At 44.1% G+C, this 72,089-nt stretch overlaps 1 protein-coding gene across 1 annotated transcript; it reads left to right on the plus strand.

The window, feature by feature from the left end:
* Positions 1-22,023: 22,023 nt before the first annotated feature.
* LOC148038660 (sugar transport protein MST4-like) lies at positions 22,024-32,147 on the plus strand. Its single transcript, XM_087674156.1, has 4 exons — positions 22,024-22,689; positions 29,773-30,092; positions 30,289-30,930; positions 31,241-32,147. The coding sequence occupies exons 1-4, from the start codon at positions 22,542-22,544 to the stop codon at positions 31,712-31,714; spliced, it is 1,584 nt and encodes a 527-aa protein (XP_087530282.1). The 5' UTR covers positions 22,024-22,541; the 3' UTR covers positions 31,715-32,147.
* Positions 32,148-72,089: the final 39,942 nt, after the last annotated feature.

Below are 72,089 nucleotides of genomic sequence, written 5' to 3' on the forward strand. Positions count from 1 at the left end.
AATGATAGTGCCGAAAAGAAATTAACGAAGCGCACGTACAAGGTACCTAAACAACTTGGTTACACTCACATCGCTCCACCTGTATTTTGCTTGTACACTGCAAGCGGTGTCTTCAGGCGAGATACTCGGCACCCATCATATAATGGTATGGATTCTTCCTTTCTAAGCAGATCAGAAGTCTCGACATCCATGGGAATCAATGCATCGATCATTGTCTCCATCTCAGGCTCCAAGATTGTAGGTAGATCTGGAAGGCTGCCTGTCTCCTCTGGTATTGATGATATAGATTGGGTAGTATCTTCCAAGTGGTGGATTGGCTCAGGCACTCCATCCACATCGCACGTCCATGAACTCTTCTAATTGGTCGCAAAGGGTGTACTCCTTCTCTGGACGAGACGTCACCTCCCTGGATAGAAAGTTTGCCAACCACACCCAATCTTCTTGCATATGGTATTCAATTAGCTTGTGAGTACAATGCATGTTTGATATTAACTTTTCTTACCATTTGCTGAAAATCCAAGATCGCCTAATCAATGATCTCAGATTGAAACTCGCCGAAGCATCATATGTGTTCTATAGACAATCGATGTTTTTGTCTAATTGCCAGCTTGCATTGAGAGCAAGGATATGGGACACACCGATTAAGATACGCCTCGTGATCTTGAATAACAAGACCTTCATCATTTTTCATTTTGTCTACATTATGACAAACAATTTTTTTTTGTTATCATTCTTTTTTTCTTTCTTAAATTGTTTGAGTAGGGATTTCTTCTCTTGTAACTTAGCAAAAATTAACGTATGTAAATCTCCACCCACCCACCCACAGATTAACATATATATGTCGGAGTGTTTCCTGTTTCGTGGTGTTGGACCGGACCTCGCCACCACTCTCTCTTTGTTTTTTATCCATTCATTATCTCCTCTCCTTCCATCTCTCTCTTTTTCTCTTTCTTTATTATGCTATATGTTATTCTCTCTCTCGTTCCTTCTTCTTTTTTCTCTTCCTCCCCCTCTCTCATTTTCTTTAACAGTCACGGCTACGACTACGATGAAGACCACGACCATGACTACGACTACGACCATGACCACAACGACGACGACGACCACAATGATGACCATGACGATGATCACGATGACGACGACCATGAGTACCACTACGACTATGACTATGACCACGACTACGACCATGACCAAGACCAAGACCACGACCACAACCACGACCACGACCACGACCACGACCACGACCACGATTACAACCATGACTACCACTACCACTACCATGACTACGACGACCACGACCACGACTACCATTACCACTACCACGACTACGACCACGACTATGATCACCACATCTACGACTACGACTACGACTACCACTACCACGACTACGACCACTATAATAAACAAGAAAAGAAGAAGAAGAAGAAGGAAAAAAAAAAAACAACTACTACTACAACAACAATAAACAAGAAAAGAAGAAAAAACTACTACTACTACTACTACTACTACTACTATAAAAAAAACAAGAAAACTAAACAACAATAAACAAGAAAAGAAAAGAAAAAACTACTACTACTACTACTATAACAAACAACAACAATTAATTTCCTTTTCTCTCTTCCTCTCCCTCTCTCATTTCCTCTCCCTCCCTCACCCTCTCCCTCTCTTTCTCTCTTTCCCTATCAGGTTTAATGTTTTTTCTCTCTTTTTCTCTCTCCTCTCCCTGTCTCATTTTGTTTTCTCTCTCCTCTCCCTCTCTCATTTCCTTTTCTGTCTTTCTCTCCCTCTCTCATTTCCTCTCCCTCCCTCCCTCACCCTCACCCTCTCTTTCTCTCTTTCCCTATTATGTTTAGTGTTTTTTCTCTCTCCTCTCCCTATCTCATTTCCTTTTCTCTCTTCCTCTCCCTGCCTCACCCTCTCCCTCTCTTTCTCTTTGTTCCTATTAGGTTTAATGTTTTTTCTCTCTTTTTCTCTCTCCTCTCCCTCTCTCATTTCCTTTTCTCTCTTTCTCTCCCTCTCTCATTTCCTCTCCCTCCCTCACCCTCACCCTCACCCTCTCTTTATCTTCTCTCTTTCCCTATTATGTTTAACGTATTTTCTCTCTTTTTCTCTCTCCTCTCCTTCTCTCATTTTTTCTCTCTCCTCTCCCTCTCTCATTTCCTTTTGCTCTCTTCCTCTCCCTCTCTCATTTCTTCTCCCTCCCTCACCCTCACTCTCTCTTTCTCTCTTCCCCTATTATGTTTAATGTTTTTTCTCTCTTTTCTCTCTCCTCTCCCTCTCTCATTTCCTTTTCTCTCTTCCTCTCCCTCTCTCATTTCCTCTCCCTCCCTCACCCTCACCCTCACCCTCTCTTTCTCTCTTTTCCTATTATGTTTAACATCTTTTCTCTCTTTTTCTCTCTCCTCTCCTTCTCTCATTTTTCTCTCTCCTCTCCCTCTCTCATTTCCTTTTGCTCTCTTCCTCTTTCTCTCCCTCTCCCATTTCTTCTCCCTCCCTCACCCTCACCCTCTCTTTCTCTCTTTTCCTCTCCCTCCCTCTCTCTTTCTCTCTCCCTTTCCCTCTCCCTCCCTCTCCCTCTCCCTCACCCTCTCTTCTTTTCCTATTATGTTTAATGTCTCCCTCTCCCTCTCTCATTTCCTCTCCCTCACTCTCCCTCTCCCTCTCTCAATATACACGAATTATACTAAAAACAAGTAAAAAAAGAGAGAGAAAACTCTCTCTCCCTCTCTCATTTTCTCTCCCTCCCCCTCCCCCTCTCCCTCTCTTTCTCTCTCCCTCCCTCTCTCTCCCTCTCCCTCTCCCTCTCCCTCTCTTTCTCTCTCATTTTCTCTCCCTCTCTCAATACACACAAATTATACCAAAAACAAGTAAAAGAGAGAGAGAAAACACAAAAGCAAAGCAAGAATGGACAATGCACTCACTATAAAGGCTCATAGAAGGGTTTGGCGGCTCCTCTTCGCGACGATGGCTCCTCTTCGCCCTCCGTACACCTCCTTCTCTTCTTCGTGAATGGTGGCGGCAGCGGCGGCGCAGGTGAGAAGCCTTCTTTCTCCCTCTTTCTCTCCCTCTCAGCAAGATGCTCGCTCTCCCTCTCGCTCTCCCTTTCGCTCTCTCTTTAGTGAATGTACAAAAAATGACGCGCTTGGGTTTCGGCCCGTGTTTTTTTCCCGTGTTTTTTTCGTCTGGGTATCGTCGCTATTAGCATTGCATTTGCGATGCTAATAGTGATGCAAATAGTCACACCACTATTTCTCATCGCTAATGGGCGTTGCTATACCCTCATATCCTTGTAGCGTCTCCTCCTCTGAATTAGCTAAGATGTCCTTAATTGGTCTACCATGATGCTCCATTTTGGTTTTCAAGTCATACCATCAAGTCATTAGTTGTTGCCGGGTGTCAACTAGGAATTCTCCCAAGTCAAGCTCATCATTTTCCAAGTTAGTGCTGGCTCTTGACATATTGCTACTTCTTGAGCAACTAGGGAGTCGATCAGATTAATCAAGTTGGCCTGGTAATCCTAAATGTGTGATCTGAGGATTAGTAGGTTTGGTCGATGAGTCTAGGTCTCTATCGAGACACCAGGCTAAGGGTCAATGCTTCGATCGCTTCTTGGGCCATTAGATCATGATTCGTGATTCTAGTAGCCCTATGAGCCATTTTATGCATTTGGAGGCCTACGAGGGTGTCATCTAGATTGGCCTTATCCTTTGCGTGCCTTGGGGTGGGTCCAATTTTCCAGAATCTAGGTTCTATACAACTAATCTAAGTGATAGTGTTTGAGTTTCACACTTGAGTGTCCAAGTCTAGGTACCCGTCTGAGTCTGAGTGGACTGCTATCTAAGTTTGAGTGGACTATCTGAGTCTAAGTGACATGTCCGAGTCTGGACTATTCGAGTTTGGACTATTTGAGTTTGGATGGTGTTCGATTTTGGGAATCGGATGGTCCAAATAGAGTGACAAAAGTTTCCGAATGATAAAATCTTACCAAATCTCACTATTAATCCCAAATCGAGATGGCCCTAGGTCGAGATGGTGGAAAAAGAAAGAAAAAAAGAAAGAAAAACATGGAAAAAGAGCAAAGACATGCAAGTGACTTCCAAAAAGCACAATTTTAAATGAAGGGTGCCTCAAAAAACTCGGTAAACTTGTAAAAGAGCGCCAGGCTCCCTCCTGTGCCATTTATAAAATACTAGACGGGTGTAGGCTAGAGGCATAAGACTAGAAGAGGGAAATGGAAAAAAGACCTTGCCACAAGGGCCGGTCATGTAAAAAAGGGGATGGGTGCCCATGGGATTTTAGGGTTTGTATACATAAAGTTCAAAAAGTGAATGAGAGCTCATTCTTTGGTATGTGGCAACAAGAGTCTTCTTCTTCTTCTCTTCTCCTCATCTTCTTACTTGCGTGTGCTCTTGAGAGAGGGAGTGTGAGAGTGTGAGGGAGTGAGTGTGTGAGAGTGAGGGATCAAGAGGGTGAAGCTCTTCACCATCTCCTCTCTTCTCTTTACTTGCGCACGTGGCTATGGAGGATGGAGCTTGGAGATGGAGGAGGCTTGAGGATGCTTGAGCTCACATCTAGGATCGTGGAGCTACTGGGGTGTGTGAGAGAGGAAGCAACTCGTATCGGCATCAAGGTAAGCTCACTACACTCATAGGATCGACGGGGCATTGGCTAGGTGAGAGATAGCCATTAGAGCTCGCTTGAAATGCTTGAAGCAATAAGCGGTCCATGGGTCTTGGCGGTCGAGCAAAGGCTCCCACATTTTGGTTTCATTGCTGGGACCAATGGATTCAAGCTTGAGCACTTGCGCGCCTCATATTGAGCATCAAAGTAAGAGATTTATCCTCGAAATGGAGCTTGAGATAGGTAGGAAGTTTGGGTGTTTTTGACCTTCAAAACAAGTAAGTATTTTGGTATATTTTGTTTGTTGATGATTGGGAAACATGGAGAAAGTAGTTTAGTTCTTTGCTTTCGATTCTTGTTACATTTAGAGTAGGTTAGGATTAGAAAATCGCACTGGAGAATGGTAGGGTTTACTGTTGGAAAGTAGGGCAAAAATCATGAAAAACTTGGCAAAAAGCTCACTTGTAATGCCTAAGATCAGCAAGTGAGTGATTGGGGGCATCAACACCATACCCGGGAAGGGACATAAGAGCCAAGAGGCCAAGGTAAAGCTCATTTGTGACCATTTCTGTGAGAGAGAGAGAGAGAGAGAGAGAGAGAGAGAGAGAGAGAGAGAGAGAGAGAGAGAGAGAGAGAGAGAGAGAGAGAGAGAGAGAGAGAGAGAGAGAGAGAGAGAGAGAGAGCTACCGCCCGATTCGATCCGATCGCACCATTGACGAGCTCACAGCTCTATCCAGGTATATGAATCCCTTTCCCTATCCCCCTAGATAGGATCTGGAGGTTTGTGCTTGATATGATTGAGTAAATTGCAAGAAACGATCGAAATCAAACTCTCGTTATCGACGTGCGCCGCGCTCGGCCCATCCGAACGGTCACTTCTGGGCCGAGTCCTAGAATCCACCCTTGGCCCACTTGGCCTGAAACCCTAATCGGCCAGACCTACTCGGCCCGTCCGAGTCGACCATTCGGATCTGGCCCTCTGCCACGTGTCAAACTTGACCCTTGGCCCAATTGCCTTGGCTCGTTCGAGTGACCCCATCCGAGCCAATCTGTTCGAGCACCTTCGTTCGAGTCCGCCCTGTCCAAGTCCCAAATTTGGCCCTCGGCCCATGCGCTTCGGCCCGTCCGAGTGAACCACTCGGACCCTGCAATTCGGACCAGCACGGTTGAGTGAAAAATTCTCTGAAATTTGACCTGACCTTGCTGAAGCTCAGTTGTGCAAACTGTCTAAAGCCCTTCGGACTCTCAGAAGTCAATTCTGGCACTTGGAATAGATGGAATTGTAGGGAGCATTTGCTTGGCGGCTTGAAGTAGGCAGCAGCGAGGCTTAGAGACCCAGACACAAAGCACTGAATAGTTAAAACCTGATTGGCCAAGAATAAACAAGGCAACATATTAGAGAAATTGTGAACCTTGTCAAGGCGGCCAGAAAATTGACCAACAAGCCTATCAGGCCCAGAACAAGTGAGAGTGTGTAAGACACTTCGAGGTTGCTTGTTGCTGTACTCACCTTGAATTTCTGCACTTGAATGCACTAAAAGAAATTGAAAGCCTGGTTGAGCACAAGTGCACTAAGGGCGACACACACACTGATTGACCATAAATTGAGGATTGTATTCAATAACTGAAAGAACTCACTCAGATAAACCACTCAAGGAACCCACAGTAGGAGAGGACCCAAGACGTAGACAAACCATCAATGCGCAAGGTAGGGCCAAGCAGGTGGCGTCAACAACGTGGATCTGACAAATCCACTCACCCTAATCAACAGCTTGGCGGAACACGACAACGCGACTATGGTAGAAGAAGGCTCAGACCATAGGTCTAATGAGGAACTCGACTTGAGCGTCTTCCCGAAGGCTATTCAGCAATTAGTCAGTGGCTTCGATGCACTCACACGGTACGAGCACCATGGCAGGACGACAGACGCTATCATCGCAAACCTAGAAGAAGAGAGGAAACTAGCCCGCAAGGCTTTGCAAAGCATAGTCGAATATAATAGGGACCAGCAGGCTAGGAGCCAAAGGCAAAGCACAGAGTTGTGTGAGGTGTAGCGAGTGCTAGATCTAGCAAGAAGAAACCGAACAGATCATGAGAGATCCCTAGAGGGAGACTTGACATTGAGCGAGCTTCTCATGAAGCAGCTGCTAGATAACACGGCAATAGAGCAAAGTGCTACGATACTAGCGACATCTCTACTCGTAGGACTAGGAGCGAACCAAGGCTTAAAGAGACAGTCTAAAATCCCTATCGTTGCCAAGAAGCTCGACAAATACCAACCCCACAACGATCCATATAGCTTTGTAGAGCAATTTGAACAAGTCTACGAAGCCAATGGCCTCAACAACTTGACTCAACACTCTCAAGCATTCGGGCTCTGCTTAGGTGACAAGGGAAGGACTTGGTATACAAGCCTAGATGCCGCAGAATGAGCCAACTTCAGTGGCCTCAAGGATCTCTTCATTAAGAGATTTGCCGAGCTTGGATACTCCGAAAACCTACTAGTGCGCTTGATGAACGTCAAGCAGAAAGAGAAGGAGGACATTCGCGACTACGTAACCCATGTAAGGAGTCTCTTTAAGAGAATTCCTATGGGCGAGCGACCGATTGAGAGAGCAGTTTCGACTGTATTCATTAGTGGAATCCGAGATGAGGAGTTATACAAGGCTTTGGCAAGCAATTCGAGCTTGCAACGAGACGCGCTAGCTAGAGTGTTTGAGGAAGCCATCAGAGTCGATGATCAGTTGAAGGAGCGGAGCTCCAGGAGCGCGAACCTAGAAGAGACTAACTCCCAAAGCTCAGAGAGAGTGTGAGCCTCTAGTGAGCGATCACTCCCATAATCCCAAGATAAGGGAAAAGCCATCGAGACGTGGTTGATGTAAAGATGAAGTTAGCTAGGTTGCAAGACATGTTGAGACGACCAACATGCCCACACATCCAATGCGTGTACTGTGGCGGAAACCACTTGCCAGTTGAGTGTCAAGACCCTAGGTCAAGACCTTGTGCTAACTATGGTAGGTTCGGTCATGACATCGCGCATTGTAGATTACCAAGAAGACTTTTGTATTCGCAACCCTACGGCCAGTCTTACCTAGCAACCAGGCCGTAGCCATTCTTCGGAAGGGGAGCCCCATTAGCCCTTCCTGCGCCTAACAACGTTAAGCCAGTTGTTCCTAGGATGGACATAAACTTTACTGGCATACCCAGACCACCTGGTCCTTACGTGACCCATCCACCAAGCGATGCTCCAGTCCACTATGTGGAGGAACCAAATGAGGAAGAAGCTTACATATGCCCTTACGTCTTGCATGACGATGAGGGCAACACTGTCCTCATGGATTATCGCCCCATGCCAGTGATGGCGTTAGGAAGAGCACGAGGTAGAGGCCTAGGAGGACAGACGCATGATCAATCACCTATTGGACTTGTGGTCACCTTGGTCATGTCTCATCATGCTGCCCCGAAAGGGAGCAGCAGAACAGAGACAAGGCTGACCAAAGATGTGCTGAGTGTGGAATCACTCATCTCTTCATCGATTGCCCAAAGCGAAAGCCATCCTCTAGCTCAGCCAATGTACCATCTGTTCCATTAGGGCGGTTTGGGGTCGAGAACCTTGATGGGGAGGCAACACCTATTCCGCTCTACGGGTCATGACACGTGCCCAGACAAAGCAAGCCGACATATCACTACCAGGACCGAGCAACTTTGACGCAGCTTCAATAGGGAAGAAAAGTCGCAGGGGAAAGCAGAAGAGATCGAAAGCTAAAATTGCACTAAAAACGGAGAGTGCCACAACTCTGCCTACTGGAAAGAAAGTCTCTGACGCAAAGGTGGAGACTTCAGCCCCTAAGACGGCCAAAAAGGAAAGTGCTAAGGTAGGGGAATACCCGCATCCAAAGCGACAATTAGAGGCTATAGAAGAAGTGAAGGAATGGGTGAAGGAGGCTCCAGAGCATCTAAAAGACGCTGAGCCCATCCTAGAGGACGAAATCAATGACCTCTCCAACATAAGCATGCCAACCTCACCTCCTCAACCAAAGTCAGGAGAAGCAACTGCACCACAAGCAGTGCTGCTAAGGCCAAGCCTTGGTGCTACAGGGCCGCGGTTCAGTCACGCCAACTGGTCAAGACGATCCAGGTTAGGAGAGAGACGAGCACCCAACGATCTCCTGATCATGTTGGTGACTACCCTGGTAACACTTAGCCTAGGAGATCTGCTTAGGCAACATCCCACCCTATGGAAAGATCTTAAGCAGTGGGTTAAAGGGTCAAGAGAGCAGGTCACGGTAGACCCTCATGACCAGGATGCAGAGACGCAAATACCGAGTTTGACGCTACACTCTATGTCTAAATCCTTACACGTCAATGCCTTCTGGGAAGGTTTCAAGATGCATGCGGTCTTACTGATTTTAGCCCTAGGTGATACAACAAGAAAGGAAATCGTGGATATGGGAGCTGGGGTTAGTGTGCTTAGCCACGCAGTGCTTCAGACTTGGGGAAACCTGCCTGTTGAAACTGCTAGGTTTAATGTCACATTAGCAAACGATATGAGAGTGAAGCCATTCGGGGTGCTTAAGAATTGGCCAGTGAAGATCTCATGTGTCCAATTCTCTGTGGACTTTATTGTCATGAAGGGAGTGGACTATGATATCCTATTAGGCCGACCCTAGATGCGCAACGCTAGAGTCATCGAAGATTGGGGTAACGGCTTGGCAATAGAATGGATGCCATGAGAATAGAGATGGACACTTGGGAGACCTCACCAATCGACTCAGATGCCATCTCTGCTATGCTTAGGGGTAACACCTGGGTTAAGAAGCCCTATGGGCCTCTGACCAAGTATATCCCATGCCCAGAGGACGAGTGGGATTGGATGCACGTTCTCGCTACAATCGACCTGCCGTTCTCTTATCACGAGGTGTATGAGCAAGCCATCAAAACAATCGGCAAGCCTAACGACACACCCTCTGCACCAATCTGCATGATGGCAGGAGCCCTTTGGAGGAAACCTAAACCTGTCAACTTCCAAATCCTAACCAAGAAAAGGGAACTCTAGGAGATACTGGAACACTTAATGGACAAACTAGCTGGTGATCTAGTGGCCAACTTCAAACCACTCCAGGATCTCCTGGATGAATCCAAATGGCAATGGACCAAGGTGCATGACTTAAACCTCATGTATAATTGGGCCCTAGTTCCTGACCACTGACAAGAGATATACCAAGCCCTAGGAGATGACGAGCAGTCTGACAAAGAGGACTCTCACGAAGAATATAAAGACTGTCAATCCTTCAGTGATGACGAAAGCGAGGGCGAGGTAGACACCGTGGAATATGACACTGAAGGGTAGGACATAGAGCAAATACGAGCAGACTCCAAGCCGCAGAAAAAGAGCATCTTCAGGATAGAGCAAGGAGCCATGCGCATGGAATGTGACCATGCTTGTTGGAACACATAGGAGCCATAGATCTTGAGCAAGCAGGCCTAGCCCAGCCAGGAATGACATCAATGCTTAGGATAGAGTCACCGTCCGAGCCAGGGGAAACCACATCTTCTAGCGACTGTCCGCGGGGAGTTCAACTCTGAGTCAAAGATTAGTTCGGATAGTGATCCAGAAATCCCTAGGCCGCCTATAGCTAGACACACCAAGGGGGATCTACTCGTACACATGAGGCACAGACGATTAAGGCAGAAAAGGGAAAAACAACCCAGGGATACGCAAACGGAAGAACAACGAAAACCATAGAACCTCCCTAAACGGTTTACGAATCCACAAAAGGGGATAGGATAGTAGTTCTATTAGGTGCCAAGCATCAAGGGCAAATGAGCGAACCAATTGAGGGACCAGCTAGGGTCAAGGAGATGAATCTAGCCCAGGAAGGGGAGACACCCCGACTAGTATTCATTGCCAATGACTTGACTAGGGAAGAAGAAACGAGTCTCATCGCTCTTTTGCGAGAGTACATAGACGTGCTCGCCTAGTCCTTAGACGAGCTTAAGGGGGTAGATCCGAGTGTCATGACTCACAACATACCTATGACGCCAGATGCAACACCGGTCAAGCAACGACCGTACCCTATGAATCCAAAACACACTCATGCTGTCAAAGAGGAGATTGATAAGCTGATGAAAGCGGGATTCATTTACAAAATTGAACACACAGATTGGGTGTCACCCATAGTCATTGTGATAAAGAAGAATGGAAAAATCCGAGTGTGCGTCAATCACAAGAAGGTGAATGCTGCTACTAAGAGGGACAAGTATCCATTGCCATACACCGAGCACATGCTTGAGAGAGTGGCGGGCAAGGAAGCCTATAGTTTTTTGGATGGCTTCTTAGGGTACAACCAAGTGCAAGTGCATCCTACAGACAGGCACAAGACTGCCTTCGCCACTGAGTGAGGCGTCTTTGCTTACATAGTCATGCCCTTCAGCTTGATGAATGCTCATGCCACCTTCCAACATCTCATGTGCACCATCTTTAAAGACATGCTCCGCAAGGAGTTGGAAGTCTTTGTCGACGACCTCTGTGTTCACTTGACCTGGACCAAACACTTAGACAAACTCCGGGCAGTCTTTGAGTAGTGCCGCTTATATCGTCCCTCCTTGAACCCCTTAAAGTACCAGTTTTGGGTAAAGCATGGATGCATCTTAGGGCACGTGGTGTCAAAGAACGGCATTGCCACTAACTTTTTGAAAGTCAGGGTTATTGTCGACCTTCCACCCCCAATCAACTACAAGGGAGTTCAATGCTTCCTAGGCCATACGGGGTACTATTGGCGGTTTGTACTGAACTATGCATTGATCGCGAGACCTTTGTACAAGCTGCTGATCGTTTTCGAATGGACCGAGGCATGCCAATGAGCATAGTATTGTGCCAACCCAATGAACACAACTTAGACTATCCTGTGAGCTTTGCTAGTAGACAACTCACTAAGACAGAGATGAACTACTCGACGACAGAAAGAGAAGGGTTAGCCATGGTGTTTGCTGTGAAGAAATTCCAGCACTATCTATTGGCCACACCTTTTACCTTCTTTGTGGACCATCAAGCCCTTCTCTATTTAGTAAACAAACATTGCGCTACAAGACGCATAGCTCGGTGGCTCCTTTTGCTCTTGGAATTCGACTTCTCCATGGTTGTACGAAAATGAAAACAACACTATATGACTGACCATATGTCACGCATTCCCACAGGGAAGGCCACTAGACAAGGCATTATTGACGAATTACTGGAGGCCCATCTCTTTACCCTGTCCAGCGAGAGAGAATTATTCAAGGCTAATCTAACGCCATATTGGGCAGATGATATAGTCCAAGTGCTGGAACACAGACTACCTGATCGACCGATAAAAAAATCCCGACTTAAGCGATTAATCTTGAAGATCCAGCCCTATCAACTGATCGCAGGCCAACTCTACAGGCTGGGACAAGACGGATTGCTATGCAGATGCGTATGCGAATACGAGATGCACGATGTGCTCTCAGAAGCACACGATGGCATTGCTAGAGGGCACTTTAGCGGAGACACGACAGCACGAAAAGTGTTGCAATCTCAACTATGGTGGCCCACGCTTTTCCGTGATGCAGCCCGATTCGTCAAGCATTGTGACGAGTGCCAACAGACAAAAGTTTCGATTCGCAAGGACAGATGGAATTGACCCCTGTTATCGCACAACAACCCTTGGAAAAATGGGGAATTGACTTCATCAGACCCATCAGCCCTGCTGCCCAGTATTCACAGGCCAAGTACATCATTGTGGCCAGGAACTACCTCATGAAATGGGCAGAGGCAAGAGCGACACGAAAAAACAACGCTAGGACGACCGCCAAGTTCTTATGGGAGCACATGATCTCACGATTCGGCTGCCCCATCGAACTGGTCAGTGATCAAGGCATGCGCTTCATCAATGAAGTGATAGCGTATCTCCTGTCCACCTTTCTTATCATCCATCACAAATCCTCGCCATACTACCCCCAAGAAAACGGCCAGGCAGAATCCACAAATAAGATTCTTATCAATGTCCTAAGACCAAGGTGGTCTCAACCTCATGCAGCGACTGGGACAACAAGTTGATGGCAGCTCTGTGGGCTTACCACATAGCTTATAAAACGGCTGTCGGTCAAACCCCCTTCAGGTTGACCTATGGAATTGAAGCAGTTCTACCATTGGAATTCTTCGTTCCTAGCCTGAGGATAGCACTTCAAGAATGATGGGAAGGGAAGGAGGCATGGATGCAACACCTGGTCGAACTCGAGCGCCTCTCAGAGACTCGCCTTCTAGCCACCCATGCGCTTATATGTGAGAAGGCCCGATGCAAAATTTGGTTTGACAAGCATGTCAAGCAGTGCGACTTCAAACAAGGCGACTTAGTGCTCCTCTACTCAGTTAAGGGGCATAAGCAGAAAATGAAATTTAGAGGTCTTGGACCTTTCAAGGTTTGTACGATCAACCGCACAGGCAATGTTGAGCTAGAGACCTTAGATGGTGAGGGCATATGCTTCTTCAACGGCAGTCGTATCAAGAAGTACTATCCCGCCACCCATCCTTTGCACGAGCCCCAGATGTTAGAACCGGCTGTCAAGATACGAGTGGCCACGATCATGGAGGTTGATGACGAGGATGAGGAAGCCGTAGAACCCGCATACCCCCATATTATGGTCAAAACGGCAAAATAAACATGCACTTTCAACGCCTTGATCGACGAGGGAGCAGACTTCAATGTCTTAACTCACAATCATTGGACTCAACTTGGCGGACCACAACTTCAACCCACTAATGTGAAATTAAGCCCATATGGTGCCCATTCCTATGCACTTCTTGGCAAGTGAAACCGTCGTTTCTATCGAGTCTGAGACTGTTCCAATGATTTTTTACGTGCTGCCAAATGCTAACAACGTAGGCATGGAGTCGCTGCTGGGGCGAACTTTCAAAAACAGACTCATTGCAATGTTGATTATGAGTCGCAGTGTATCCACCTCGCAATCAGCAACGTTCGCATTGTCACAGCTTTCAGCAAGGGCTGGGCGACCTCATCACTGTCCGCAACGCCACCAATAGAAATATCTGTAACCAAGTCCAAGGAGGGGGGTAGTGTGCGGCTGCCACCTCCCAGAGTCCATGAATCACGACCCACAACAGCAAAACCTAAGGCCCAACAGCCTAGATTTCAATGGTAGCCTAAGCAGCCACAATCGCCGCCTAGGAGTCGATGCTCCCATCCTCATGAAATCAAAAACTCTAAACCTAGCAGGCCAAGACACAGCCATAGAAAGCGCCGCATGATCAAGCAAAGATGGATCCCTAAAACCCTCTTGCACGCGCAAGGCTACTACATGGGCAACACCTGGCTGTGGATCCCTAAGGCCTACATGGCCAAAGACGCTACTCGTACGCCGCCCTCAAGTTTGATCAACCCAAGTCCCATAAGCCCTCCAAAACCACAGCCATCTGACCCATCCATGCCTAAACCTAAGGAAGTCACACAAGCCTATTGGCCCAAACAACAGACTCCGTCACATGAGTCATCACCCGACCAAGTCAACCCGACTCCTCCAATCCACCCTGAATGCAGCAGTCTGTCTGTTGTGGTTGCCCCTAATCTATCCAGAATCCGAACGGCTCAACCCCAGACTCAAACACACACCCAACCGCAACTCGTCTTTGCCACCACCGCTAGTTCTAGCAAACCGTAGCCGCCCAACAACCTTACTCCCTCCTATGAATGCAACTCCTTCTTAGCACTGGCCCCGCCGACCTCGCAGAGGACACTGGGGATGATGTGGTGAAATGCATTAAACGACTAGATGCCACCTTCATGTCGTTAGAACCGCTTAGACTTAAGATTATTGGAGGAACCCTTTGCAACTAAAGTTCAAACCATGCCCTGCTCCTGGGAAACCTTTGAATTAGCATTCGCAAATGCTTCCCGCTCCGCCCTGTTGAATTGCTCAACAGCGAGATATCCAAGGAGCAAGCCATCAAGCAGCACCTCATCACGTCATACGATCAGCAAACCACTTCGGCGATCACTGAGCAAGAAATCACAGTGTTATCAAAGCGCGCTGATACCGACTCCCCATTCTTGAAGCATTGATACACTCTTAGGTTGCAATGGGAAGTCGAAGGGTGCTGCATAATGACCAACGTTGAGCAGCGCCGCGCTATCAAAATGGTAGAATACGACCCCACATATGTCGCGCCAACCTCATATCGAGTGTTAACCACTCTTTGGGGCTGTCCCATAGAAGAACACATCAAAGGACACCCCTATCTCGACCGCTTGTTGACCGAGTAAGAGTTACACATTGCTAGCCGAGTCAACTCTGGTGACTTTCTAACAGACATTCTCACATACATCACACAAGTGGGGATTAAACCCTCTGATCTGGACCGCGACGCTCACTTAGAGTACAACCCCCAATTCTATGATTGGCTCCTTCACAAGTAAATCCTACGCCGCCATGCCAAACGCCCTTGCCTTTCTGACTCTAAATCCTAGGAAGGATTCTTCTTAAGTTGGAAGGGGAGGGGGAATTAGTAAAACACATAAACATATATTATGAAAAACAAGCAAAAAGTTAAAGGCTGAAAATGAAAATCTACAATGGTTCTTAATGAATTCATTCAAAAAGCATAGAGTTTCTCTTTTCCAGCAGTCATCAAATTACTATGTGGAAAGCACTAATGAAAATTTCGATTTATGACAGGAATGAAAAATGTCGCAACAAGACCGAGCCCATCGGCTCCCATTCACGGAAGAGGAGAGAACGCAGTACAGCATCACCTTGGAGAGCCACGCCTACAACCAATTGAAATTCCGAACTATTCATAATGTAGAAGGATTAGTGGCCAAGGAAGAGGCGGACAGGAGAGTCGTGGAAAGCTGCAACTTCAAGAAGTACCTGGAAAGATTTGCACAAGAACACGACCACACAAGCTATGTGGAATTTCTCAGGTCCTACAACCTCGACAACGAATGCGGCACCGTCATAGTGGGAAGAGGATAGAATGCCAAGCAAGTATTGGTTCAACTAATCCTGGCCTTGGTAGAGAAGGCATTGGGATTGGAACCAAAGTTGGAAAAGAAGCAGAAGAGGGATGTATACGCCATGCTGGGGATGAGAAAGGAGGACGTGCTGACAAACGATGGCATAAGCATCCAAGACATCCCCAATGTAGCGACCAGGTTGCAGGCGAAACTCATACATGCACTCTTTTCCAGCCAGCGCTACAATGCGTTGATGCACCGGATCAGTGTGTCAATACTGGAGAATGTGGCGGCCCATGCCCTGCACGAAGTCGATTGGAACAGCTACGTGCGCAAGACCATCGACCAGATAGCTAGAACATTAGCCTTAGGAAGCATGCCCGCAGGAGGAGAATCCCCAGCATCGAAGGCCGTAGAAAGAAAGAAGGCCTCCTCCAAAGCCTCGTTCATCGCCTACGGGAGTATCTTAACGGCGCTTATCCAGAAGGCCGTGAAAGAGACACAGGAGGCAGAAGAGGGGGAGGGAAAAATACCTGACAGGTCACCCCCTCATCAACACCACGAGAGGTCTAGTTATAGGACTGAGACCGAGGAAGAAGGGGAAGAACATAAAAGCAAAAAGCAGGTCAAGGAGACTAAGAAGAAGGCAACACAAAAGAAAAAGAAACAAGATGAAGGCCGCAGGAAGGAGAAGGAAGACTTGGAGAAAGCCAAAAAAGAATCCCTTAAGGAGGCCAAGGAGAGGGAGAAGAAGAAGAAATAGGAGGAAGAAAAGGAAAAGGAGGAATTACAAAAGGCAAAGAAGGCGTCAAAATAGGAGGCTAAGGAGAGGAAAAAGAAGGAAAAGGAAGAAAAAGACAAAAAGGAGGAAGAACGCCGAAAAATAGAAGCGGAAAGGCAAAGAAAAGCCATGGAGGAAGACAAGGAGCTAAGAAGAAAGAAGGAAGAAGACCTGGTTGAGACTACACGCCGATCTATCGAACAACAAAGTAGGGTAGATGAATTGGGGAATTTGAGCCCGCAAAAAGACAGAGAGCCGGGTTCTAGCACGCAGGCATCGAAAATCGTGCTGCCCACTATCATTGAGGGCAAGGGCAAAGCCCCAATTCACCCGATTCCTCCCCTCATGGTGCCTCCCACTAAACCAACCACTATCACCCCCAGCATCCCAACCACGGCCGATGTTTCAAATTTCGTAGCATGGATGCAGTACTTCATCAATAAGGAAATGGGCCAGGGACAAAGCACCAACACTACGGCCACAGGGCGAAAGAGACCAGCCACTGATGCAAAATCAAGGCAAGACTCGAAACGGCAGAAGGTGGAAGCCTCGACATCACCAACCCACACAAGAATGACACCATCAGATAACTACGATGAATACGTCACCGAGCTACTCTCCCAATTGAAGAAAGCTAAGGAGGAACGAAAGATAGCTGTGGTGGCTGAGTTGGCGGCTGAAAAGGAGTCGATATTTGCCTTCCAACTCGACAAAACTATAATGATAGCCATGCAGCAAAGGGAGATCTCGGATCTCAAGCAAGAAGTGAAGGCTAGGGATGACAGGGAAGAGCACTGGAGGTAGCTACTAGACAATGAAACATAGGAACTTGTGAAAATGCAGAGAGAGCACAAGCTCCTGATCATGCAATATGAGGAGCTCATTGCAAAAACCACCAGAGTCAAAGCGCTTATGGCTAAGCTCAATGCCAAGGACGAGGAAAGAAAAGAGAACATGGAGCAGTAGAAGCACAACAAGATCGAGTCCCTGACCGTCGATCAGCTAAAATCCAAAAAAGAAGAACAGGAAAAACTGGTCAAAGAATGGGAAGACCAAGAACAAAGGCTCACAACCCTGGTCCCTAAGGCAAGGAGAGAGCCTAAAAGAGATGAACAAGAGGGCAGAGGAGTGGGCTACGTAGAATGAAAGAAGGGTGAAGACACTGGCATGATGCCTCGCTCTGGTGGAAAAAGAGAAGATCTTCACAGAAAGCAAGGCAGAAGCCACCCAGGTGGCCTTCGGTGCCCAACAGAAGGCCTTCCTCAACAGAATCATGGACACCACCCGCCCAGAGGAGGGAGAATCGTTGGAGGTGGCACAAAAGAAGCTTAACATTGCACGCAGGGCCTTGTATGCAGGACTGCAAATGCCACCCCAAACTGCGGAGGTTAGACTGAGCCTGGAAGAGCAAAGGAAATACCTACTGCTAGCCGGCCTAACCCCCTAGGAAGTGGATGCCATGGGATTTGAAGAGAGAGCACCACAGGGAGACTGGCAAGGGGAGGAAGCAGAACTCGAATTTGACATGGGCAGATTTAGAGAGGATGTGATCCCACAACCACCCTTGCCGCACGATCAAGAACAGCAACAACTCGACCCGCCCCTGGACAGACAGGCCACGCTCAAGGAGCGATGGAGAAAACTAGCGGAAGACGCCAAAAGGCAGCTGCAAGCCAAGCCAGTTGTGTGGCCATCCACATCCCTCCCACCATGCCCCGATGACCTCCCAACGTAATTCCATGCGGAGCTAGTGATCTGGGAACGGCAGGAAATAAAAAAGGACCCTTTTCCATTCAGTTCCTTATGCCTAATAGCCTGAGAAGGGTCCTACTGATTAAAGTAATGGAGGAGGTGATCGTGGTTGGCAGCCGACTGGGCCAAAAATGGCTGGAAGACACGGCAAAGACCCCCATTCTGTGGGGCATGGAGGAAGCAGAGTTTTGGCAAGACAAAGTGTTCGAGGTGCCACACACTGTAAGGGGCTATAACTGCCAACCCCTTTGGAGAAGGCGAATATGAGATATTAACATGCTTGCCTGGATGGAATTTTGCAACACCCTACCCTACAAGAGGAACAACCCCACATTCATGGCGTATCCTCGTAGGGTAGGCATGGATTTTATCGCCACCCTCCATGGGTGGCATGACTTCCCCATCATCTACAATTCCAACGCCACCTTCTTTGAGAATGCCCTCCTTTTTTATTTTGGAAAGCCTAACAGACTCCATGACACACTTTCTCGCAGAATTCTCCTCCTGTCCCGATCCCGCTTTTATAACCACATGTAATTACCTTAGGCTTCTTAAGCTATTACTCAAGCAAGATCCGGCACCGCAAGAGAATGGCTTGTCTCCCCTCTTATTCGACCCTAACACCATTGATAGCTGCGCCATGGCTCGTCTTATGATGAGGGCTCGCCTCCTCCCCTCCTTTTTCCTAGCTCTCCTAGAGGACATGAGTGACAACCAATTTACTAGGTGTAATCACCCCTTCCTCTCCACCACCTCTCTCCACGTCCGCATGAACCTGAAAGGGTATATGCAAAGCCACCAATTTTTGCGCAAATCCATCCGCCCTCGTTCCCCCCCTCGTTCAGATGAAGAGGATTAAGCCTGGCTGTCATTCATTCCACTACCCAAAAAAAAAAAAAAGACTGGTCAACATCACCCACTTGTAGAAGCACTTACCACCACATAAAGCACCATCACTGCACCTAGGGGTTCTTAAGTTAGACGTGTCCGGTGGCTTCGATCGGCCGGCTCCACTCCCAACCCCCTAGCCCGTTTTGCTCCCCCACTTCACGCTTAGGGCACATCAAGGGCAGGACACACCTAGGGCGGTAACACTCACCTATGGTTAGACCTGTCACCCTAAGCCACTGGCACCGCACCCCCCTTGGCACAAATGGGATCCTCAAGTGTGGGACATCGCCCAAACTCGCTTGTGATTAGACCCACCTCCCCATTCCACTAGCACGAGCACAATGCACTAACACGTTGAGATAAACACTTCCCTTAGGAACAACACCGCACCTTCTCCTTCCAAACATTAGAGAGTAACAAACCACCGACTTCGGAGGCCCTGTCAACCACGCAATGCCCATTTGGCTCCTCCGAAAAACAATGTCACAGCTCCTACAAGCACCTACATCTCCACGTGGCCCTCACCATTTTCCCACTTGGCCAATTGCCTGCCAACCTACAGCAACACAAAACTGCCATGGGACTGGTACCTGTCTAGGAGGGGGGTAATGTTAACCCCAAATCGAGATAGCCCTAGGTCGAGATGGCAGAAAAAGGAAGAAAAAAAGTAAGAAAAACATGGAAAAAGAGCAAAGACATGCATGCGACTTCCAAAAAGTGCAATTTTAAATGAAGAGCGCCTCAAAAAACTCAGAAAACTTGTAAAAGAGCGCTAGGCTCCCTCCTGTGCCATTTGTAAAATACTAGACGGGTGTAGGCTAGAGGCATAAGACTAGAAGAGGGAAATGGAAAAAAGACATTGCCACAAGGGCCGGCGGTCATGTATAAAAGGGGATGGGTGCCCATGGGACTTTAGGGTTTGTATACATAAAGTTCAAAAAGTGAATGAGAGCTCATTCTTTGGTGTGTGGCAACAAGAGTCTTCTTCTTCTTCTCTTCTCCTCATCTTCTTGCTTGCGTGTGCTCTTGAGAGAGGGAGTGTGAGAGTGTGAGGGAGTGAGTGTGTGAGAGTGAGGGATCAAGAGGGTGAAGCTCTTCACCATCTCCTCTTCTCCTCTCTTCTCTTTACTTGCGCGTGTGGCTATGGAGGATGGAGCTTGGAGATGGAGGAGGCTTGAGGATGCTTGAGCTCGCACCTAGGATCGTGGAGCTATCGGGGTGTGTGAGAGAGAAGGCAACTCGTATCGGCATCAAGGTAAGCTCACTACACTCATAGGATCGACGGCGCGTCGGCTAGGTGAGAGATAGCCATTAGAGCTCGCTTGAAACGCTTGAAGCAATAAGCGGTCCGTGGGTCTTGGCAGTCAAGCGAAGGCTCCCACACTCACACGTGCCTAAATGAGTCTCTTGACTATGATCCTGGAAACAATTAACCAACACAAAGGCACATTCAAAGCTTACTCGTAGGGATCGAAGGTGTGGTGATGAAGATTGCTAAGCACGAAATGGTCTCCAGCCTTGTGGCTCTCCTCTCTCTGTCAACCTCTCTCCCTCAACTCAACAATGAAAAATGAGCTCTCTCTTTGCCCTCTTGACTTCTTAAACCCTTTCTCCCTTGTCATGTTACTTCCCCCTTCTTTATCTTTGCTATCCTAATGCCTTGAAGCTCTCTTTTCCCTAAATTTTCTTTGTTTTGGGCCTACTATTATAGCAGACACTCTACTGTGTATTTCTCTATTTTTTTCTTATTTTTTCCCTGACACTCTACTGTGTATTTCTCTACTTTGCCCTATCATGTGTTTTTCCCTAGCCTTTCTTATTATACCTAGCATTGTGCATTGGATGGCATCGTGATCTAATATGACCTTGGTGCTTGTAATAATGACATGTCAAAGATGATTTATGTTTGTGGGACTTACTACGAGATTGCCTACGAGACTGAGACTTGCCCTTGTTGGGCCGTGAGTCTTTGCCATGATTATTATTACCATTACCACCATTTCTACCTTTAATAGTCAATGCATGAGAACTATAATCACAATAATGCTAAAATAAAGACAGCAACATATGTCATTCAAATTGTGGAAAGATAGCTAAGAAAGAAAGCCCTTGCTACCAAGGATCTTTAGGTAGCAATTGGGATACAAAGAATGCAACTAGTAGTGACTGAGTATAGACCACCCATACCAACTATTGTCAACACATACGGAGTGTCAGATACATAGATGCATACAAGCAATGCATGTCAAGTATCCATCATTGACAACCCATTATTAGCAATTATAGGTACTAGGTATCCAAATGCTCAAAAGAAAATCAATCGACTCACAAGACTCAATATCTATAAGAATAGTGTATACATATATTAACTAAGTATATACATAAGCAAGAGACTTCCACTATCTTAAAGAGCCAAGCTTTGCTAAGAAAGTACAATCGTCTCCCACTAGAAACAAATCTAGAATGCAAAGTGAGCAAGTAAAGCTTAAGATATATAAATCAAAGCATCTAGGAATCCCAAGCACATTGCAAATACATTTGGGAGCATAAGTGTCCAATGAAGCTTTAATACTCATAAGCAAGTAAGCAAGGAAGCTCAAAGTAACTGACCAAAGTCCAAGTACATCAGATGTAGCTCAAATCCAAGTGTTAAAGCATATCATAACCATATTTGAGCTCATACATCAATGCTAGACATCATTGTATGCATATAGCGTACTCAAAATACCATGTAGGCATAATAGGCATTCAAAGCATGAAGCTTACTACTGTATATTTGTTGCCCAAACTATTATCACAATAATAAAAAATTTAATGAGTAAGCTAACCAAGCTCTAATTTATGCAAAAGCCTTTCTAGAGCATCAACGCATCATCCAGCATTACAAACATTTCACGTAAGCATCAGTAGAGCATAAACCAATCAAATGCTTGATGTCAAAACCATAATTGTTTTGTTCTATGTAAAATAGAGAACTAAAAACTACACTCTTTTTATTACATTTGTGTTTGGTATTCTTCCCTTGTCTTGTTCCTAGAGTTTAGAAATGGACGCTCAATCATGAGGTTTACATGATTGGTGTGAGAATAAGGTTGGTTTCGAGTGTTCCTCCGGATGCGTAGTGTATGAGAATAAGGTTGGTTCTCATTGTTCCTCCCGACGGGTGATATGTGAACGTAAGGTTGGTTTTCATCGTTACTCCCGATGTTAATGTCTCAGGCTGCTTCCAAGTGTAGTGTTTTGGGATGTGCAGCGAGCATCTCGCTCGCTCTCTCTCTCTCTCTCTCTCTCTCTCTCTCTCTCTCTCTCTCTCGTGAGAGAGAGAAGCTCCGCGTTCAACATTAACCATGGCAGAAAACTACTCATCTGTGGCTATCTTCTCACTGTTATAGACCAAAGGGCTTACAAGCCCCTCCTTCCATGACACCACCCAGACATAATTAGATGATCAGAGAAGGATCTGGGAAGTATACATACACATATCGCCACTATCTATTTATCACTCCATGGCTGACGCTGCAGATGGCAAGGCGCTGATGCAGCTGAATGCAGGCCAATCATATCCCGAAGCTCGCCTCACCCCCTACGTCGTCATGAGCTGCGTAATGGCGGCCAGCGGGGGTCTCATGTATGGCTACGATCTCGCTATTGCAGGTAATATTCACCTTAGCCTTATCATTATCACAGGACCCCGGGGGTTATAAAGACACCGCAAGAGCTCCTCGATCACAAGAACTGGACCTCTGACTCGCCATTGCTCAAGCAAGTATCGTGTCTATTGAGCTGCTTCTTATTGGTCGGTTCTGAGATAATCTTCAAAGTAGTTCAAACAAAAATTTGTTCCACCTTATCATATCGATCATTGATGTGCAACAACATAAGTGTGCATGAAAGGGGGGGACACACACACGGGGTGAGAGAGAGAGAGAGAGAGAGAGAGAGAGTGTGTGTGTGTGTTTGTGTGTGCACGTGTGCGCTTACCTTGCCCCATTGCTTAAGCTAGGGTCAAGGGTGCCTAAAAAAAAGTGAGGGCCAAGAGTATGACACATTCCTATTTTAGGTAAGACCTACTAACATGACATAGGTGTTTGAGGTAATCCGTGATGTAACAAAAGGTGATTTTTTTCCAATGATGATTCAATTATTGTTCTTGCTCATTTGAATTGCATCATTGCTCACTCACACATCTCTTGTGAATGACGAGGGCCTTAAATGCTCAAGCTCCATCAATTCTTTTTTGGATTTTAATCATACTACTTGAAGTCCAATGCAACTTTACTTGGTGTTATTTTTCTAGCTCCTCATTTTATCTGACCTACTTGAAATCCAATGCAACCTTATTGAGGTGTTCCTTTACTAACTCCTCTAGCGTAGATGGATCCCAAAATCACAAATTTTAAAAGGACCCCAACCTCACCCTCAAGGATTATATGATGATCATCTCATTGCAACAAGTAATTGTTTTAGATGTAAGATACATGCATATCCCTACAATGACTAAGCATTAATACAATAGCTCAGCAAAACTAGTGAGCTTTTTAAACATGTGATATGTTATCTTGTAGGACTATTGTTCTACCTTTAACATGATTAGGATAACTAACAATTCCTTGAACGAAATGGGCTATGCTTATTATATCCTATCCTTACAAAACTTTGATTATGCATCTTCTATCCTATCATCACAAAATCTTGGTTGCTCATTTGAAATCACATTCATAATGATCCATGTTTTCCTCACCACAACAACTAGTGGAACAATGCTCCAAATCTTATAAGTCTCCTCATTCATCTTTCCTCTATCACCCACCAACATTTGGTTGCTATTAGCAACACCATGAAAACCAATTGTGTGCATTAATTTTCTAAACTTTTTTATTAGATTCTTTACTTTAGCTCATTCTTAGAACAAGTGCACCAATTCTCCTCCTTCCTCTTGCATAAGACTCACATTGGGGAAACATTTGTGAATTTCTTTATCTTTGGTGGCCAATAGCTTGTACTTCTTCATGACCCTTAACAAGAAGAGATTTAAGAGTTTCTTTCCAAACTCTCTTCACCATCTTCTTCCAAGCTACAACACTATCATTTTGAAGCTATTTCTACCAATTACTCTTAGTGGAACGTTTGCCCTCCAATTCTTCAACATCATGTGAGTCTAATAAAAATGTTGTATGTTAATCAACTTCAATAATTATTTGGTTGAGCTCTTCAATCTAACCAACATGCTTCAATTCAAGTTGACAAGCCATTCCAAACATTAATCCCTATGTACTCTCTTTGAAATAGCATTTTGTAAAACTAGCCTAAAAGGCTTCATGCATTGTGGCTAGAGTGCCTATATTAAAAAGTCATCGCATGTATGAGTAACATATCCATTCAATTCAACGTTTCCAACACTCCTCCTCCAAGATTTGACAATAACTTAAAGAATCCAACCATAGATATTCTAAGGTTAGTTGCAAGTGAATTCAATCCTTCCCAATCAACCAAATACAAATAAGATTTAGAGATGAAATGTTTGAGGATACACACTTGGAGGTATAGACCTATTCTCTATAGTAAGGAAAAAGAAGTCCATTGGCCTTTTCCTAGAGTCTCTCCACCACTTCTTTATCTAAGAGTAATGGCTTTCTCGTAGTTAATTATTGACCATTTCCTTTATTATCTTAATGTGATTAGATCAAGCAATTTATGACTTATTCTATTACTATCCAACTTGGGAAAAATATAATTCATGATGAACAAAGGGAAGGGATATTTTTGCTATCATTAAGCATCCCACACACTCAAACTTACTTAACTAAATTTTTTATAATTAAACTTCCCACACTCAAACTTGCTTAACTAACTTTTGAAACTTCTTCTGAACTTTGTTAAAGATCATTCAATGTATGTTTCTTAGTCCAAAAAGTCGACAACCTGGATACCTAAATATAGTTTCAACTAAATAATAATACCTCAACCTTTTTCTCACTTACCTTTGACCCAAAAAAGTGGCAAGAAATCATCATATACATCCATCAAACCCTAGACAAAATTTGATCAACTTTTGCAACTTTGGAGTTGTCATGTATAAGTATGTATGTTAGAAAATTGTTTATTCTCAAGAAGCTAAATACCCATTGTGGCTCCATCTCTAATTTCCATGTTGAATTCTAATAAAGGCTTTATAACTATGGCAAACAAGAGTGGTGCCAAGGTCTTCCCATATATTATATTGAAATCATTATACAAAATATCTCATCGAAGCCCAACATAGCAAGAACTTTCAAAGTAAACCATTAATCACTAATTATATAATGTACCTTATCGAAATCCATATTGATAAGAATAGTATAACATCTACTTGTCATGGCATAGGGCCATCATTGTCATCAAAATCCTTCAATGCGAATGTCCTATGTGGGTTTCTTTTCCCGACTTGCATCCAGTTTTTGAGGCTGATGTTAAGGCACTTACTGGTGTGCTTGGAAATGTGTTTATTCTTAAGGTGTTGCAATTTTTAGGATTTGGTAAGATATATTTGCAATATAGTTCTTGGCACTTTTAAATAATGCCTCTTGTCCCTCTATTGTTCATTTTGATGATAACCTATTATCAATCAGATTGAGAGAAAATTCTAAGAAGGTACTATCAAAGGGATACCCCTTTCTAATGGTGATTTTTTGCGTGCTTAGATGTTTATTCTTATTTAATCATGTTTACTCTTTTTCATAGATGCAACACTAAATTTAAGGGGTTCTAGAAGGGGAATATGTGAATATATGTGGGGGGGTCCCCTTGGTCTTGGGATTTATATGAACAAAGGTTTGCTCAATTCTATAAGAAGTTTGAGAAGAAAATCTCTAGATTGGGCTATCTAACTAATAAGCTTGTTGCTTTAAAAGGTGTTCTTACTCCTACCATGGTATTTTGTTGGCTCTATCTTCTCCTTTTCAAAGGTTGATCAATTGTAGCTTGAAGGGTTGTTTAGGATCTTTTTTTGGTATTTTGGAGACAAACATATATTTCATGCTATTTCTTGGGATTAGCTCCTTAATGTAAGAAGCAATGGTGGTGTTTCATAAAGAGAATTAAGCACAAGCATGATAGGCTTAGCCTTAACCTTCTCAAAAGAATGGGAGGAAACCATCCTTGGATGTTGATTTTGAAAGCCTAGATTGAAAGCTCCTACCTGGAAGAGGTAAATGGGAATCGATTACTTATATAAGGGTGTGTTTAATGTAAGAAAGGCTCATAGTTAATGGTATTTTTAAGTAAGCCTTGAATGCATATGGCATAGAGGGTTCACATATTGTGAACCCCCTAAGATGTGAACTATTTACATAATCCTTAAAGCAAGCTACAACACTTTTCTCAAAAACTTAGAGGCATCCATAAAGGTAGGGTCTCTCTTGGCTAGCATGGCCATTCCTATTCCCATTGCTTTAACTAGATCCCAAGTTTTCTTTGATTCATCATTCGTGTTGCCCTTGCTGCTAAGGAGGGCTTATTTCCATATGATAAAGTCATGCAAACTAACAAGCTTCATAATCTTCATATCTTGATGCATAATGGTTTGACGGTTTGACGTCTTTACAACTTTTTTACAAGAAGTTCTTAGCCACCACCCTCTATAGAAGAACATGATGCTTGAAAGAAGGCATAGTGAGTTTGAGCCTCTTTCAACCTCCTTTTCCATGCTTTAAGGATGCCCTTGGATTTGCAGGATTTTCAACTCTCCTTTACATTTAGTTTCCACATACTATAAGGCCCATCAAAATCATTTCTCCCATTCAACGAGAAAGGGTGCTTTCTTATTAGATTGATCTATTGCTTTAAGAAGGCTTATTGTTAATGATGTTAGAAGTGGGCCAATCAAAGCCAATCTCCCTTTGTAGGTAGTAGGCTTCCTTAGGTTCCAAATTGAACTAAACAACCAAATCATACATGTCTTCAAACTTGTTAGAGGCATTGTCCCAAATGTCAAGCCACTTTTGCACTCCTTTCCTAAAGATTGAGATGGAGAACTTGGGTTCAACATGTAGAGAGAGGAATCCATTCCTAAAGGTAGCACCCTCATACCAAATGATCCTATCGAAGGGAGCTATCACCCTTTCCCACTTCATTAGCCATCCTCACACCAAATGACTTGTTGAAGGGAGCTATCATCCTTTCCCACTTCATTACCCCTCCTCACACCAAATGACTTGTTGAAGGGAGCTATCACCCTTTCCCACTTCATTACCCATCCTCACACCAAATGACATGTTGAATAGAGCTTGGCTTCAACATGTAGAGAGAGAAATCCATTCCTGAAGGCGATACCCTCACACTAAACAATCTATTGAAGGGAGCTATCACTCTTATCCACCTCAATACCCATCCGTTTGTAGTTGAGGAACATAGTCTTCCTAGTTTTGACATATGTTTTAACCACCTCAAAACTCTCAAATAAGTATCAACCCTTGTGCAACTCACATGATACTCACATGTTGATGAGTGACCTAGAGGAGGATGTGTGTGAGTTGACAATTTGGTGCTCCTATTGCTTTTTCTTTTAGAGAAAGGTCCTTATATAAAACAAATGGGATTTTTAAATATCAGATTACTTCAGGGACGCTTTGGGAAATTTAATGATTTTAGCTCCAAGTATACAATAGAGGAGGTGACACAAGGGTTGCACTTGCCTAATAAAACAGTTTGTCATAAACATAATTTACTAATGGAGTTGATAATTTTAATGTCATCATTCTTTGTAACACAAGTTGGTCAATTGTTGCCTTTTGCATCAATGCTATGTTTAGAGAATTTTACTGTATAATGGTGGTTAGAGTGGAGATGCATTTTTAGTGTTCCTATAATACCCATAGATGTCCATTTCCCAAGCCAACTGGATTTGCATGTGTAATAAATAAGATTGAGTCAATTTCATCTAGAATTACAAATGGTGTGCTAAGAGAGGCCTTTGCTAAGAGTTTCTTATGATTGATGGAATGATGGTGATTTTGCATGTGGTGTATTAAAACTAAGGGGGATTGATATATGTAGATCCTTTGTATCACATGTGTTCAAGGCCTATTTAAAAATACCCTTATCTGTGTGAATTTTTCCTAAATAAAACACACTCTTTTTCTATTTAATTCATCAATAATCCCTTTATATAGCACCCTTATATATGTTAAAAATGTGTAACAATGGTATCTAAAAAATCCCTTCCTTTGAACCTATGTATTTATATGATTTCGAGAAGGCCTATTGCTAGAAAACATGCTCCCATGTAACTACATTGTAACAATTATTTAAGCCATTGCTACACCTTCCATATAACCTCCTTAAAGTAATAATTCAAGCCATCATTGCACATCAATGATCACAAATATCTTTTGTTGGACCAACGTATCATTTGTGTTATGTGCATAAATACTCATCAACTTGCACAAATTTCTATGTTACCTTACTAGCAAATTTGGATGTTTAATATTTTTTATAAGGTCCATAGGTTTTCTTTCAATACCACAAACAATTCACTATGAGGTTTTGGGGGGTGTGTGTGTGTGGGCAACTTAAAAGATAAATATGAACAAGAAGTGAAAGAGAAGCGCATACGGAGAATATGCTTGCTACTTCACCTTTGTCATCGAACAAGTAAAATAACAAACACTATCAAAGCTCCTACTATTCTCATCTACCTCAAATTAGGCATGAGATGGCCATACATGACACACAACGGCTAATATAATGACCTAAAACAAGCCATACCAATACATGCACAAAATAGAAAATAGATTAGCACAATCTTGCAACCTAAGCAAATATCATATGATGCAAGTATTATCATATAGTAGCATCAATACTTTACATGAAACAATGGCACATCCTTAGCATTTTAAGAAATGCACGTGTCAAACATCTTATGTGATTTATGACAAATGTGAAGTATTATTGAATTGAGGAAAATGTTTATGTTATTAAATTGAGAAAAAATATTGAATATCCACATGAGAAGAGAATTTGAACCCATCAATGATTGTTGCTTTTGGTTCATCTTTTAGTTGTTCCAAAATATACATACCCACACATAATGACCACACTTGCACATGTACAAAGGCTCATGATGGAGATGGAACATATAACCAACCTCTATGCAAGAAGAGGATTAAGATAGTTTAGCCCAAAAATGTTCTTTGAAAGAAACTTCTACACGTACACATGCACATGCACACACAAAGACTAAATGCAATGGGCTTCTCTATCACAATGCCTTTGTATTATTGGCTTTTCCCTTGATGATGTATTGATGATGCACTTTTCTTAAATTCTTGAGCTGTCTGTTGGCTTCTTAATGCTTTGTATTAACACATATGCACGTATACACGTGCACACATATGCACACACAGACAGAGGCTCTTACATTAACAATATCATTGTTTAGCTCAATTTTAAAGCCATCCCCTGTTCAGTGTGAAGTCTTGGGTTTTGATTGCCCTAGTTATCACCTAAAACCAATAAGTGGGCTTAAAACAGGTCCAATTTAAAGGCAACCATCATTACGTTGAACAAGCCATTCAGATTGGCTTCACAGGGACTAGCTAATAATCTAATGATCTCCAGCATTCAGATTGGCTCCAAGCTGAAAATCTAATATAATGATCTTCAGCAAGTGGTTCTTATGTCCTTGTAAACATGTACAGTTGTGAGAACTACAGACAAAACTGCCTTCATAAACTGACACAAAGTACAAATTTGATGCAGGTGGCATAGCCGTAATGGATGATTTTCTGGCTAAGTTCTATCCTGAGGTGTTGGAAGAAAAGAGGAGTGCAAAACAGGATAACTACTGCAAGTACAGCAATGTGACATTCCAGCTTTTTGCTTCTTGTCTGTACATTTCTGCACTTTTGGCCACTTTCATAGCATCTGCTGTAACAAGACGCTTTGGCCGCATAAAGAGTATGCAAGTAGCTGGCCTGCTCTTTATTCTAGGTACAGCAACTAGTACTACTGCTCAGAATCTTGCCATGCTACTGACTGGCAGAATCTTGCTGGGTTGTGGAATTGGTTTTTCAAACCAGGTTAGTTCCAATCTGCTTACAAAACTGATGTAAATGTACTTAATCAATCAACTCTATTACACTGTTATGAACCCCAATGGTAGTTTTACATAGAATGCCATCTTGAGCTTGAAGGATGAGATAATGCCCCATTCATCGTTGTTTGCTAGATGCTCAACTTCTCTTTTGTGGCCATAATTTTCCATTTTGCATGCAGGCTGTGCCTCTCTACTTATCAGAGATTGCACCACCATATCTCAGAGGAGCTTTATTTTACATGTTTGCAGTAAATGGCTCGTTTGGTGCGCTTTCTGCTTATGTCATCAACTATCTAACAGATAGAATATCTCCATGGGGATGGCGTCTATCACTTGGCATTGCAGGAATTCCAGCCATTTTACTGACTGTTTCTAGCATGCTTCTTGCTGAAAGCCCTGTCAGCTTGATACAAAGGGGCCATTATGACAAGGCCAAGAAGGTCTTAGCCAAAATTAGAGGCTCTGATAAGATTGATGCTGAATTCGAAGACTTGCTAGAGGTAAGCAGTAACGACCGTAATATGTCTGCAAAGGCCCAGTTGCACCCCTTCAAATGCTTGCTGCAAAGAAGGCATATCCCACAACTTGTCATGGGCATAGCTTTTCCATTCTTTCAGCAAGTGGGTGGAAATGATGCAATAGTGTTTTATGGTGCCTTCCTGTTCAAGACAGCAGGCTTTGGTGACCAGGCAGCCCTCTATTCCGGTGTCATTACAGGAGCAACTTCCTTTCTCACTATTTGTGCATCATCATTCATTGTGGACAGGTTTGGTCGCAGAAAGATCCTATTCACAGGGACAGTGTTGATGTTATCAGGCATGGTAATCTCTCCCCCCCCCCCCCCCCTCTCTCTCTCTCTCTCTCACACACACACACACCATATGCACATGTGAGTCTTGGCAGATACTGACACATTTGTACTCACGGTTGTGCAATGTACAAAATATCAATGTCCAGCTTACTGGCTTTATACAATTTCTTATGTATCCTGTGCATGCACACACACAAAGGGGCTCTAGACCATTCTCTTATGGTGAAACACTATGATCAGCAGCCCATAATGGTGTATATTAATGATCAAGCGCATAAAGAGTATGATTTCTAACAACATTCTGCATGATTATGTCGCAGATAACCATAGCATTGATATTCGCAACAGGTTTGACAGCACACACACAGAAATTGCCGAGAAGTGAAGGTGTGGTGCAGGTGCTGATGACTTGTGTGTTTGTGTTTGCATTTGCTGGGTCATTGGGGCCTCTAGCATGGCTGATACCCAGTGAGGTGTATCCTTTAGAAGTGCGGTCAGCAGGCCAGAGTGTGACCGTGTGTGTGAACATGCTCTTCAAGTTTTTGATAGCACAGACCTTCCTGTCCATGCTATGTGCAATGAAGTATGGGATTTTCTTGTTCTTTGGCGGTTTTCTTGTAGTAACGGTTGTGTTTGTGGCCCTGTTTCTGCCAGAGACCAAGGGCATACCCCTTGATGCCATTCAAGACCTCTGGGTACAACACTGGTTCTGGAAGAGGGTAGTGCCACCTCCTAAGCAGAACAAGCACTTAGAATTACAGAAGGGAGGCGATCAGATGATAGCCTTGGGATGAAATGATAGAGGATGACTATATATACAAAAAAGAATTACACAGAAAGGGATCAAACCAGAAAGATCAGCTATGTTAACTTGAGCTTGCATAGGTTCAATAATCTTGTAGCGAAATGACAAGGAATGATTGCATGCGCAGACAAATGAAAATAGGAAAGGTTTGAACCAAAGAGAATGCCTGATTGCTCTCAGCAACTATTTTCGATGACCGCCCGTAGATGTTCATGATGACAAACACCCGTATATGCAGACAAGTTTAAAACGGAAAGGGAGAACAGGAAGATAAAAGACAGGTTATTATTCCTGCAGCAATGTGAACTCAAAGCTCCAATGCTTTGGTAATCATGTAATGGAATGATAACGAATGACTCTATACAGACCAGTTCATAAATGGTAGTCATGTAGTGAAATGCTCATAAAAACCAGTTGATTATTACTGCAGATAAGTGAACTCAAAGCTGCATTCGTTCTTCGAATGAAACGATAAGGAATGACTGAAATCTACACGAATTCAAATAGGGGACAACACGAAAGGAAAATCAATTTACTTGCAGGTATGTTAAAATTGAAAAAAGGGGGGTCAGAATTGAATCGTTACTGCTTGCAGCTATGGTGGCTCCAAGCTGCACAGGTTAGTTAGAAAAGCGCCGCGATGAGCTGATGCAGACAAGATCGAATAGAAAGTATGTGAAACAAATAAAAGAGCAGTCGATACTCACCTGCAGCGGCGCTAACTCGAATCGGTCCAACAGCGTCACAGATACAAGAGAGGTTATCGCAGTCTCTTTAAATGGCGATCTTTAGTTTAAGGAAAATTTGCTCAAATACCCCTACTTTTGGAAAATTTCCCCAAAATACTCCTTTATCATCTGGTCACATTTTCCAAAAATATATTTTTATCTCTTTTCTATTTTATATGATAATTGACAGAAATACCTGTTTCCTAGCCTATGTGGCACCCTTACATCATTCCGAAGTTACATCTACCCCCTCCCCTCCCCCCATGAAGGAAGGGAGTGTGAGGCTTGGACAACCCATGTCTCCCCACCTCCTCCATGTAGGCCGTGCCTCATGGAGCAACCATCATTTTTGCCTCCCGGTTTGCAGGGTTCTGATTTTGAGCAAGGCAGCTGGGCCCCCTGTTTCGAGTTTGAGTCGCCATGACTTCTTATGAGGAAAGGTGGGTTGTGAACCGTGTCGCCCCCGTGGCGGCGTGTTCTAAGATGGTTCATTGTGGATCCTTGAGCCCGGAACTCTTCTGTGGCGTGATCTGGCAACTCCAAGCGCCAAGTTACCCTTGTGCGAGTTAGAAAAACACGTTACACGTGCTGTGAGCGAGACACGACGTGGGAGGGATATCAAAGGCATAACGGCCCGTGACGTAACACAACGCAACGCGATGGGGTCATTGTTAGAAGTGCGGGATCTAGAGCATGACATAACCGGAAGCTATGGAGGATGGAAGGAGAAGTGTAGACTCATGATGGAATGGACACTGTTTGTTACACAAGTGAATTAGGTTCCAAGATTGAGACTTGGACTCATAAACACAATCTTGTGTATGTGGACAATGACATTGACACTCTACTGAAATGAAAAGAGTACTATCATTGCATTAAGAAAGGAAGCAAGTACAATGCTTTATAGGAAGGTAGGAAACTGCAGTAGGCACTATTGTGCATATGGGATAAGTTAGCCTGCATATCCTTGACCCTGAGATTCCATACAAAGAGGCTGTTTGAGTGTGATTGCTGATTCTCAACACCCCTCCTCAATCACAACTAGGAAAGGCACAAAGTGTGTAGAGGCTGTAATGAGAACCACCTGCAAAGTGTGGGTATACCACAGACATGGCAGAACACCAGAGGCTGTTGCAGAAAAAGCTAAGTGTGGGTACCATAAACATGGTGGACATCCAGAGGCTGTAACAGGGGCCTCACAAAGTGTACAGGGACTGTAATGCCAAGTTACATAAGGAGTTTACATAGCTTATGGCAGGAAGCATTAGGGTAAGGAAAATACAAGGCTATTAAAACAATCTATCAGAATTATGAGAGTACAAGGACTGATGAGTCTTGTCCTTCCGATCCTGGTGATCTTCATCTTCTTCTTCCTTTGCTTCATTTTCTTCTTCTTCTTTGATTGCGACTAGATAGGCCTTTTGGGATCTCTTTCTTGCGTGGCAGAACTTCTCGGTGTGTCCGGTCCTTTTGCAGAAGTCACAAAAGAGCTGATCTTTCTTGCCTTTGTACCTGTTGCCAACATATAATGCATGCTCATCTCTAGAGGTACTTGGTTCTTCTTTAGTTTTTAGCTTCTTTTCTTCTTCTAACAGTGATGCCTGGATATCAACAAGTTCAGGATTTGGCATGTTGATTAAAGTTGTTGATACGTTATTATATTCAGGAGGCAAGCTCTTAAGTAGAACACCGATGCAAACATCTTCATCCATTTTAATGTTGATTCCTGCAAGTTGGGTTAGGAGTCCTTCCATGTAATTAAGATGTGTGGCAAGTGATGTGCTGGACTTCATTTCAAGCCTGAAGAATTCAATTAGGAGACCATACTTTGATGATTTAGATTGTGCACCGAACAGGGTGTCAAGTCTTTTCCATGTATCCTGTGAGGTCTCACAGTTATCCACATGATGGATATAACTGTCGTCTAGCTCCAATTTGATAATGGCCTGGGCTCTGTCATCATTCTTTTGCCAAGTAGTTGCAAGGTCCGCGTCCCGCGGTTTCTTCTCTTTGCCATTTGTGATGGCCCAGAGACCCTTCTTCATCAGGATGAGCTTGATGCGGGTTTGCCAAGTGTGGAATCCGACTCCTTTGAATCGAGCATTTGGCGAGTCTTTGCCCATGTTAGATTTACGGGAACAGTAGCAAATCAACTTCAGACTTTATTAGATTTGAGCAACAGAAGAATTGATTGAGAGACACAAGTGCTAAAAAGCACTAACTGAGTGTCAATGAATACCAAATCTGCAAAAGTCTTTTTCTCCAAGTGATCTTCCCCTTCTTGATTTGATGCTGATGTCTTCAGATCTGAGTGACAGTACTTTAACGAACTTCAGAGAGTATTGCTCAGTGATTAAAATCACTGTTGATAACTTCAGTGAGAGAAACAGTGAAAAATGTCAAGATTTTGAAGCTTTTGGCTATGGTGGAATTAGGGTTTCTGAGACAGGGGCCTGGTTTTTTGCTTATTGCAGGAGCTACAGTGCATCATTTTCAAAACTTTTTACATATCTAGGAAGCTTATGTCATGGGCTACCAAAGCCCCATGGAGATTGTGCAGATCGTGGTCAGTATGAGGCGCGCAGGTGCCGCGAACAGATTCGGCACAGATCTGGACAGCGTGGTCGAATTTCTGCAATGCTGGAGCCAGGGAGCATCAATGTCATTGATTGTTGTGCCAAGATGAAACGCCTTGAGCAGAGGAACAACTCTCCAGAAGAAATCGTGGGCTGAAATGGCCTGGTTGAAGAGTTATGAAAGCTCCAAGCAAGGTAGGTCCTGTCTGGCTATGGCAGACACAGAACAGAGATTGGGGATTTTCACAATGCTGAGCTCCAGATGGTCCAATGTCCTGGATTGATGTGATACAGGGAAGCTTTATGAGTTGGGGAATACTTTTCCAGAAGGAAGCTCCAAGAGATTTGACCTGTGGAGTGAGATATAAGCAGTTCAATCTGACAGGGTGCTGCTGGCTATGGCTGCCATGGAAGCTTCAGTGAGAGTAGAGTTGAGAAAAGAAGTCATACACTGACACTGAGCTGGATGGAGGTTCAGAAGAATCAAGAGAGGCTGGAGAAGCAATGCCATGCCCAACTGGGCTCTGATACCATGTTAGAAGTGCGGGATCTAGAGCATGACATAACCGGAAGCTATGGAGGATGGAAGGAGAAGTGTAGACTCATGATGGAATGGACACTGTTTGTTACACAAGTGAATTAGGTTCCAAGATTGAGACTTGGACTCATAAACACAATCTTGTGTATGTGGACAATGACATTGACACTCTACTGAAATGAAAAGAGTACTATCATTGCATTAAGAAAGGAAGCAAGTACAATGCTTTATAGGAAGGTAGGAAACTGCAGTAGGCATTATTGTGCATATGGGATAAGTTAGCCTGCATATCCTTGACCCTGAGATTCCATACAAAGAGGCTGTTTGAGTGTGATTGCTGATTCTCAACAGTCATGCCGTGACGCGACAGCATGTTGACTTGACGTGTCTTGTGAGTTGGCTTCTGTTGCATGTCCAAGATGTGACGCAGTGCTGCGTGCCCGCGGGCCATGTTACTTGTGCGGGTTTCCTGTGCGAACCCATGGGACCAGGTATGCACCGTCACACTTGGTATTAGAGCTACCTTCTACCCGACTGTTGGGGTGGTCAACATGGGTGGAGGCAAGTCGGCCAGGATTTCAAGCTATGAGTGTCCAGCAAGTCGAGACGTCAAGTGGAGCTTGTTCGAGTTGCATGTGTTGAAAATGAGCCGTCATGTGAAATGAAGCAGGGTCGGGGCTGCATGCTAGCACCTACAACTTGTCTAGATTTGTGAAGAGGCTGCTGAAGTTGGTCAGTTTGAGCCTGAATCTATGCCTGACCATGGGCAGTGAAGTGGAATGCTCATATGTGTTGAAAATGGATCTCTTGGGGCTATGAGGGCCATAATATAAGACCAAATCTTGTTGGCGGACGAAAAATGAAGGTTGACGGGTTTATGCAGATTAGAGAAAGTGTAGATTTGAGAAGATCAGAGAAAGTTGTTTAGCTCTTTTTTTATCACGGCTCAAGGGTAGCCTATTTGACTTGGAACCTATGCGAGCTGAAGATGGAGCCTGTGGGCTTAGCGTCTCTAGAAAAGACTTGTGGGCCTGGTGCGAGGATAAAGAAAGCGGGTACAGGAAGAGAAGTAAAGGTGAAATCTTTGAAGACTCCCGGAATTGGCAGGAGTATAAACAACGCGAGCATGGTAGAAATGAATAGGGTGTATCTGATGGAGTGGATGAGCGCCTGCGGGTGAATTTTTAGTCTGTTGAATGAAACCCTTTATGTCGATACCGAAGACTCTTGGACTTGGCAAGAGGATAAAGAACGCGGGCTTATGGTGAGACCACTTGATGGAGGATGCAGATTGGAGATTTGTTAGATGAGCTGAAGAATGAGCCAAGAAGCGAAACATAGCAGAGTATGGATGGCCGTGGGTTAGATCAGTTGGAGCTGAAAGTGAATGTCTACTTGTTATGGGGCTACTAGAGTATGTCAAAATGAACCTGCGGTGCTGAAGTCACGTGAAGGGAAGCTAAAAGGCAAAGGTCTTGCAACTCCTAACCCGAGGAGTATAAAGGAAGCGGGCGTGTGTTGAAGAGATAGATTTGGGCGAGTAGGCCCTTTGTGTTGAAGAAGAAGATGATGATGGAGAGGAAGAAAGCGGAGGCGAGAAGGAGAGGAAAGAGCAAGAAACGTGGATGCGGGCTTTGGCCCCAAAGTTTTATGAAGAAAATATGGACGCGGGCTACGACCCCAAGGTTTTTTGAAGAAAAGAAGATGAAGATGGAGATGAGGAGGTGAGAGATGAGGTGAAGAAGACTCATGACACCACGAATATAAAAGAACGGCCAAGTTGAGATAGAAGATACGAGACTCCTTGGGCTAGGGGTATAAAAGAATGGCCGGGTGCATAGGAGAAGGTGAGGAGAGTAGATAGATATGTGGTGCATGACGCTCGTGAGCCGCGATCCTAAATGAACGGCCGGGAGCGAAGGCCAAGAGGGCCGAAGGAAGGGAAGACTCCTAACTCCAGGAGTATAAAGAATGGTGTAGAGACTCGTGAACCTGGGGCGAGTATAAAGAAATCGGGCTGGAAGAAGGAAGAGGAGGATTTGGGTGAGGGGAAGAAGACTCCTAACGACGGGAGTATAAAGTAACGGTGCAAAGACTCGTGGACCTGGGGCGAGTATAAAAAAGCCAGGTGGGGTGGAGAAAGAGGGGAAGACTCATGGATCTGGGGCGAGTATAAACAAGCCGGGCCCAAGGACTCGTGGACCTGGGGCAAGTATAAATAAGCCGGGCTAGATAGAGGAAGGAGAGAAGGCCCCATCCCGACCGCGGTGAAGCCAAGAAGGGTGAGGGACCGGGCGGATGGTGGTAGAGGACTCGTGGACCTGGGGGGAGGGTAAAGAAGCCGGGCTAGAAGGGGAAAGAAGGGTGGACACTCCTAGAGCCGGGAGTATAAAGATGGGGGTCATGTGAAGCGACAGGGAGAGAGGGCCATGACTTGTAGGCGCCGGGGAGTATAAAGAAGTTGGGGGCTCGTTGATCTGGCGAGTGGAGTAAAGAAGCGAAAATTTTGGTGCCTTGGGTCTAATGAGAAGGACCGATGGTGGGGTGTGAGGAGGCGCGTGGGAAGACTCGTGGAGCCATGAGGATAAAGGAATGACCAGGCATGTGGACTGAAGGGAGGAGAAGTGGACCGATGAAGGCCTATGAGAAGGCTGGAAGAGTGGATGCTCGTGAACCTGGGGCAAGCTTAAAGAAATCGGGCCCTTTGATCTCGCTCGACTACATGGAAGCCAAGGTGTCTGGGACCCGATGTCGAAACTAGGAGGGCGCAACCATGTGCAAGTCTGGATGCGACACAGCGGGGTATGGGACCCAAAGTGAAGCTGAAGGACTTGTATCATAAACAGGGGTGAAGATGCTTATGCGGGTGAATCGGACCCCGTATGAGTGGATACATTTCTTGTAGTGGAGCCCTTCATGAGGCAAGGGCATTTGATCTCGACCTTGGAGTACGAGCAGGGGACAGGGCAACTGCGGCAACCAACCAAGGCAAGCGGCAACATGCTGGGGAACACTTGCCGTCTACTGCAAGAGGCTACTACAGGAGTCTTGCTGCAGAGCCACGCGTGAGGCGATGGCATTGATCTTTCGTTCCCGTGGAGCCTCTACAGTGGGATGGCTAGTCTCGCCATAAGAGGCTCGGAGTAGTCTGCGCATCCGATGCGTAGACAGTTTGCCCCAAGTTGTTGGGGGAAAAGCAACCCTTCTTGGGTATGGCGCAAGGCGTATGATGGGATGCGGCTTAGGCCCCGATTGAAGCAACACTAAGTCTACTTGCCAAGGAAAAGGAAGGGGGGAGACAACTTCGATTCAAGTTTAGAAAAACAACTCAAGGATGCAAGTGGCAGTTGTGCTTGCTGGAGCAGGTGGCAGTGCCTCAACTATTTGAATGAGGAGAGAAGCAAATCAAGGGAAGTGACCCTTCTTTGGTCTTGGGATCAAGGTCCGGACCTGTGGGGCAAGTGGGTTGAGATCTGGCCAACTTAGGCGAGCTCTTTCCCATGCTAGGTGGATGGGGAATCTTGCGAGGGTGCCAGGACGTATTACAAACGACCCGAAGAAACCGCTGCCTCGGCTCAAGAATTACTCTATGCCATAGGTAACTCGAATGGTTGATGAATCCTCATGCTACTCCTTTTCAGGGTGATTAACCTCGATCTTCTTTGTAGGGAACCAAATCAATTCGAGTGGACTCGAATTCGATCGAGGGGGGGTAGGTATGAGGGGAAGGGAGTGTGAGGCTTTGGCAACCCATGTCTCCCCACCTCCTCCATGTAGGCCGTGCCTCATGGAGCAACCATCGTTTTTGCCTCCCGGCTTGCAGCGTTCTCATTTTGAGTGAGGCAGCCGGGCCCCCTTTTCTGAGTTTCAATCGCCATGACTTCTTATGAGGAAAGGTGGGTTGTGAACCGTGTCGCCCCTGTGGCGCTGTGTTCTAAGATGGTTGATTGTGGATCCTTGTGAGCCCGGAACTCTTCCGTGGTGCAATCTGGCGAATCCAAGTGCCAAGTTACCCTTGTGCAAGTTAGAAAAACACGTTATGCGTGCTGTGAGTGAGACACGACGCGGGAGGGATGTCAAGGGCGTAACGGCCCGTGACGTGACACGACGCGATGCGACAGGGTCATGCCATGACATGACGGCATGTCGACTTGACATGTCTTGCGAGTTGGCTTTTGCTATGTGTCCAGGTTGCAACGCGGTGGTGCATGCCCGTGGACCATGTTACTTGTGCAGGTTTCGCATGTGGACCCGTGGGACCAGGTATGCACCGTCACACCCCCCCCCCCCCACCTTAAGGGTATGGGCTTTGTAGCTATACCCATGGCATAGGAGCCAAAAACACCTATATAGGGAGTAGTTGTGACTTTGAGCTCAACTTGGTTTCCACTCTACGTGTGATTCCCTATACTCTGTGGTGAACCCTCATATGTGCGGCAGCATGAGGGTGTAGTCCTAAGATGTGCCTCAATGTTGTATCTTTTGATATCATGAATACAAAGATTCCTTATTGATATATCTTGTGTGCCATTCCGTTGTGCCTTTTTGTGGCTCATGATAGGTTTTACCATGAAGTCCCATGAAGGTCCGTAACACTTGGTATCAGAGCAACTCTCGTGGAGCATACTAGCTCGAAAGGGGAGCAGACTCATGGATGCGGAGGAGATCCTACCATAACACATCCCGCAACGCAACGTGATGACCCCGACATGATACGACACAACACAACCCCGACACAGTGCAACGCCCCACGTCGCGATGCCCTCCCGAGTGAACTTTCTACTGAAAATTTGGGAGAGAACCTGATGTGTCAACAAAGTTGAGAGGGAGTTGTGGCATGATAGGGACGTGCAGCATACCATTTACAAATGTCTTGGAAAGAGCTGAGACTATGGGAGGACACTTTCTTTGAACATGAAGATGAGCTATGTCACTAGCTCGCTCAAAATCACATACAAGAAGAAAGAGCTACAGCTCAAAATGATTGAGCATACAAGGAAGACCATCAAGATGCTAAGGAAGACCCAACAAGGAGAAGATGTGCTAGATGATCTCGAAGAGAAGGCTAAAGAGCGGGATGAAGACCTGGAAGAGGTTGACTACTAGTTGATCATGGTGCGAGAGAAAGCCAAATTGTGGCAAGTGAAGATGGCCCGAGACCTCAACATGGAGTTACAAGAGAAAATCATGCTGAGGTGGGACTGGGAGACTACCTCTGGATATGAAGAAGCCAAAGAGAGTATCGAACCATACTTAAAGCAAATGCAGGCTAAAAGAGTCGAAGAGCTGAAGAATGAAGAGAAGCCAACAAAAAAAGAACCAAAGAGCCAAGAGAAGCAGAGACAGGTGAAAGAAGAAGAAGAAATATGGTCAGACAAAGATGAAGATGAAGACAAGGGGGAGGATGAGCTCGACATTGATCCTAGAACACTTTGCTCCCAAGAAGAATTTGACGGCTACCCCGAGTACTACTCGGAAGACTACTACCCAAAAGGCTACCTTGAAGATCAATACTTCGACAACAAATACCCTCCTAAAGGAGATGGATACTACTATCCTGAAGATGTTTCCATCGACTACCACCTAGAAGGAGAATACCTCTACACTGACTACCCCTATCCCCAAGAATGCCAAACCAAAGAAGTTCCTGAAAAGGAAGAAATGATGGAATATTATGTGAAGGGAGAAGGATGGAAAATGGAAGTGCGTTCAAAGTTAGAAAATATTATGATGGAGTTAGGACATAGAAAAGAAGAGGAAGCAAGGTGGACATGTCAAAGGGATGAACCACTGTACCCACAAGTTGCAGCCTGGTTGGTTGAAGAACCAGTGTTAGAAAAAGAGAAGGGAGAGGATGAGCTCGATCTTGATCTTAAAACACCTCTACCCATTGAGATTGAGGGTGAGGCTAGGTTGGCGCCCTCCTGTGAGGCATGGGATGCCTCTGATGATGAAGAAGATGAAGAAGTAGATGAAGAGATAGAGTTAGAAGATGAGAATGGAAAGGCGAAAGGGCATGGCATCCGCTACATGAAACCAACACTTCTACTTTAGATGATGATATAGGTGAAGAAAAAGAAAAGAGAAAGGAGTTAGAAGAGAAGAAAGAAGAAGAGAGGGAGGATGAGCTCAACCCAAATCTTGGAACACCTTGACCTTGACAACCCCAACAACAAGAATCAACCAAACCCTCACAGTTCAATGATGATAGGCCAGAAAAAGAGTTGAAGGAGAGAAACATGAAAATATGGGATGAGATAGAAGAAGATGATAGGAAAGAGGAAGAAAGAGATTTGTTAGATGGAGCCATAGAGAAGATCAAGAAAAAGATGAGACAAGAAAATAGAAGAAAAGAGATAGAAGACCACGTAGAGTTAGCTAGGAAGAAGCTACAAGAAGAAGAGAAGCTAGACCATGATAGGGGAAAACAAGTAGAAGAAAATAAGAATAAGAAAGTTAGGAAAAATATTGAGCAAGAAGAAAAAGATGAAGAAAGCCAGTTGAAAGAACAAGTATGGAGACCTAGGAAGCCAAAGGAAGAAGACAGACTAGAGCAAGAAGAGCAAGAAAAGATAGATCTAGGCAGCAAGGCCAAAGAAGAAAAGATAGAAAATGCAACCAAGTGGGGAATGAGCTTTGGCCTATCAAAATGCAATGCCATGGTTTTCTTTGGTAACTTGCAAGCTCTGAGGGATTGACCACTCCACTTGGGGACCAAACGGATCGAAGTCTGTGAGAGATACACTTATCTGGGCATTGACTTGGATAGTGAATTCTCAATTGAAATAGTAATTCGGGAGAGGATTGAGAAGGGCCGTAAGACCCTCCATGCCTATCAGGCATTCCTCTCTTCTCGTTCGACCCCCATGTGGACTAGACTCAATATCTTCAAGCCGTGCATGCTTTTGATCCTTATGTATGGAGTTGAAATTATGGGAGGACATTGTCAGACACTTCTTCAGTCGTACGGAGCTCAAATTATGGGAGGACATTGTCAAACACCTCTTTAGCCGTTGGAGACAATGGCAGTCATAGGGATGAAGTGGATCCTAGGCAGCAAGGGAGCTAAGTCGACAGCGGTCGGTGCAACCACCCTGCATAAGGAATTCAATATCCCCCCATTCCAGCATTTTGTAGCGGGCAACATGCATGTGCTTTTGAAAAGTACCCGAGGGTTAGAACATGGATTCGAGAGCTTTTGAAACCACCGTCATGCACTAAGAAAGTCCACAAGTGGACCTGGTCTTCCAAGGCTGTGCGTTGACTAGAAAAGTACGTCCTTGAAGCACCTCTACTCGCTATAAGATATCATGCCTAGAAGAAATGGGAATGACAACATGAGTGTGTGAGACTCTCCTCTTATAATGAGAACAAGTTTGAATGCTCAAGGAACTACCTCTTTTGCATCAATCTATTGGAGAATGTCAGGGCTTCAGAGGAATGATTTTTGTACTTAGCACGAGTCGGCGGTGTGAAGATGGCAGACAACTATCATCACTCTCGGCGACAAACCTGTCCCTTGTGCAACTCGCATGAAGCAGGAACCTCTCATGCACACATCTTGCTTTCCTGTCTTGTGTTGACCGATGAATGCAATAGGCACATTTCGGGTATTGTAAGCAAATGCCAAGAAACAGAGGCAGGCTAATAGAGCCAGGATGAGAGATGAGAACGAAGATGCCTTCAAAACCCCCCAAACTCAACTCGTGGCTAAGGACGAAGCAACCGTAGCTTTTGATCCAAGGCCACATCCCATCCCAGCCAAATCGAATCAAAGTAGGAACCAAGTGCACTTTAGCAATGGAGTCATTAGCTATGCCTTTGAGCCCGAAGAGGCAAACCCTTATGAGCTTGGATAGGATGAGCTAGAGGACAAATCCTCAAAGGAGGGAGAGCATGAGGGAGTGCTCACAATATGGTCTAGCCAGGGTAACTCAGTGCCATGGAAGGGAACCTTGCTAGTTGAGCTTTGGAAAACTCTCCAACTCATTCTTAAGGTGAATGTGTTTGGACTATGGAACCCATAGGGACCATACTCAATGCTAACAAAGATTGAGATCTTGACATTTAGGCCACAAGCAGTGCAAGGAGTTGGCATCCCAATCCTATGGATCCGTGACACACCAAGCACCACACAAATGGGTGTCACCCCAAGAGCTTCAAGGATACCTCTACTTTTGCAACCCAAGTTCCGGTCTAAGTGTGACGACTTATTCCATTCCCCACCAAGAACCTCAAATCCAAACGAGGCTAAGAAGAGTGAAACAGGTGCCATGCACCAAGACTGCACCTTTTGTGTAAGAAGGCAAGCTGAACCAACCAGCTTGTCTAAGTACAAAGCAAGCAAGAAAGATTCGGCAAAGAGGCCAAAGAAAACTGCCCAAGTACTTAACTTGGCGATGAGGGCAAAGCGTCTTGGAAAATGAACCAAGAGACCCAAGTCCCAAGGCCCAAGGCAATGGCACAAAGAAAGGGAGGCCCAACGCAAGGAGCAACTCAATGGATTGCCTCCCTTTAGGGGCATAGCACAACATGGCAACAAAACCATGCCACCCCACCTTGACCCCAATAGCACAACAACTTGGGATCACGCCTACAAAGCTTGGCATGTAAAGCCATAAGCACCAAGCCACTTCAAGTTAGGACCATGGAGCCTCCACTCCTCAAATGTAATTGAGTCAAGGGTGGAATGGAATGCAAAAAAAATAAAAGAAATAAGTCTAGATGGGTAGAACCTAGCCAGCTTGATAGCATATGCTGTGTTAAGACCTCCAAGTCGTAGTGTGGTAGACATCGGCCAACTTGATAAAAAAGGTTGTGTTAAGACCCCGCTAAGGACACTAACCAACTTGGTAGTATAAGCTGTGTTAAGACCCCGAAATGAGTTAAGAAACCACCCTTAATTGTTGAGGATAGCAATTCATTAAGGAGAGGTGAGTGTAAGGGTATGGGCTTTGTAGCTATACCTCAGCTATACCATGGCATAGGAGCCAAAAACACCTATATAGGGAGTAGTTGTGATGCTGAGCTCAGCTTGGTTTCCACTCTATATGTGTGATTCCCTATACTCAGTGGTGAACCCTCATATGTGCGCCGTCACGAGGGTGTAGTCCTGAGATGTGCCTCAATGTTGTATCTTTCGATATCATGAATACAATGATTCCTTGTTGATATATATTGTGTGCCATTCAGCTGTGCCTTTTTGTGCCTCGTGACAACTTTTACCATGAAGTCCCGTGAAGGTCCATAACAACCCCCCCCCCCCCCCCCAAACTTGCAAGTGCCCTCCCAAGCACTCTCTTTCCTTTTTTCATAACATTGTGCTCTCTCTCTCTCTCTCTCTCTCTCTCTCGCTCTCTCTCTCTCTCCCTCTCTCTCTCTCTCTCTCTCTCTCTCAACAATTAATACACCACATGCAAAAGTGTGACATAGGGGTTGTGATTCAAACTAGCCATAGATGGCAAAGAGGTTGGCTATGCTGCTAGAGGAAGGGTGGTTCCTACTAGCAAACACGTGCACTATGTGCAGATACTTGACATGCCTGAGGTATTCATGTGTGGCTTATCCTAAGAGGGTGCTATCAAGAAGAGGTCTGTGCCAATTCTTAGGGTGGTAGAATGGTGCAGCTCCTATATCGAAATGTGCATCATCATCATGGGTAGTACCACAACCTTGATATTCTTCCACATATCCAACCCCTACGAGCTTATCTCCTCTCAGTGCTGATCAGAAATGCCTGAAGCATCAAAAGCATTAGGATTTGGATGTTGTGCCTTGGAGGTATCAATCGAGATCTATGTGGGGGGGCCTATGGCTATGGGCCATTGCTATTCTTTCTCTCTCTAGATCTCTCGTGTGGTGTTGATGCTAGGGAAGTAACTAGGGCGGGAGCTTGTGTAGCAGATAGAGTGGATTGGCATCTAATAAGATCTTGGTGTATGAGGTCATCTCATCGCACATGCATATGAGCAGATGGCCAATGTAGGTGACCATGGCAAGCATGTGAGTATCTAGGAAGCAGTGGGGCAAGAGCCTGTGTAGCAACTAGAGTGGCTGCCACCCAAGCTGGAGTGGCACAAGGGGATGATGTGGCGTAGGTGGGCATGCCCCTCATTGTGGGCAAACCGACATAGTTGGTGAAGGACCAAGGTGGCCATGTATGTGGGTTCTGCAATGTGCAAGCTATACAGTAGCTTAAGGCCGAATAGGGAAAAGACATCTAGCAAGATCATGACCATAGAGCCAACACCCTAGGAGGCACCTGAGGGCCTAGTTGGCGGCAACCATGCTAGCACAAGGCTAGGGGGAAGTGCTCATGTGGTGGTGGAAGATGTCATGGTAGGACTAGTGGCTCATGATGGTGAATGCATCCATGTCATCATTCTACTCCATGTGACCCTTGTTGCCTACCATATTCTTTGTCTTATCAATCCATGTGGTCACCACATCCCCCTGTGCAGCTAACTTTGAAATACTTTACTAACTTTTGGATCCTTCTGTGTATAAGAATGTGTGACTTGGTATGGAATGTGAAACTTAGGGTCAATAAGAGTTTACTAAAGAGAGAGAGAGAGAGAGAGAGAGAGAGAGAGAGAGAGAGAGAGAGAGAGAGAGAGAGAGAGAGAGAGAGAGAGAGAGAGAGAGAGAGAGAGAGAGAGAGAGTGTGTGTGTGTGTGTGTGTGTTTTGGTTGTACAAGCTTTGGCTATTGGTTATGAAATGCTTTACCTTGTGTATTCTAAATGTATAGAACATGTGATATGGCGGAGATGTGAAACTCATTCTCAATGAGAGTTTGTCATGGACACACACACACACACACACACACACACACACACACACACACACACACACACACACACACACACACACACACACACACACACACACACACACACACACACACACACACACACACACACACACACACACACACACACACACACACACACACACACACACACACACACACACACACACACACACACACACACACACACACACACACACACACACACACACACACACACACACACACACACACACACACACACACACACACACACACACACACACACACACACACACACACACACACACACACACACACACACACACACACACATAGTGTCTATGTGTGAGGGATTGTGTGTTTGTGTGTATCAATATCTTGCTATGCGTTTGGTGGAGTTAAACCAATGGGCTTAGTATTTATATGTAACATGTTATGTGGATCAGTTGTTCTTAGGCCAATGGATAAAAAAGAGAATGGAAAGAGATAAAAGATGAATGGAAAAAATGGGACCGTGTGCTATTTGTATTTGGGTATTTAATGGTATTTGATCCTAGAAACGTATAACAATACTCTATGTGTGCACATGCATGTCTAAAATAGTAAGTGCTTTATAATAGTTATATTCTATGATGATGAAATAGCTCAACATGAGTTTTTATTGCTTGGAGTGTCAATAGTACATTCCTATAAAGCAAAGTGGTGTATTATAGAGTGTTATGGCATGCTTTGCAATGCTAGCTTCAACCCATATAAATGCACACTTAAAATTGTTATGTACATAAGCTTATGGTATCCATTAAGGCAAATACATCTCCTATGAAAGAATACATGATATCATATGACTCATATAGATACAAGCATGTGAGGTACATATCACGAATACATTATGATAACAAAGTATCTTGTATATGCACTTATGTGATAGTTAATCTAACAAGCATATTGATGAGACATACAACCACATATGAACACTATGTGCAAAATGTGAAACTCATTTTATGTGACAGTTTGAGAGAGAGAGAGAGAGAGAGAGTGTGTGTGTGTGTGTGTGTTATACAAGCTTTGGCTATCTTGAAATACTTTACTATCTTGTGTAGTGTATTTTGATGTATATGAGAACATGTGATGTGGTAGAGATGTGAAACTCATTCTCAATGGGAGTTTGTCTTAGAGAGAGAGAGGGGGGAGAGGGAGGGTGCAGGTGTGTGTGTGTGTGTGTGTGTGTGTGTGTGTGTGTGTGTGTGTGTGTGTGTGTGTGTGTGTGTGTGTGTGTGTGTGTGTGTGTGTGTGTGTGTGTGTGTGTGTGTGTGTGTGTGTGTGTGTGTGTGTGTGTGTGTGTGTGTGTGTGTGTGTGTGTGTGTGTGTGTGTGTGTGTGTGTGTGTGTGTGTGTGTGTGTGTGTGTGTGTGTGTGTGTGTGTGTGTGTGTGTGTGTGTGTGTGTGTGTGTGTGTGTGTGTGTGTGTGTGTGTGTGTGTGTGTGTGTGTGTGTGTGTGTGTGTGTGTGTGTGTGTGTGTGTGTGTGTGTGTGTGTGTGTGTGTGTGTGTGTGTGTGTGTGTGTGTGTGTGTGTGTGTGTGTGTGTTGCTATGCAGATGGTTGACTTAAACCAATGGGCTTAGTATGTAAATGTAACATGTTATGTGGATTGGTTGCGCTTAGGTCAATGGATAAAAGAGAGAATTAAAAGAGATGAAAGATGAGTGTGAAAAATGGGACCATGTGCTATTGTTATTAGGGTATTTTATGGTACTTGATGCTCTTACTAAGAAACATGTAACAATGCTCTATGTGTGTACATGTATGTCTAAAATAGCAAGTAGTTTATAATAGTTATGTTCTAGGATAATGAAATAGCTCAACATGAGTTTTTCTTTCACACAATGTCAATAGTACATTCCTATAAAGCAAAGTGGTGTGTCATGGTGTTTAGTAGCATGCTTTGTGATGTTAACTTCAACCCATGTAAGTGCATACTTGCAATTGTTGTGTACATAAGCTTATGGTGTCCATTAATGCAAATACATCTCTTATGAATGAATACACCATAATAGATGAGTCATACAAAAACAAGACTATGAGGTACACATATCACGAAGATGTTATGATGACAAAGTATAGTGTATGGCCTTATGTTATAGTTAATCTAACAACCATATAGATAAGACACACCACCATGAATGCACACAATTATACATGCATTTACACAATTCTTTGTCTAATCGATTAAATATAAATACTCTACTACTTTGATTTATATGACATGCTTGTATTCTTTAACTTCACACACACACACACACACACACACACACACACACACACACACACACACACACACACACACACACACACACACACACACACACACACACACACACACACACACACACACACACACACACACACACACACACACACACACACACACACACACACACACACACACACACACACACACACACACACACACACACACACACACACACACACACACACACACACACACACACACACACACACACACACACACACACACACACACACACACACACATGCAAGAAGGGCAATATATATTAGATTAGATTATATGCATGAGTTCTTTTAGACCTAGCAAGATGTGTCGAGAAAATTGATATCTATTTAGATGATACCATGAAATGACCTTCAAACTTAAGCCATCTCTTCCTAGATATGGGCTCTTCTTTATGTCCCCTTCACCCTAATCTTTATCACTTGTATGCAAGCTTTTATGATTTTGTGAAGTCAAGAAAAGGGATTACAAATTGCAAGACTTATGCACATGTGAGATATTTATGTGAATCCACTTTGGCATGGTGGTTTCATGTCTCCAAACTTTTACACCTAGCAACATGAGTCAAGAAAGTATATATATCTAGACCATATCATGAAATGACCTTCAAATTTAAGTCATCTCTTCTTAGATATGGGGTCTTATTTATATTCCATTGGCCCTAATCTTTGTCGCTTATATGAGAGATTTGATGGGTTCATCAATTCAAGAAAAGGGACTACAAATTGCACTACTTATGTACATGTGAGATAATTTTGTGAAACCCACATTGGGATGGTGGCTTCAAGTTTCCAAACCCATGAAAGATAATGTGGATATTACACCAGAGCAACCTTTAAATGATGCAAGTTGTATTGCATAGTAGGTAGCATTTTCACTTTTTAAGTGAACCTTAATTTTCAAGTTGCATTTTGTTGTGTGCATTGCACAATTTTCATAATGAGATGTGAGTAAATTAAATCTGCTTCATAGAGCAACCGCTAATCGATTGCAATCCAATCAAACGTACATTATTAGGTGTAGAGCATGCCATTTGTTTTATTTTTGGGTGAGTAAAAGAAAGCAATCATGCAACAACGCTTAGGTAGATAAAGAGATATATTAATATATTTAGTGCATTTCTTATTTTAACTAGCAAAAATACCATGCTTATTCCCTATGTGGCAACCTTGCAATCATTCCAAACCTATATCTATCCCCCTCTTTCTCTCCCCCACTGGCCCACTTGCACGTGCCCTCCATGCCAAACTGTCCTCTCTCCCCTTTTTTTCATAATATTGTTCTCTCTCTCTCTCTCTCTCTCTCTCTCAAAATACACCGCATGCAGAAGTGTGACACAGGGGTTGCAATGCAAACTGGCCATAGCTAACAGAGAGGCTAGCCGAGGAAGGGTGATCCCTACTAGCAAACATGTGCAATACATGTAGATACTTGACGTGCTTGAGAAATTCACGTGTGACTTATCCCGGGAGGCTGCTATCAAGGATCGAAGAGGTCTGTGCCAATTCTTGGGGTGGTAGAATGGCACAACTCCTATATCGAAAAATGCATCATCATCATCATGGGTAGTAGCACGACCTTGATCTTCTTTCGCATACCCAGCCCCTATGAGCTTATCTCCTCTTGCGTCGATCAGCAATGCCCCAAGCATCAAAAGCATTAGGATTTGCTATCACGCCCTAGAGGTATCAATCGAGATCTCCTGTGTGGGAGGGCCTACGCCTGCAGCTCATTGTTACTCTTTGTCTCTCTATCTGTCTATCTCTATCTCATTGGCATAGCTGGTCATGACAAGCGTGTGAGTGTTGAGGTTGAGGAAGCAATTGGGGCAAGAGTCGTGTGGCAGCTGGAGTGCGACGGCATCCAATAAGATGCTGTTGTATGAGGTCATCTCATCGCGTGTGCCATTGAGCAGGCAGCCGGTGCAGGTGACTATGGCAGGCTTATGGATATTTACAAAGTAATCAGGCCAGGAGCTCGTGCAGCAATTGGAGTGGCCACCGCCTAAGCTGGAGTGGCGCAAAGGGATAATGTACTGTAGGGGGTCACACGGCCCCCATCTCAACAGCCACCAGGGCGCAACCCTTCTATGCCCCTGTGCGATGATATGGCATAGGGGTCGTGGGCCTTTCACCTCGACGGCCACAAGGACGTAGCCCTTTTGCTGGCGAGCAAGGTTGCGGGCGAGCAGGCACAGCACGCAGAGTACCATCTAGATGTGTCCCAAGGTGTGCAGCCATACACCAGCTTGAGGCTGAACGGGTGAAAGACATCTAGCCGGCTGGGGACCACAAGGCCAGCACCGCACAGCACCCCAAGAGGCACCCGAGGGCTTGGTTGGTAGTGACCATGTTAGTGCATGGCTAGGGGGAAATGCTGACGTGAAGTTGAAAGATGTCGTGGCAGGACCAGCGGCTCATGATGGCGAATGCGTCCATGTCATAATTCTGCTCCATGTGACCCTCATTGCCTGCCACATTCTTTGGCTTATCCATCCATGTGATCGCCACATCCCTTGTGCAATTGACTTTGAAATACTTTACTAACTTTTGGATCCTTCTATATACAAGAATGTGTGATGTGGTGTAGAATGTGAGACACATTATCAATAAGAGTTTAGTAGAGAGAGAGAGAGAGAGAGAGAGAGAGAGAGAGAGAGAGAGAGAATAGCATTTAAGGGAAGATTTTGGCTTTGCAATTGTCTTCTTCTGCGCGACTTAGGTGTCCATGATCAAGCTACCTACAAGCTAATTCTCATAGTCTCACCTATTGTTCTCAAGTTCATATGGTACTCAACTTACTTCTATGGATGGCATTGACTAATCATGTGCACAATGTCATGGCCTAATGTCTACTTTTGTCGCTAGAAGCCTACTATACCTTTATCTCTGAAGGGTGTTGTAAATATATTTACCTCTAACACAAAAGAAACTTGCATTACAAAATTGCGATGAAATATTACTAAGATTACTAAGTCATTGGTAACACCAATAGTAAGATAAACTAAAATACACACTTATCTATATTTTGTTTGAACTTGCATGTAAACATGAAGTCACCCTCTTCTTAAGTAGAGAACCATTTGCTTATGCATGCATGCACTTCTCTTCTTCATAAGTTGCAAAACATACTATATAGTATACATAATAGAAACAAAAGAATCTGACCATAAACCAAACAACTCGTATTCAAATAAATACCAGGTTATCCAAGACACTCATGCTAAGGAAAATGCTCAATATATGCAAAGCATAATAGATAGGGTGATCAATGTCAGCTAAGGAATCACGTTGTGTGAGGGCAGCATGGATTATTGTAAGGATAGCACCTATGTGAATATAAAAGCTCTTAGTCCAATGGAGATGATTCAAATGGGTGTTTGAGTAAGGTGACATCTATGATTTTGAAAGGCTTCTTGAGACTTAAAGGACCAATGGAAGGAGGTGGATAGACTAAGGAGTTGGGAAAGAGGATGGCCAATGTGTGCATATAGTTTCATGATGTAGTGGTGGTACCTAGTTTAATTAAAAATAAGTGGACTAGGTTAGTTTGTTGGTGGTGTAGGCATCCTACATATGGTGATGATCTTATCTAGATTAGGGTTACGAGGAATTCAGAAGAAGAAGAAGAAGAAGAAGAAAAAGAACTTGATTCTTTGTTGCAAGATAAGGAATTGCAACAATATACTTCTCAATAGAAGATTGATTCAATGGTGTTTACAATAACACTAGATCTTCAAGACAAGGCAAGATCTTAATACGTGATGCCAAGAGGCATATTTCACGGTGGATTCCGTGAGGTTTTATGGTGGATTCTGTAAACTTTGATGACCGGGGCTCATACACAAAGTGGATTCTTTGTGCGAGAAGTTGATGGGGACGCCTGTCCTTTTCGGGCGTTTCATTAATTTAGTGTGTACATGGGTGATTCCATAGCGGGTGATTTCGCAAAATGCATATTAAATTAATAAACGTTTATGAGTTTAGAGTGCGCACTCGTAATAAATTAAGGTTAGGATTTATTTCTAACCAGTTGATTTATTTATGTAGCTGAAGACTGCTAGGTATTCACTTTTGTCGATTTAATTGTATTATTTTACTAACGATTGTGAATGCTTCAGTTGATGTTTAGAGATAGCAGCAGTTGCAGAGGAAAGCATTGGAGGATAGCGAGTATTCGATTTATGGATTATATTCCGATATGCGCCACGTCTATATTTTTTCATGCCTATTTATTGAGGCATCGATTATTTATTATTATTTTGTATGCGCATGGGCGCACGGTTATGCTATTTCTGTTTGGACATTGTATTGGGCGTGCCAGACTCTTTGGGCACCATCCATTAGCTTTATTTCTATTTTTGTAAAAGCAAACTCAAAAGCTAAAAGCTTGTTATATTTTTGTAAATTGGGCTATTATTGAGCATGAAGATGAAATATACATAAAATACATGCTTTGTGAAGCGCTCACACAAGGCATGGGGGGAGATTGCACCCAATTGGTCTCTTGCTCTTGTCGTTCATGCTTTTTACCTTGTAACTTGTGCAAAAAGTGGAGTTCATTGTTCTTGGGGATCTTTCGACATTCACTACGCGAGCATACAACGTCCGATCTGCGCACCAGTGGTATCAGAGCGGAGCTGAGATCTAGAGCTTCCAATCGCTACCCATCTCGTACGAAGGCAGAGCTCCTGGAACGATCGGACTCTGCGGTCAATCTCGTCGCGAACCGTCGATACAGGCAGACTTTTGGCGGTCAAGAACCCCTGTTTCTGTTATTGGATCGCGAAGGACCGGGCTATAGCGACGGAGGACCACTTCCAAATCTCCTTCATCAAGTCGTGGAAAAACAGTGAGAAATCTCCATATCCAATCTTTTTCATAAGCTTAATAGTAAAGCTTATAAGCTTTAAAGAAGCTTAAAAGCTTCGAATTTGATCCGCGAGGTCTCTGAGGACCTCCGATTTTTTCGCGACGTCTTAAAAAACGGTCCCCCCCCACGATCTGCACCGTTTCTTATTCATTAAGCTTTAAGCTTAATCAATTAAGCTTAGTCACGTAAGTTCTACAATCCTACAAGTCACAAACTCCAGGTCACACCCAAACAATCAAGTTCAGCAAGTATCTTCAGGTCAAGTTCTGCAAGTTCTGTAAATCGACTAAGTTCTGCAAGTCTGCAACTCTGTAAGTCACATAAGTCTGCAACTCTGCAAGTCAAACAAGTCAACTGGAGTTAGAACTGACTTGTGCTCAAAACTCCTAGAAGGACTGTTCCTGCGCAGAAACTCCGAACTGCAAAGTTGTTCATTGGAAGGTACTCTATCCATACACAGGTTTGCTGAAGCATTTTCAGCATACGAAGAAGGATAATACGCAGATTTTCCAAAAATTGAGAAAGCTATACCCAAAAACACATAAGCCTTGTATTCCCGAACTTGAGCTACGCTCATCCTGCTAACTTGATTTTGAGTGAGAAAGGTCTTTTTAGTTTTGCAGGATGACGGAACCACATATGGATGATCTTATGGCTGAAGGCGATCTACCTGAGCCTACGATGGAGCAAAAGCTGGACTTAATCATGATGTAATTGGAAGAAGAACGAAGGGCTAGGCAAGTATTGCAAGCTCAACTAGCAAATTTACAAAGAGCGTCTATCGACAAAGAAGAACCTCAAGATGAAGATCTTATTCGACGTACCATCGACGCAACTCTCAAAGCTCAAACCATCCGCAAGGAATCAAAGATAAGTAAAAGAAGTTTCAAATTCTGTACTTTCAATGGCATACGAGAAGGAAAAACTGTTCTAGCATTCATTAGTCAGTTTGATGACTATTTCCATGAGGAAACCTATGCAGAAAAAGATAAAATCAAGTGTGTCACTAATCATTTAGTAGACAGAGCATCTCTTTGGTGGACTGTAGTACGCAAGAGCATAGATTGTCCTGCTACTTGGGAAGATTTCAAGAAGAAGTTCATGCAAAATTTCCTTCCTCCACAATTTCATGAGAAAGCTATTAAGCAATGGGATCTTCTCCAGCAACGGGATCGTGAGCATATACCTCAGTATACATAGCGTTTTTGGAATGCATTACTCCAGCTACGCATGCTTGAAGACGTACCTGAAGCGACACATAAGCACAAGTATATGTCTGGACTCCTTGGGCATTACTACGCTGAAGTTAACATGTTCAAGCATGTTACTCTTGAAGACGCCATTTCACTAGCTCACGACACTGAAGATAAGCTATGAGGTAGAGATAGACGACCACAACAATTCCAAGCCAATGGTAATTATGGATCTAAGCAATTCAATTCCAATTTTAGAAGATTTAATCCAGGTCGTTTCTCTTCATCATCTTTCCGTAAAAATTGGGCAAAACCACCTGCATTACCATCCAATCTCAATCAAAATTCTAAGCCTATTCCACAGCCAAATCCTAATGTACCTAGACTTCCCACCATTGCAAACAATGTAACCAAAGCCAAGCCAATAGTATGCTATAAATGCCACCAGCCTGGACATCTAGCAGCAAATTGTCATTCAAAGAAGCCACCTGCCCATATCAACTACCTTGGAGCAATGGACGAAGACGAACATGAAGATATGCCTGATTTCACTGAAGATGAGGACGACACTACTACTACTTCCGATACTTTACCAGGTATGCCTACTCCACATTCATTATTGACTATGAAATGTTTGGTGCATGGAAAGGAAAAGACTATTTTGCATGATGACGGTAGTACTCATGATTTTATTTCAGCAAAATTGGTAAAAGAATTGAAGTTACAAATTATACCTACGCATTATCGCATCAAAGCTGCATTTTTAGGCACTAGGTATAATGGTACACAGGAAGTGCAAGACTTAGAGATTCAAATTGGTCAATACACTGAAAGAATAAATTTTCTAGTTGTTCCATTACAGTCGAGTGACATTATTTTAGGTATGCCTTGGCGTCACCAGCATAACCCAGATATAGACTATTCCACACACTCAATGAATGTTAATTTTCAAGGAAAATCTATTACATTATATGGTATGCATGCATCTAATGTTTTTCCACTGCTTTCGCATACTCAAGCTAAACGTGCATTACGCAAGAGTAGTAAATCTTATCTCATTTGGGTGAATGAATTGCAAGTAAAAGAAAGTCATATGCACCCTAGACATAAGGAATTTCTTGCACATTTTAAGGAGTGTTTTGCAGAAGACCTACCACTTGGTTTACCTCCTTCACGTCCAAAAGACCATAAGATAGATTTGATCCCTGGCACACAACCACCTTGCAAAGCACCATATAGGCATAACCAGATAGAGCAAAAAGAAATCCAGAGTCAAGTTGAGGAATTACTAAATAGAGGATTGATTAGACCTAGCAGTTCTCCATTCGGTGCACCTATTCTGTTAGTCAAGAATGGATATAGATTATCTACACCTGTTGCATCTTTGTCAAATAGAATTCAAAGTGCTGATGATATTGCTAGTATGCATAATACTATTTTTGATGAGGTTAAAGATATGATTGCTAAAGCCCAGCAATCATATACCAAACAAGCCAACAAGAAAAGACAAGCAATGAATTTCAAAGTTGATGATTATGTTTGGTTGAGAATAGAAAAACGTAGACTGCAAAGTGTAGATAGACATCCGGTTGTCAAATTAGCCCCTAGATTCTATGGACCATTTAGGATCATTCATAAAATTAATGACAATGCATTCAAGTTAGAATTACCACCTCATTGGAAAATTCACAACACATTTCACATTAGCTTATTGAGACCATTTAGAGGCCAATTACCTGTACACCCTGTTTATGAAAACCCACCTTTATTAGAGGAAGAGACTGAAATACTTGAACTAGAAGCTATTATAGACACTGACTTTATGACCACTAGAACTGGCCGAATGTATTCTAGATATCTAGTTAAATTTAAGAACCATCCTGTAGAGGAAGCACAATGGATGCAAGCTAGAGCCTTAAATGCTTTCCCCACTCTGTTAGCTCCACATTGAGCTAATAGCAATTGAGGTCAATTGCTATCCCACCCCGGGGGTATGATGCCAAGAGGCATATTTCACAGTGGATTCCGTGCCACGGTGGATTTCGTGAGGTTTTACGGTGGATTCCGTAAACTTTGATAACTGGGGCTCATACACAAAGTGGATTCTTTGTGCGAGAAGTTGATGGGGATGCCTGTCCTTTTCGGGCGTTTCATTAATTTAGTGTGTACATCGGTGATTCCATAGCGGGTGATTCCGCAAAATGCATATTAAATTAATAAACATTTATGAGTTTAGAGTGCGCACTCGTAATAAATTAAGGTTAGGATTTATTTCTAACCAGTTGATTTATGTAGCTGAAGACTGCTAGGTATTCACTTTTGTTGGTTTAATTGTATTATTTTACTAACGATTGTGAATGCTTCAGTTGATGTGTAGAGATAGCAGCAGTGGCGGAGGAAAGCATTGGAGGATAGCGAGTATTCAATTTATGGATTATATTCCGATAGGCGCCACGTCTATATTTTGTCATGCCTATTTATTGAGGCATCGATTATTTATTATTATTTTGTATACGCATGGGCGCACGGTTATGTTATTTCTATTTGGACATTGTATTGGGCGTGCCAGACTCTTTGGGCACCATCCATTAGCTTTATTTCTATTTTTGTAAAAGCAAACTCAAAAGCTAAAAGCTTGTTATATTTTTGTAAATTGGGCTATTATTGAGCATGAAGATGAAATATACATAAAATACATGCTTTGTGAAGCGCTCACACAAGGCATGGGGGGAGATTGCACCCAATTGGTCTCTTGCTCTTGTCGTTCATGCTTTTTACCTTGTAACTTGTGCAAAAAGTGGAGTTCATTGTTCTTGGGGATCTTTCGACATTCACTACGCGAGCATACAACGTCCGATCTGCGCACCAATACAAGATAAGACAAGAACTAGAAATACATAGCTTGAACTAGAACTAGAGAGAACTTACCTCATAGGAGCCTCACAATTGGTGTTGGCAAGATTGAAGGGTTTGTAGCTCAAGTCCCCTATTTATACTAGAGTTGAGGAGGTTAAGGTCATTGGTGATATAACCATCATTAAGCAATGACATAGAGTGCTAATGTAAGCATTAATGCAACCATTCTTCTAGGACCTTCCAAAATTTCTTCTAGAATATCTTAAAACATTTTAGAACTTTCTTGAATCCATCAAAAGTTTCTAGAAGACTAGGTTTCTTAGTGTCCATGACATTACCCCCTCCTTTAGCAAAACGTGTTCCATGAGGAGTGGTGGGGTTGCTTGGTAGGACTCTTGGCTTTAATGGATATCATTAATGAAACTCCTTTACTTTAGCAAGTGCTTGGCAAAGATCAAATGTTAGTTCCTATATTCTCCCTAGCATCATATCCCTTCTAGTGAGCAAGGTATTCATAGCTTTCATGAGAGATTCAGGAATCAAGAATAGATTCAACTTCATACTCTAGGTGACCTTTGAATTCAATAAGTGGTGGTTATAAGTTTCTCCCCCTTATTAAGGATGTATAACAAGGCTCCTAGACTAAGACATTGAATATTGGGTGAATTTTCATGGATTGTGGTAATTGGAGACTATAGGTGACTAGATTCACTTAGCTTAGGAGCTTGAGGATACCTCTCCAAAAACTTGATACAAATTGTGGTTCTCAATTTGAAACAATGTCATCTCATAACCCATGATAACGATATATATAATCAAGAAAAGGTCAGGTTATGCCTTCGCCAATAACTATCTTGTGGATAGGGATAAAGTATGCCATCTTGGTAATTGTATCAACCACTATAAGAATTAAATTGAACACCTTTGAGGAAAGTAGATCGACGATGAAGTCTATTGACACAAATGACCAAGGGTGACTAGAAATAGGCATAAGAATGAAATTGAACCCCTTTGAGGAAAGTAGATCAATGATGAAGTCCATTGACACAAATGACCAAGGGTGACTAGAAATAGGTAAAGGGTAGAGCAACCCATAAGGTTGATAGTGAGGGACTTTGGCTCAGTTGCACATATCACATGTGCGTACATATTCTTTGACTAATTTCCACATTTGAGGCCACCAATAATCTCGAGAGATGAGCTTCCACCCCAAAATGCCCTACATTTGGAAGGTCATGCCTTGTTTGAAGTTGTTTAAAGTATATGTAACTGCAGCGACCTGAGTAGTATATACAGTAGCCCTTGATAATAGAGCAAACCTTCAAGTTCCTGGAAGCCTTCAATATTTATACACCCTTCTTGAATTTTTTCTTGATATTTTGGGCAATGGGATACTTGGAAAGTTTTTTCTTGACTTATAAAAGGGAGGTGAGATCTTTTGGAGCTTTGCTTGTTATTGCACAAAGTTGAAATTGAGTTGGTTTCAACTGAAGAGAATCCTACTGCTCATGAACTATAACTCCTCTTTTAGGTGCAAAATAGGAGCGTCAAGACAATGCATTTGGTTTCCCTTGTTGGTTTCCAAGCACTATAGAGCTTCATACTTGTAGCTTCTTATTAGGACAACAATGAGCAAAATGCCTAGGTCCTCCACAATACAAACACAATCTAAGAGCACATCATCGTCACTTTTCTTGAACTGACAATGGCTTGAATTAAGATGAATCAGTCTACATAAACTCAACATTGGTTTCTTGTTTCCCCTAGGAGTTCTTTATTGTTATGGTATCTAGACATAATGAAGCTCCATGGCTCTATTCTTGATGTCTCTGAAATAGTTGATTATCACATCCTATTACTTGAGAAATGAGGGCACTTAATGTATGAACCTTTGGTATTGTTAAGAGAATATCTTTCACATCATCATTTACTTTCCAAAAAATTTTGCTTATAAAATAATCCTCATTTCAAGTCAAATCACAAGTGAGTTATTGAAATCCAAATGCATAAATTGATTTTCATTTGGATCCTTGACATAACTTTTTTATTTCAGTCTCAACAATCCTAACTCAATCAATATCTCCAAAGGTTGCTGAGAATTCTTGAACAAAAGCTTCAAAATCATGAATAAAGAAGATTCTTTCCCAAGTAAAAAAAGAGTATCTAGTTCCTAAAGATTAGATTGCTCAAAATGACAAGAATTTTTGCATTTCAATCTCTCCCCCCCTCCCCCCTCCCCCATATAGTTGGATGTTGATATAGTGAAGTTGTATAAATCCTTAAGGCACCCTATGGTCCCTTGTGTCAAGCTCTACATAGTTAGAGACATCAAGAAAAAATATTTGTTTTGAAACTTGAAAGATTTGTTGGTTTTGAGGGTTTAGGGTGTTTTGGAACTAAGGCTTTGTCTTGGTTGTCTTGGTCACAATCTTCACTTGGTTTTTCTTTTCCATTTGGTAATACATTCTAATCCATCACTTATGGGTGAAAAGACATCTTATTTTTATAAACATTATGTGGAAGCCCATGCATATTTTAAATAGTTCTAGAGGCTACATTAGAAGACCCACAATGGACGAGAGGGTTGTGGGAGCTTTTGCTCAACCGCCAACACCCACGGACCGCTTATTGTTTCAAGCATTCCAAGCTGAGCACTAATGGATACCTCTCACATAGCCGACGCGCCATCCATATCTACAGGTGTAGTGAGCTTATCTCCATGCCAATCGAGTTACCTCCTCTTCCGCACACTCTGGTAGCTCCACGATCCAAGTGCAAGCTTCAAGCAAGCTCCATTCTCAAGCTCCATGCTCCAAGCTCCATCACCACGAGCAAGAGAAGAGAAGAGAAGAGGAGAGGAGAAGAGAGGAGAAGATGGAGAGCTTCTCCTCCCCAGTCCCTCACCCTCACACACTACCTCCCTCACACTCTCACACTCCCTCTCTCAAGCACAAGCTCAAGCAAGCAAGAAGAAGAAGAAGAAGAGGAGGAGGAGGAGGAGAGCCACTTTTGGCCACACACAAGAATAAGCTTCTTATTCACTTTTCAACTTTATATACAAAACCTTAAATCCCTTTTGGGCGGTCATCCCCTTATCCCCTTTTTTACATGGCCGACCATGGCGTAGGCACTTTTTCCCATTGTCCTTCTATCTTCCTAGCTTCCTTTCCACTGCCTGTCTACATTTACAAATTGCATGGGTGAGAGCCTGGCGCTCCTTAAATTAAATCATGATGCGCTTGCGCTCTTTTACAAAAGTATTGACTTGCACTTTTCCTTGTGCGTCTTTTTTCCTTATTTAGGACTTTTCTGCGCTTCTTGTGTTTCTAGATTTTTCTTAGCGCGCCTTCGTCTTCCATTTCACTTTGCCTTGCCCTTTGTATTCTACTTTAGCTTTTTCAGATTTTCCACCTTATTCGTCTGACGGTTAACATTACCCCCCTCCTAGACGAGTGCCAGACCCATGGCACTCACCATCGTAGGTAGCATGCCTTGGCATGCACTGAAGATGTGGGTGGAAGGGACATCTGTGGTTGCCGTGGAGGAGTGCTGGTGGTGGTGTGGAGGAAGGTTGTTGGGGGCATGTTGGTGGCCTAGGTGGCTGGTGGTAGGGTTGTTGGAGTTGGTGGTAGGGCTGTTCTTTGTTGGGGATTGCACTGATGGCCAGCACAAGTGTTGGTTTGTTGGGGATTCTGCACATGACAATTCTTGGTGGGCTTGCAGGATGATAAGGGATAAGAATTCAAAGTTGGGTGTCGATGAAGAGTGAATGACACTTTCGTTGGAGACTTCAATACCTGCAATTGAAAACCTCTCATAGGTGGTCTCTCCCTAGGGATAGTGCTAGTGTTCTCTATCGTGCACAAGACATAGTTCAATTAGTTTGGGAGATAGGTGAACTCTAAGCAAGTTGAAAGTACTGTCCTGCACTTGAGGACCCAAACTGTGTATATATTTCGGTGCAGATATTATGTGAGTGCTCATGCATACTTAGATATTACGTAGTTAGAAGACTGCGGGTTGGTTTCTCGTAACAATGTGTGGATGAAGCAAAGTTGTCCATGTTGAGAAGTATATGTGAAGGTGTATGAGACATTCTTTGCATTGTGACTACACAACATAGCATAATTGAACATAGGGACACCACACTTTTGGTAGCTGGGAGCTATTGGACTTGCTTGATGAGGACGGTGTACTTTTCATGGCCATTCGTGTGGTGCTTACCACAATTGATTGCAATGGTATTAAGGCAGAGTGCAAGAGGGAATCGTGCGAATGGGTCAAGGTGACTGGTCTAACCATAGGTGAGACAAGCTCCCTAGGTATGTCCTGCCCTTGATGTGCCCTGAACAATTGTGGGTGATGCTAAGGGGCGAGGGGACTAGGGACGGAGCCAGCCAACCAAGGTCATTGGACGTACGTAATTTGAGAACCCCTAGGTGCTATGCTGTTATCGTGGGTGCTTCGTATATTTTCATTCTTTTCTTTTCTTTTTTCCTTTTCCGTTTTCTTTTTTGTTTCTTTTTCTTGTGATTTTTTCTTTCTTTCTTTCTTTCTTTCTCTTCTCTTTTTTTTTTGTGGACTTACATGAGTACAACCATTGCAATATGCTGAGGCTATCAGCCTTTCAATGGGTTGGAAAATGTCAATCTTCGAAGGCCCAGGAAATGGATATTACAGTGATGATTGTGTCCTAGCCTCGTTGTTAGAGAAGTTGTTGAGATGGGGAGATACACTTGAGATATTGCAACCCTCTTTGGAATGTGCGATATTGGTACAACTAGGGTAACAGCTGCCGTGAGTTCTCGGCGTAGAGTGTAACACAGAAAGAGGAAGTGGTTAAGATCATGCTTTGGGCCATGCGACGTGGGCACTCGCGAAGGTGATTTTTGCTTTCGGCAACGTGGTTTTGTTGTGGCTCTTTGTGAGGTTGGTGGTCTTGCGCTGACTTGGGCATTGAACACGTTCGCATGAAGACCTGTGACGTCCTGCATCCACTTGTCACTTCATGAGAGTATATGCAAGTCGCATGCCTCAAGTACAATGAATAGATGCAATTATGTCAAGATATTACTTTATCAAAATCCTATGATACTAATTGTGATGCATATTCTAGTGCTTGTTAAAGACGTGGATGCTAAGTTGCGTGGACTGGTTGTCATGGAGTGGGGCAGGGCTCATCCTCGAAAAGATAGACTGGAAAGGGGAAAAGGTGTATAGAAAGGGACGGTACCCTGTCTACACCATCAAAGATGTTGGTTAGGGCTTCCTATGGCAGTAATGAGGGTTGCATGCCCTTCACCTGGAGGTGGGAATGGTCACCCATCTTCTAAATGTGTGGTGAGAGGAGGACATGAGGATCTTAGCTTGTTAAACCCAACTCTTCTCCTTGCGCTTGACTATCATTACTTGTGTGTGTTGATATTGTTTATACAGGGTCACAAAATTCATTGTTTATTTATATACATACTTACGAATCCATGTCACTTCACGAGAATAAAAGCCAATTGTAGAACTCCAGATTGTACTGGAGTGTGGCACACGCATCTAGTACTTGTGGCATCTTACTCAATAACGATAGACATTTTGCAACATCGAGTAGCATGGAATCTTGTCCGAGTCTACTGGAAACATGTAACTCCTCCTCAGTGAGAACCTTATCAAACAGAGAGTTCTATTGGCTAGTTTTAGCTAAGTCCGTACCCCGAATGGCAGTCAACACTCGAAAGGAAGTTGGTGCCACATAGATTGGGTCTCTTTGAGACCACCATTTGGCCAATCACTCCTCTGAGACTGTCATAATTTGGGCTCCTAATTCGGCCATTGCAACGTGGTTTTCAAACCAACGTTTTTCAAATTGACTTCGACCCTCTGATTGTCGCTTTAGTTGCTCTATTTCTAAGAGATTTTGTTGGCAGAGCACATCATTGAATGTTACAGTTAAGCATAGTTCGTCGGCTTTCTCGTCAGAGGTGAGTCGCATGCATTCATGCAGGAGCCTGTCATAGTGCTCATCAAGATGTTCTTGCTCTTCCCAGGATAGGGAAAATGGCAAGTATTCTTCAATCTACTCCTTAGGGAATGCACCCATGTCCGCAAGGACATAGACACGTGCGAACACTTTAAGCTTAGCATCCAACTCAGTTAAGCATTCTGCAACACTTCTATGTTCAACGAGGGCTTGCTCGGTTGCTATCTCATGCAAGGTTCTAGGAGTTTGCCTAGGCTTTAGCAGAGCTGGGGGCTCATGCCTAGATGAGCCAGATTGGTCAACGCTAGGATTGCTTATGCTCTTGGGGTTTCCATGTTTCTCCTGAGGCTTTGTTATTGCGTCATGGTTCTCCTTGGATGTGACGGGTATCAATTTGTCACCATGTTGTGACAGTGTTATATCCACTCTTGATTAGTCAATGTGAGTTCTGTTGTTGGTGGATTGAGTGTTGCAAGCAATGGTTGATGGTAATGGCTGCTTTGATTTTTCAGAGCACATGGATGTGTCTGAGGTTTCACCGCTATTAGAAGAGACATCAATGGGTTCATTGGTGGATGGACTCGATGCTTTATTCCTCAACTCTCTGGTGCTTTTGGTCTCAATGTTCTTGGGTCCATAACCACTTGTAATTGTTGTTGTTTTTGCTATTTCCTCCTCTTTTTCTTGGTTAGCGAAGGTGCATCTCTCAATGACTCAGGACCCTGAACTAGGTCAGCCGTTGATGTGCTTGGTTGGGCCTTAGCTTTCCCCTTTTCTGGTGTGTCCTCATGGGATGTAGCTGCACCCTGTTGGACAGCCTTGCTAAGTTGATTGGTCAGATGCGCAATCTCCTTGGCCACATCTTTGAGAGGTTTCTCCTCAAGCCTAGGCTTTAGGTTCTTTGAAAGTGCTGGAGTTTTCAAGGATGCTGGTTGCGACACCTCCCCCCAAGTGAGCTGCTAAGGACACGTTCCGCAAGGGTCGTTGTCACGGCCAAGGGCTGTGACTACTGTGATCCCTGATTGGAAGTGATGGCGGCTAGTCCAGTGGGCTGGCTAATCTTGGTAGATTGCGATGTCAAGTCCCTAGGGCAATTGGAAGTGGCCGGGTCTTTTGTTGCCCTTTGACCATTCACCTGTGTAGATCAAGCATGAGTTGATCTAGTCACATTAGGGTGCACAGGCACGTCCTTGGGCCGAGAGCTACGGATGGTGTCATGTCCCACCTCTTGGACATTTGGAAGCTTAGATGGAGATAGAGATTGGGATTGAGCAGCTGCACTTGATGACTGTTGTTGTGCTTCCTGTGTCCGTTTAGGGAAAGAGGGTGTAGGAGACTTGGGACTCTTAAGTGGCTTCGACACTGGCTGGAAAATTTGCTCATGGCTGTTAGATAGTTTTACCATTTGCTTTATTGAGCATTTAACCTTGCCATGGGCAATGTTGTGCCTATGATGCTTGCTATCCTCTTGGGGAATCAAAGGCTCCTTGGGAACTAGTGGCTTTTGCGTATCCTCAACGATTACATTTGATATCTGCTTGTCAAGCACGCTAGGCTGAGGATCTACCCTCCGATTGGTCCCATTTGGTTTCTTGATTTCGATCGTGAGGAGCTCGGTCACTCCACTATTATTGACTCGAGACTTGGTTTTTTGTTTAGATCTCCTTCTACGCTTTTTTACTCTTGATATGATCTGGCCTTCAGTCGACAAAGGAGGTTTAGCAGGGGGTTTTGGCACCCAAATCCATCGGTTACCTGCGTAATACCCTTGAGCACGTAGCAACGCTTTGGATATCCATCGTGGCGTTGTGCTGACCCTCCATCGATGCCTTCGTCTATAAGGCTTGGGCTTCTTTTGGGGCCTTCTATGATATTTGTAAGTCCAAAGCCCGTCCTTGGCATTGTCTCTTGACCTTCTTGTTTCACACATGGCCTCAGTATCACTGGTTCTCATTGTTCGACCTATGCTTGTACCAACTCTTCCAACAAGTCCTTGCTGTAACGTGTCCACTTGTATCTCCAAGACACGTCTTAGCAGTCCATTGGAAAGGGTGTCTAGAAAGATCCGCCCGGCACTCCCATGGAATGTTATGGGGTTTGCGATCTAGGGCTTTCCACGTCTGCCACATAGCGGAAGTATTCCAACCGTTCCCACTTAGGATCGACCTGAATTAGGGTTTTTCTTATTGGTCATTTCCTAACAGCAACTAGCGTCGGACCCAAGCGAACTACTTTACGCAGAAACGCCAGGTTCGAAGAGGATTCACGCTGCACTTGGTTCAAGGAGAATGGAAAACGAGAGGGATGCAAAGCTCAACCTCTCTGCCATAAGGCATAGTCCCATTCCGTTCCCTAAAACAACGTAAATCGTGTTTAATCATAACTCTAGGTCAATGCTTTTGTTGTTCGTGTTCTTTGACAATCTTCCTGCTGTCCATCGTGATTTGAGAAAAGTTCTTGGCCAACCAGGACCACCCCTCCGTAGGACGGACCTATGGCCCATCCTCCGCACTTTCCTCAGGTTGTTTTAGTTATTTAATTACCTAGCACATTAGTTAGACATGTAACAACCAGCTTCTTTAATTAACCTGTTAGGCACTGGTTCTTTCACGTAATCTTATCACTTGACATAGAAAAACAATATCAGACAAGTTACTTATTAACAGGTTATCATATTTATCTTTGAAATACAAAGAGTCCAACCCATAGGCTTATCCACAATCCGCCCGAAGGCTATCCAGCAATCCACAGGGATCACTATTCCAAGTTTCCGCCCATACACTAGTATGCGGGCCTTGAGATCCAATCCTGAGTCACGTTAGCCTCTTGTGCAGGGCCCGAAAGGCGAGGGATTTACGGCCAGAGCCCCCCCTGGCACCCAAGTGTCCTCCTGCTCCAAGTAGCGCTCAACGAAGAGACCTCTCACGGTGGGTTCGGTCCACTTTCCCGGCGCGGTCAACAACCCGTTTGGTTAGGGTCAGGCAGGCAGTCGGGGGTAACTGAAGTTGCCTCTCCCTTCAGGCCTTCAACCTGAAGTATAGATATCCATTTATCTTTTAATTCATTGATAAAACAAAGTCAAACAGTGCTCTAGAATCTGTAGCAAGCACAAACATTTCCATTGATCATTTTTGTTGGCAAATAGCTAAGGAATGAATCCTTCCTTTCGAATGCCTCCAGCACTCGATCCGGGATGACTTGCAACTTGGCAAGATCCCCTATATCCTGGGTTAGGGCGTACCCTATTAACCCAACTTGGTTAAACCTTAAGTTCATTGGGTACTTCAGTTTATCGGCTGGTCTTTAGTTCCAATTAATCTTCCTTACTCAAGAGGGATACTAAAGGATTCATCCTCTTGCAAGATAACTTGCGTAAGGATCCGCCAACCTCATTGCGAGAATTTGGCCATTCCCTTGTGAACCGATCACAAGATCATATGACTCCGCACTTGCTGTGCAAGTGTCGCATCGAACTATGAGACAATGGAGTCACGAAACAATCTGTTTCAGGTTACTAGGCTGACGTCGTTAGACCTAGGGTTTCCAAGTTTCATTTTGTAAGATTCTTAGGAACAATCCCTAGTTCACTTTACGATTACAATTCACTATCCCTACATTCAATGAATGTGGGCAAGTATTTAAGTTATAGGCATTTCTTGGAATTTAACTCATTACAAACGAGTACTCCGCGGTTTAGGTGTTTTAGGTTTATGCCAATTTGTTTAACTCTAGAAAATAATTACGGGATCATTTCTACATGACTTGTTATCAATGCATAAATTGATTTTTTAACCCTAAACTTTATCGATTTGAGGTTAGGTTAATTCCAAATAATCTTCCTACACTTTGCGAACAAAATTCATGCTAAACAAGCAACCTTTTTCTTGATAATTTATGCAGTTGACAAACGATATTTTTCTAGAGTTTATGCATCGTAAGAATCATTTCATGCTTGCACTTTCCTTGACGATTCATTGCAAAGAGGATATGGATTAATAGTACGAGATGCAGTTTATACTTCTAGGTTTAAACGAAGTATACTATTTTAATGGATAATAATCTAGCTTATAATTCATTTCAATGCATAAAGCTATTTGCTAGAAATGAATTTATGCTTTCTTTATTTTGCATGTTCCATTAAATGTATTAATGACTAAGTTCCTTCATCGTGAACAACTAGGACAAAAATATATCCTATTGCTAACAATTAACCTTGCCTTATTGATTTATAGCAATATCAAATAAAAATTAGGAAGGAAAACCTAGGTTTGGGGTGAGATATCCACATGGATGCTGGGAGACGACCCTCCCGCAGCTGCGCCTTGGACTTTCTTAGGAGGCATCACAATTGCAGTCTTTCAGACGTGGAAGCAGCTTTACCACTCCTCTTTGGAATTCCACCGTCGCTCCCTTGCACCGTTCATCGAAAGTAGTTTTAGAAGGCTTCCTCCTTGGAGTCAGGAGTTCGAAAGGGGTGTTTCAAAATCTTTCACGACTAAGACCTATTAAGCCATGGGGAAGGCTTAATGGCCTTTGTAAGGACTCACACGAATGGGGAATAATGAGGTGTGGAATCCCTTACGAGGGTTTTTTGAGTGGGAAAGGGAGGAGTTAAAAAAAAACCTTCAACACTCTTCTTCTCTTTTTTGAGTAGGGAAAAAACCAAAGTCCCAAGGGTATTTTGCAAAGGCCAAGGAACGGCTAAGGGGTTTAACCACGAGGAGGGGGGGTGGGGAGAAATCCCAAAGTCCAAGGGAAAGGCTTAAGGAAATTTGTAAAACATGGGGGTTTCAAGATGCCTCAAGGGAAGGGCCTTAAGGGGTTAAAACACGAGGGGGTAATAAGACCTTTTAAGGCCCTAGTACTTTTGGGGGGGGGGGGGGGGGGGGGGAGGGACTTTTAAAGCCCAAGGAAAAGGGCTTATAGGTGGTTAAAGCATGGGGGTTTCAAAATGGCACAAGGGAAGGGGGCCAAGGGTGTAAACTCAGAGGGGAGCCCCAGAGAAAAGGGCCTAAGCATTACACATGTGGGGGGGGGGGGGGGGGGGGGGGGGTGGGGAGGCACGATGTGGTTCCAAAAAGCATAAGAAGGGGGGCCTTGGGAGATTTTAGGACACGAGGGGTGAAAAGGGGCTTCAGGGCCCCTTAGAAGCTTCCTCTCCTAGGAAGATTCCACACCACATGGAAGGAGAAGACCAACGGCGAGACTCGGGTGGCGATTGAAGGCGGCAAATGGCCTGGTTGTGGCAGTGTTTCGTCACTCCTCTCGCGGCAAGCAGGCGGCAGCACTCTCTCGTGTCCTTCTTCACTCTCTCATCGACTGCACTGCACTACTTTCCTCCTTTTTTTTTCCCAAGCGACAGCAGTGCAGGGTTTAAATAGGGGAGGGGAGGGGGATCCTCCCTCTCCTATGTGTCAGGCGGCATGGCATTGAGGCTGAGCAAGCTCCAGTGAGGAGCTTGCTGGCGTTCCTAAATCCCTCTCCCCCTCTAGCACGATCGTCTTGCCGATGGGAGAAGAATTTAAAAAAAAATCCCATGAATTTTTAATATTTGATATATTACACTTGCTCTCGTTAACAAGCTTGACTATTATGTCAACACCTTCCTTGCCTTTCCCTCGAGGTTTGATGAGGTCACCCTTGCTAAAGGTTGTGACTATCCTCACACCCGGTAGTGTCAGGTGTATCCTCTGTGCTACATAGTCGGCCTCATACTTGGTCGCCCTTTTGAAGGGTCTTCCTAGGAGGGTTTCCTTCTCGTAATTAGCACTATTTGGAGGAACATGAAATAGGATAGGCAAGCTTTCAGTTTTGATTGTCACTAGGATTTTGCACTTCCCTATGAGTGCTTGTGGGTGTCCCCCGTAAGGGCTAAGAGTTGCATTAGTCAGTGTGAGCTCTGGTTGGCCTAGTAGGGTCCATGATTCATAGGTCAAGATATTAAAATCGGCTCCTTCATCAATTAGAGCATCGATAGTGTGCTCTCTTTTTGCGGTGAGTTTGACCCTAAGATAAGCAAGCGGTACTATGTCTTCATCTTCCGGGTCTTGCCTCCCTGAAAGAAGTGGTGAAGAGGTTCAAGCTTTCTACTCTAGTTCAGGAAGAGAACATGGCAGGTTCTCTTCAAGAGCAGTGCTATTCAAGGAGCATCTATCGTCAGGATTGTCATATCTAGTCATTCTCGTTATTGTAGCTTGATGTTGTTGCTTTCCACTTTGACTAGATGCAGTCCGAATGCAACACGTATGTGTTTTTGTAGTGTGGCCTTTTTGCCCTTGTTGGCTAGATTGGCCCATTGAGGTTCTAGGGTTTCTGTTTGTCTCTGTTTGGGTACGGGCTTTTGGTTGCTCTTTTGCAAGTGAGAATCCATCCTCGTGTAGAGCCATTACTACACTAGGGTCTATTTTGGAGGACCTATCACAGTGCGCGTTTTCTCTCCAACCTACTCAGGGGTGGTGCAGAGGGGGCAGAGCCCCCTCTGCGGGGGTCCTAGAGGGGGGGTGGGTTACGATAAACACCATGTGCAACTTGGAGGACCGTTTACAGTCAAATTTTAAACTACTTACTCTAAGTTTCAGTCCAGTGATCAATCTATGATATGGTTTCGGCTCTATATGGTCTCTCGGTCAGTTTCAGGGTCTACAAGTTAAAATTTGAGAAAATCCACATTCGGCCCAACAGGTCCGAATTGCAGGGGCCGAATGCCTGATTCGGCCCGTCCACGAGCCAAGTAGAAAGGGCCGAATGTAACTTGTCTAAATGTCAAATTCAGCCAGTACAAGTCTGATTGTCCGAGTGGGCCGAGGGCCGAGTCAACTGGGCCGAGGGGGGCCGAGTGGTGAATTCGGCCTGGCCGAATGTCAACTTGTCCGAGTGGGGTTGGGCTGAGCTGGCAGGGCTAAGAGTCCAATTTCGATGCGTCCGAGTCAGGTGGTCCGAGTGGTAGTGGGCCGAGGGCCGATTCTGGGACTCGGCCCAGAATCACCATCACTCGGACGGCCGAGCGCGACATGTTTTTTTATCGGACTTCAAAAAATTCGTCGTGCCATGCGATGGAGGCCGTCCTACTGGTCGAACAACTCCAGATCCAACTACTCATGCAGTGGAAGGTGTGGAATTACCTGGTCTGGGCAAGTAACTCTTGGATGGCCAGATCGAAGCTGACCCACTCAAGAAAGCTTTCTTCCTCTCTCCTGCTCTCCTGAAACCCTGCAATGCACAATGTGGCCTTTCTTGCCACTCTTGTCCCCTTATCACCTTGTTCAGACCTACACTCACCTTAATCTTGCTTCCCTTACTAACATTTAACCCAAATTTTCATTTCTTGCCCTTCTTTTCCCTGTTTCAACCTGTTATACAGCAACAGAAAACCCTATTGTTTGCTCTAATGTTTTTCTCATATCCTTTCTAAATGCAAGAAAAAATTATAAGGAAAATACCTACAGTACTCCATCATGCTTTTCCAAGTCCAAAACAACAAAAACCTACTTGCTAAGGAGATCGAATACCTCTTCAAACTCCCTCGCTTTCTACCTATCTATCTCAAGCACCAATTCGAGAAAAACCCTACTTCAATGCTCGATTCAAAGCGTACAAATGCTCAAGGCTTGAATCTGTTGATCCCGGCAACGGAACCAAAATGTGGGAGCTTTTGCTCAATCACCAAGACCCACGGACCGCTTATTGTTTCAAGCGTTCCAAGCCGAGCACTAATCGCTACCTCTCACATAGCCGACGTGCCATCCATATCTACGGGTGTAGTGACCTTACCTCCATGCCGATCGAGTTACCTCCTCTTTCGTGCACTTCGGTAGCTCCATGATCCAAGTGCAAGCTTCAAGCAAGCTCCATCCTCAAGCTCTATTCTCCAAGCTCCATTGCCGCGAGCAAGACAAGAGAAGAAAAGAGAAGAGGAGAAGAGAGGAGAACCCGGTCCCTCACCCTCACACACTCACTCCCTCATACTCTCACACTCCCTCTCTCAAGCACAAGCTCAAACAAGCAACCAAGCAAGAAGAAGAAGAAGAAGAAGAAGAAGAGGAGGAGGAGAGCCACTTTTGGCCACACACAAGAATGGGCTTCTCATTCACTTTTCAACTTTATATACAAAACCCTAAATCCCTTTTGGACGGTTATCCCCTATCCCCTTTTTTACATGGCTGGCTGTGGCTTAGGCCCTTATTCCCATTGTCCTTCTATCTTCCTAGCTTCCTTTCCACCGCCCATCTATATTTACAAATTGCACGAGTGAGAGCCCGGTGCTCCTTAAATTAAATCATGATGCACTTGCGCTCTTTTACAAAAGTATTGACTTGCACTTTTCCTTGTGCGTCTTTTTCCCTTATTTAGGACTTTTCTGCACTTCTTGTGTTTCTAGATTTTTCTTGACGCGCCTTCGTCTTCCATTTCACTTTGCCTTGGCCTTTGTCTTCTGCTTTAGCTTTTCCAAAATTTCCACTTGTTCATTTGATGGTTAACATGGGAAATCATTATTCTCTTTTACCTAAACCATGTCCAAAAGACCAAAGTG

Source organism: Lygodium microphyllum, chromosome 3 (assembly GCF_053477565.2).
Source record: "Lygodium microphyllum isolate KBCC chromosome 3, Lygodium_microphyllum_v1.1.10, whole genome shotgun sequence".
Lineage (NCBI taxonomy): Eukaryota > Viridiplantae > Streptophyta > Polypodiopsida > Schizaeales > Lygodiaceae > Lygodium > Lygodium microphyllum.

What these genes read in the sequence shown, in the direction of transcription:
- LOC148038660 (XM_087674156.1), top strand. Translation starts at nt 22,542, where the DNA reads ATGGCTGACGCTGCAGATGGCAAGGCGCTGATGCAGCTGAATGCAGGC. An exon ending in CTACGATCTCGCTATTGCAG is followed by an intron (nt 22,690 to 29,772) that starts GTAATATTCACC and finishes AATTTGATGCAG; the next exon opens with GTGGCATAGCCGTAATGGAT. An exon ending in TGTTGATGTTATCAGGCATG is followed by an intron (nt 30,931 to 31,240) that starts GTAATCTCTCCC and finishes ATTATGTCGCAG; the next exon opens with ATAACCATAGCATTGATATT.